General features: G+C 52.9%; 2 protein-coding genes across 2 annotated transcripts in view; both read right to left on the reverse strand.

The window, feature by feature from the left end:
• Positions 1 to 6: 6 nt before the first annotated feature.
• On the reverse strand, positions 7 to 29,690 carry PEAR1 (platelet endothelial aggregation receptor 1; the record flags this gene model as incomplete). The annotated part of the gene is made up of 20 exons (XM_081214118.1): positions 29,356 to 29,690; positions 26,798 to 26,893; positions 25,920 to 26,024; positions 25,311 to 25,411; positions 24,677 to 24,769; positions 14,560 to 14,806; positions 14,209 to 14,332; positions 11,734 to 11,870; positions 8,186 to 8,398; positions 7,802 to 7,976; positions 6,311 to 6,431; positions 5,905 to 6,068; positions 5,162 to 5,264; positions 3,324 to 3,470; positions 2,983 to 3,111; positions 2,661 to 2,789; positions 2,065 to 2,283; positions 1,614 to 1,726; positions 504 to 618; positions 7 to 72 (listed from the first exon to the last, which is right to left on the reverse strand). Coding segments are annotated over exons 1-20 (2,611 nt in total), but the record flags the coding sequence as incomplete, so codon positions are not given.
• A 39,062-nt stretch (positions 29,691 to 68,752) lies between these two features.
• NTRK1 (neurotrophic receptor tyrosine kinase 1) overlaps positions 68,753 to 70,580 on the reverse strand; it is a 26,993-nt gene continuing 25,165 nt past the window's right edge. The window contains exon 16 of the mRNA XM_081214117.1: positions 68,753 to 70,376. Coding sequence (XP_081070243.1) covers positions 70,191 to 70,376 — 186 coding nt within the window. The 3' untranslated portion in view covers positions 68,753 to 70,190. The remainder of the gene's footprint in view (positions 70,377 to 70,580) is intronic.

Consider the following 70,580-nt stretch of genomic DNA (forward strand, 5'->3'; position numbering starts at 1 on the left):
TGCTCTTACCTTTGCTGTAATACCTTCCAAGTCCGTTAGTGTAGCTGTAGCTGCGGTCCATCTGGGGGCCTCCTGCCGAAAAGGAAACGGAGTCCAGGAGGGGGAGGGATTCTGTTGGGTGAAGCTCACTGGGTCTGAGCCCCAGAACCTATCAGTGGGGTTCAGACCTGGCACAGCACATGTGGAGGAGAGGACACCCTGACCAGCTGATGGTGGAAACAGACTCGTGTGAAGCCTCACAGCGACACCTGCTGCCATTTGGGGTCCATCAAGTTGCTGAAGGTGGTTCTGGAACATTCCTGGCCGCCAGGTTTGCAGGAAAGACAAAACCCCTTAGGGAGAAATGTGTGCTGGGGTGGCTGCCCTTTGGGGAAGGGTCTCTACAGGAGCGGCAATGGGGACAGGTGTAGGGTGGCCGTGTTCCTGAGTGACGGCCACAGATGGGTCTCTTTGCCTGCGCCCAGGGCTCGTGGTGGAGGAGGAGGGAGATGCCACAGCCTTACCTGGCTCCGCTGGAGTGGCCCTGTGGTGCTTCCAGTCGGCGGGCAGCGTGGCGTTGCAGTCGGCCCCACACACTCCTGGCCAGTCTCGCTCTAGGCTCTTTGTACTGCTGATCAGCTGGGGAGGGGGAAGAAAACAGGCAGTCACCCTAGCGCCAGACTGTGTGGGACCCTAACTCAAACAAAAGTTTCTCTCCAACAATTAAGATTCTTTATCCAAGACATCTGTGAAGGCTAGGGGTGGAATGGGCAAAGGCCTGGCAGATGAAAGTCCTGCCTTGGGGTGGGGCTTGTTATGGGGCTCCCTTTCCGGTCCATGTTTAAGCACTTGGCTTCGGCGCTCCAGGCACGTCTCCCTGTTTAAAACCCACCCCGGAAAGTGTCTGTCTTTATTACTGACCACAGCCAAGTGGGACTCAGCAACACGGAACTGTCCAATGCCAGCTGCGGTTTGCAAGTGACCAAGATTGTGCCCTGCAGAAGCCACACTCGGCACCACAACTGGCTCCCTCCAGGGGTGCAAATCAGAAGAAGCCAAACATTACAGCTTCTTGGGTTTTGGTTTCCACACAGGTGCCCAGACTGGTGAGCGGACTTTTTGTGCAGTAAAAAAGGAGGAAAGTGACGCTGCCACCACTTTGGAAGTTCTGCCTCCTACAGCAAAGAGCCCAATCCCTGCGCACCTCTCAGAAATGGGAGAGGAAATCTCCCTTTAGACATGCGTTTCTTTATTTTCCAACTCTAAAAGCACACATCTGACAACACACAATAAACTTCCTGACAATTTTGTAATCCTATGCTGTAAATTACAGTAGACCCGCAACTTAACGTGTGATTTACTTACGAAATGGCAGCTTTGTGTCAGTGGTCCAGGAATAAATGAATGAATGCAAAGTGGGGAGAGAGCAGTTGAAAAGGGCCGCCTGAGATCTCACCAAGGCCCCCCGTCCCTTCCAGGGATCTTCCTGACTTTGTGCACAAACCCCCAGAACGTAGCCCCCATGTAAGTTGTGGGCCTACTGCATAATGAATGCCCAAATGTCCACGCAGGTGAAAGGCCCAAGGCCACGGCCAGCCCCGGAGTGGTGTTGCACTCCCCGGAGAGATCCTTACCTTGCTGGGGCCAGGCTGCTCAGGGGGACTGGGGCAGGGGAGGCTGGGGCAACAGGGCGACAGGGTGTGGTAGCTGGGGTTGGAGTAGTAGTGGGTGCAGCTGGGAGGGACGTCTAGGCAGAAAGGCAGACGGAGACAGGTCAGTACAAAAGCCCCGCATTCTCTGGAAATTCACCGCCCTCACCATCCCCCCCAGGCCAATTTCATAGATATTGTAGAGCTGAATCACAGAATAGCAGAGTTGGAAGGGATCCCAAGTGTCATCTAGTCCAACCCTCTACAAAACTATAGGGTGGCCAAGCTGGCAGGTGACTGCCCAACCTCTGCTTCAAGGAAGGAGACCTCTTCACCTTCCAAGGGAGTCCGTTCTTACTGTCAGAACATTCTCCAAGACTTGAGTCTTGCTTTGTGAGGGTGGCGTGAAGCGAGAGCCAGGCGGCGCATTCCTCACCTGGCACGGCGTACTCTGAGGCATCCATCCTCGCTGTGGTGTAGGCCACAGCCATGTGGCGATGCTCCTTGTCCCTCTGCCAGTGCCGGTAGCAGAGGAAGGCCGCCAGCATGCCCACCAGCAGGACAGCCAGGGTGACGATGCCCATCACGGCCCCCAGGGAGGGGTTGCCAGCAGGAATGGCAGGAACCATGGTCAGGGGGGGCGGGTCGAGTGTCCCTGCACAGGGAGGCAGCAGAGTTGCACCTTCTTGCCAGAAATGGGGACCCCCATCTCTTGAAGAGCTTCTCTCCTCCTGGGTTCAGAGGGGACCACCTACCCTCCACTGGCAGACAGGAGGAGATCTTCTCACCTCCCCACCAGAGCAGAGCCATTTCAGTTTCTCCGCACCTGTCTCTGCTCACAAAAGTCTATTGTGGTGGATGCCCAAGGGGCACTTTGACCTGCCATAGAGCTTTAGCATTGGAAGGGATCTCCAAGGCTCACCCAGTCCAAACCTCCCACCCTGAAGCATTCTCCGCCTCCTCCTCGCAGTTGAGAGCCCCTTTCACTCCATGGGAGCGGAGAGAGGGAAGCGGGGGCCTCTTGGTACTTACGGGTCTCACAGTGGGCTCCAGTGTAGCCAGAGGGGCACAGGCACCTCCCGGAGTCCGGCTCGCAGGGAGCCTCCCTCCAACACTGGCACCGCTGGGTGCAGCTGGCCCCAAAGAACCCTGCAGGGCAGCCTGTGGAGAAAGCAGAGCAGGCACAGAGGCGGCAGGTGGGTCGCCCGCCATTTGAAATGTAGGCAGAGCCCAGCTAAACAGGCCAGGCAGCACAGGCACCCTCCCTTGGGGCACAGCAGCCAGCAAGAGGGGTGTGCCAAAGTTTCTCCCCCTCCTCTCCGCATTGTCTCCTTCCAACAAGTGGATAACTCACGTTCGGAGCAGTCACTGCCTGTCCAGCCAAGAGGGCAATCACACAAACCGTCCACTGGGTGGCAGATGGAGTGGTTGGCACACTTGCAGGGCACAGAGCATTTCTTGCCGTAACGCCCTGGCTGACAGGCTGGGGGGGGGGAGAGGGAGCTCAGTGTCAGAGCAGCAGACTTCTTTGGCTTCCCACCACCTGTCCCCGTGGGGAGGGCAGTCTGCCCCGGCAGCCAGGGCCGCCTTGGGCCTTGGCCTCCAAGGGGCCACTGAGCCCACCAAGACTCAGCCCCGCTGACACGCCCCCCCCCACTGGTCTGGCTCTCTTGGTAGGCTGGCTAGCTTACTTACGGCGCTGGCAGGTGGCACCCCGGAAGCCTGGGGGGCAGTCGCAGCTCCCATCCTTCGGGGAGCAGGTGGCCCCGTTCTTGCAGAGACACAGCTGGCTGCAGTTGGGCCCCCAAAGGCCGTCTGCGCACTCCTGGCTGCAATTGGGGCCTGGGGGAGAAAGGAGCAGGAAGCAGCTCAGCACAAACTGCGAGGGGCTGACAGCAGGGAGGGAATCCTAGAGGCATGGATTGCTCACAGAATCACCATGGCCTTAGACTACAATCAGAATTGTAGAGTTGGGTGGGGCACCCAGGATCATCTAGCCCAACCTCCCCCCCCCCCCCAAATCAGGCTTTTCACTCTGCCTTAGGCACTTTAACAACCAGTTTCCCCTTCTTTGTAGAGACAGAAAACGGCTATTACCAGTTTTCCAATTGTAGATTTTCACCAGCAGACAGATAAATCTCCAATTTGCCATTTTTCTTGTCCCACAATTTATTAAGAGAGGATGCCAATCTTTCTACCCATGAAGGGTGCTTACAAGGCGGTGGGTGCTCTTCAGCTTGCCCAAGCCCCCAGGCGCAGACAGCAGAAAACAGCCTTCATCAAAACATTTGAGGTTCTCCATGATTACTCTGATCTCCAGACTGAGATTAATAGTCAGATTACCTGTATCAGTCACCACATAATGATCTTCTGTCAGTGGAGAACTAAAAGTAATTCCTAATATTTAGTTGGAAACTCCTGTCTAGCATTTTGAATCCATTAGTTCAGGTCCTCCCCTCTGGAGCAGCAGAAAACAAGCTTGTTTCATCTTCCTGTGACAGACCTTTAGGCTATTATTAGTATTATTAGTATTATTAATTACAATAATCATCATCATCATCACATGACCTTAGGACAATTGCTTTTTTGAGGCACTGAAGGAAATGCAAGGCAAGTCATGGTTTAGCAAGCAAAGCTTGCAGGGAAATGTATATATTTATGATTTTATTGAATTTCTATACTGCCCTTCAGCTACAGGGTAGTTTAGCCTGACCACCAACGTCTGCACCAGCTAAAGTTTCCAAACCACCTTTTTTATGAGCCAAGAGGGCCAAGCGTCCAGAGGGCAAGTGGTCACTCTGACCAGTCCAAGTACCTTCTCCACATTCTTACTAACTGAAACTCATCCATCACAACAGGGCTAGACTGTGCTCTGGACACCCCATGAGATTCATCTGCTTTAACAGCAGAGTCAAGATTCTGGTGGATCCAAGAGATTTTACACTGAAAATGCTTCGCAAACAAGTCACAGTGAGCTCCTGCAGACTCTGCCACCTTTGTCAGGCCAGACTGTAAGAAAAGCTCTGCAGGACAGCACAGTGAGGAGGCCTTTGCTGCTCTCATTGCCACTCGGGAGGCTCCCTCACCGGGTTCAGTTGCATTTCACCAGACTTTCCCTCCACTAGCATTTGAGCCGCCTGTCAGGATAGTCCACATTTTGGCCAGGGCTTCAACAGGAGTGCCAGTCGTATCAGCTGGAAAACCCCCCTGAGCTGTCTGGAAACCCATTGGATCCATCAGCCTCCAAGGGTGGACCACCCTCATAGGGGTCTGTGCCCCCCGCACCTCTGCAAAGGTGAAAAGGTCAAGAAAGCCTCAATCTCAACAGGAAGTGATCTGACCATGACAAGGGACTGATGTCAACATCCCCCACTTTCAGATCACCCTGAAAGAAGGAAGGGTTCCTCCAGCAGGCCTGCCTTGCCCTTGGGCCACTCACAGGTGGCTGGAACCCCAGCCTTGCCTGACGACCCCAAACCCTCTCCAGCCCAGGACCCACGGCAGGTGGGAGATTGAGCCCCGCCCCTGCTCACCTGTCCACCCAGGTAGGCAGTGGCATTGCCCCAGAACGGGATCACAGCGTTCTGCGTTCTGGCAGGAGCACCTGCTGCTGCAGCTGAGGCCGTAGAAGCCTTCCTAGGGGAAGGAGGGAGAGGGAAGGGGGCTTTCTCAGCCGTGCAGTGGACAGGAAGGCACAAGAGAAATCTCCCCACTAGTGGTTCTATCCCTCTTCGCCAGCCACCCCTGGATTTGGAAAGGAGGAACTGTCCCGCCACCATACCCTGCACAACTCTGGCAAGTCCCCGCTCCCCCACTCGCCAGGAAAGATGTCTCATGCGCAAGAGGCATAGCCCAGGTGCCAAGGCAGGAGGCCGCTCCACAGGTGTGCCCAGGGGGCACCCCCAGCTCTGCAGTGAGGCGGGTCAGAAAGCAGCCCTTTGAGAAGCTCTGTTCCTGTCAGGCATATCCTGGATCACCCAGACTGGGCAGCCTCAGCTTTGGCAACAGCCAGGGGCAATTGCCCACCCCGCTACAATCCATTTGCTAGAAGCAGGGCGATGCCCAGCTCCCATACCCCGAGTTAAGCCGTGTAAAGAGAGGAGGGGGAAACTGCCCACATGGTGCAGTGGGGGGACCTGGAAAAGGAAGTGGAGAAAGCCCCCCGCTCAGTCCTCTCCCGGGACAGCCACAGCAGCCCCCCAAAGGAACCTGTCTATATATTGGTGGCAGCTTAACCCTGCTCCTTACCCCCCTCTCTTTCCCAAGTGCCACCTACCGGGCAGGGCTCCTCACACTGGCGGCCATGCCAGCCTGCCGCGCATGCGCATGCCCCACTGACCGGGCTGCAGGAAGCTCCGTTGGCGCAGCGGCAGGTCTCGTTGCAAGCAGAGCCCCAGGTGCCTGCGGGGCAGGGGAGGGAGCAGTCTGCGCCTTGCCAACCTGGGGAGGCAAAATTGGCAGGAAACAAGGTGCCCAAGGCAGGGAGGGGGAGAGAGGGAGAACAAAGGTACACACAGAAATGGACCTTGGATTTTCTGCCCCCTCCTTATGCTTTGCACTAGCAGAACATGCCAAGCCTGGCCAAGGGAAATAACTCCAGATGACCTCAAGGGATCCCTAAAGGCAGGTTCCCGTAACCTGCTGCCTCCCCACTCCCCATGTCTCCCCACCACCTTTCCTACCTTCCTTGCAGACACAGGTCCCGTCAATGGGAGAGCAGGCGAGGGCGTTGTGGCAGGTGCAAGGCAGGGAGCAGTTGACCCCAAAGGTCTCCGGAGGGCAGTGGCTGGAGCAGTGGGCACCCTGAGGGCACAAGATGGGCGTGAGGGGAAGGAGGGGCCACGCACAGCTGGGGGGACAATCCCCCCAATGCACCCCTTTCCTTTCTGGTGTTACCTGAATTTATGGAAAGGTTGGGGGGCTTGCCCCTCCAGCAGACATCATACCCCCCAACTACCAAACTCAACACAATCACTCCTGCAAATGTTCCCACAAAACACTTCATCACACAGTTTCTTCCTAGCTCTATTCAAAGGGCCTCCACTGCACATTACAAAATGCAACAGTTCACTGATAAATGTATCCAAGTATTGGCTCAATGGGAAAATTTTAGAAAGCCAGTATTGGATTTGCACCATTCCAACTTTGTTCTGTTCAGGAAGGAAATGGCTAGCAAGAGGGGAGTCTGGGGTGTCAGCAGCCATAATCCCTCAAGCCTGAGACCATGGTACTCAGCAGCTTCCTTGCCTGGGTGATAATCGCTGGCATCCTGGCCTCTGCGTGCCAGGCACAGGTAGCCATTCCAGAAACAATAGAAACCCAACTTCAGTTTATTAGAATCTTGGTCACAATAAAGGGCTGTGCTTATCTTGACAGGAGAACAGGGACATGTATATACTCACCTTTTGTTTTACTTAATGGGTGTGAGGTGGAGGTCAAGGGAGGGGTGGGGGCAAACCTGATGCTCAGGTTTCTGCCAGAAGACCCCTCCCAGATTATGACATAGCTGTGTATATGATGTACGTGTGATGTCTCACTCAGGGTGTTGTGGGTAAAAGGGAAACTTGTAAAACAGCGAGCCATCCTTTGTGCAGGACTTCTTTCTGCTTCTTCCATGTGGTAGTTGGAAGTCCTGTTGCAACAGTTCCTTGAATAAAAACCAGGCCTACAGACTGCTTTGCTCCAGTACTCTTAGCTGGTGTCTTTGTCTGGCAAATCCAATTACAGATAGGTAGCCGTGTTGGTCTGCCATAGTCTTTAAGGTGCTACTGGAAGGAATTTTTTATTTTGGCAAATCCAAGTGAGCCAGGAGTTTTCCTTTAACACTGGCGTCAAGGGGAGGAAAATATTCCAGCACAGAACCAGGGGTGAGACCCCCTATCAGGATGCCCAAGTTTTTCTCTCCTGCAAATGGCCCTTTAAATTTTTTGAGACCCCCCCCAATCTGTTTCCTGCCTGCCCCACTGGCAATGCAAGCCCACAGGACCTTCAGAGTGGCCATCAGGCTGTGGGTTAGGAGAGCGATTTTACTTGCAGTTCCAATTTGTCACACCCTCCCCTTCAAATACGCGATCCAGGCTCTGCTTGCCAGAGGGGCACAACCCTTTCCTGCCCATGCTAGATCTAGCCGTCCGCCTAGGACGGAAGCCCAGGGACCTCCGAGTGGGACTCACCATGTAGCCTGGCGGGCAAGCGCAGAGCCCCGTCTCGCCGTCGCAGGTCCCTCCGTTCAGGCACAAACAGGGCTCCTGGCAGCCAAAGCCGTGGTGCCCAGGGGGGCAGGTCTCGTTGCAGAAGAGTCCTGCCCAGCCCGGCTTGCAGGTGCATTCTCCTGAGAGTGGGTGGCAGCTGGGGGGGGGCAAACAAGGAGATGGTGGCTACTCCCAGACATCTTCCCTCGACAGCTTCTAGCTTCTCTGAGCCTGGAGGCTGGGGGGGGGGAGGCCCGGAGAAGAAGGGCTTTGTGGGGGGCAGGGGGTGCAAAAGGCAAATCTCCCCCACCTGCCAAATGGGGACAGATCAGTGGAGAAGCCCGTCCACTGTGTGTGCCCGCCTACCTCTGTGTGTGGTGTGGGTGGCAGAGGCAGGGCAGGTGGCAGGAGAGGCCGTGGAGACCTGGCAGGCACTTTCGCTCCTCGCAGCGGCTGCCCAGGAAGCCGGCTTCACAGAGGCAGGCTCCGTTGATGTGGAAGCAGCGCCCGCCGTTGGCGCAGTCGCACTCCTGCCCGCAGTCCTGCCCGTAGCGGCCGATGGGGCACTGCTCACGGCACCTGAGAGCGTGGGGAGAAAGAGACCACGGTTGTTATGGATAACGATTTAATTTCCTGAAATGGGAATGTTTGCTTAGGTGGATTTGCTGTGTATTTTTAGTATGGTATTTTTTCCCTTTGGCTATAGCTCTCTCATGTGATTGGCTGACTGTGAGTCACATGGGAAAGGCATTCCATTCTGTTGTGACTGTTATTCCAGCAGCTGTCGTTTTTTAACTGCCTTTTCTGCTCTTCTCTCTCTGTGTGAGTGAGGGATAATGGCTGAGAGAGAGAGGTTTATTCAGGATCCTGAGTGCCTGTCAGCGTGATCTGCCTGAAGTGAAGCAGACAGAGGAAGATCCCGAAATGTTAATAGGGAGAATCCTGTGCAGGAACAAAGTGAATAAGCATGAGATTGTAGGTATGTTCTCAGTTATATGTTTATGAAAGGAAAGTTCTTTGACTATAAAGGGTCTGGATATTCTATGGTCTTTATCAATCATCCAGAGGAGTTATTTAGCTTCCTAGCTGTAAGCTACTCTGCATATCATCAAAACACACACACACACACACACACACACACACACACACGGGGGGGGTGCAGAAGGATGTGGAGCTGATCAAGATCCATTTGAGAAAGGACATCGTTCTTCAGTATGTGGTTTTATGAAGCACCAATGACAGCTGGCAGCAGATTCTGAATTTAGCACCATCCCCGTGGCTGCTTTTAAAGTCTGAGGGATTATTTTTCTATATGAAGGAAAAACTCATGGGGGGGCAGGGAGGGGCAAGCCTTGTGGCTGGCACAGCTGATGAGAGAGAACTGGTGCAGCGAGGTGCCCAGGAGAAAGGAGCTTTGCCCCCCCCAGCCCCTCAGCTCAGCCTCTTTTGCCAGGAATTGGGCTAAGGCAGGCTCCATGGGGGTGCTACAAATGCCCCCCAGGTGTGCCTGAAGCCCCCTGCATCCCCTGGCCTCTTCTCCTTCCTCTGACCTAGATGGGAAAACTATCAGGGGCTTAATTTTTCTCCTCCATTGTCTGTATTAAAAAGCTGGCAGAGAGCAGTGTTTCCTTCCCCTCCAGGCTGCATCCTTTTCTCACCCGGGGGAAAGATCCACTCGTGGGGGGGGGGACTGGCTTCCTCCATAAATACTCACCAACTGGGGCTGCAGCTGTTGAGCCGCACAGCAGGGAGAAGACCCACCAATGGCCCCGGAGGAGGGACTGGGGGGCAGAAGGAGAAGGGGCCATGGGGGCCGGCCTGTCCAGCTTGCCTTGGCCCACCCCCTGCCGGGGACCCTCGTAAGGCCAATACAGGTATGCTACTTAGGTATCCCTTGTCTTCCCATCATCATTTCTTTTTTTATTTGCCATAGGTTTTATTAAAGTCAAAAAAAGATATACAAAAGCTAATATCCAATATCTTTTTAGAATCCCAAAGATGAAATAAAATAAAAACAGAAGCCAAAAAGAGGAACAGAAAAAGGGGGGAAAGAGAAGAAAGCAAAAAAGGGAAAAGAATAAAAGAGAACTTCTGGTTCTTTGTTTTTCTGCTATATATAGAATGTTATTCAAAACTTCCACTCCAAGGTGTAGCAGGAACCCCCCCCCAATCATTCAGTTTCTACAAACTTCACACACACTCACACACTACATACACTACGCTTCTGTTATAAATTCATAGAAAATCAACCATACATCGGATTTGCACTGTTCCACTTTTATTTTACTCCATGAAGGAAGGACTACAAAATGGGGAAGGTTTGATACAGGGCACCATAATCCCTTCACCATCCCAGCACATCCACAGGAGCCCTGCCCAACTGCTATGCCAACCCAGATGGTCCCAGACAGAAGACCATCAAGATCACAAAGAACTTGCATATGGGAGTGGATTCAGCATGGACTTGAACAAAGGACAATGATCAGATCTTCCCTCTGGGGGCAGGAAACTGCAAAATCCCCTCTGTCACCTGGAAAATGACTCATGGGGAGGGGGAAAGGAGGAACCAGCCAGGTGACAGGACACTCAGGTTACCACCACCACCCCTCCCTCAATCCCTCCTTTCTGTGATGTATGCATGATGTTTCTGGGGGTGGGCTTGACCTACAGGATGGGAATTTCAAAAGTTTTTATAAGGCCTTGCACACCATTTTTCTGTGTCTTTCCTCTCCTGCAAGTGAGGGGAGCACCCTGTTGCAACAGTTCAATAAAGGCCAAGTCTACAGGCTGCTGATTTGCTCCAATTTACTCTGGTTGGTGTCTTTACTTTTTGTCCAAGGGGGCCCTCGGATTTTTCCGGTAACAAAGGTAACACCCAACTATTCCACTTTCTAAAAACCAATATTTTCTTCAATTCTCAGATCCAGATATCATAAGTTCATTTCCTTTTTCATGCAAAAAGTCCAAAAGGGATTTCCAGTCTTTAGTAAATACCAACAATTACCGGTATTTTTCTTTAATTAAACACATCAGCTTTGACATCTCAGCTAAGTCCAATCATTTTAGCAACCATTCCTCCATGGTAGGTAATGATGAATCTTTCTGTCTTTGTGAAAATAAAAGTCTCGCTGCTGTGGTCACATATTGAAATAATGTTCCATGGTCCTTCTAATTATATATCCATTACTCCTAGAAGGAAAAGTTCTGGCTTCATTTCATTGTTAACCTACAGCTCCCAATTCCATGTCTTCAGTCTCATCCGTTAGCATTTCTTCCAGTTCCCATTTGAATTTCTCCATAAAGTCTGTTGCTAATTTTGTAGAACGTGTATTAATTCTGTAGGTTTTGCTTATTTCATCCACTTCCCCTCAAAAAGGATGCAAGGCAATTAATCACTTTGTCCCCAATGTCTTCACCCTTCTGAATTTTAGGTAGAACTCTTTTCTCTCAGCTCCTTTAATGCCAAATTATCCAAATATATTTCCCTCTCTCTGTGTATTACTCCACTTTTCCAAAGTCTCCACTTTCATTTAGTTACCTTATTTCTCCAGACAACAGAATAATCCTTTCTTCTATCCTAGCAACATGCTAGGTCAGCCGAACGCCTCCCAATGAACTGTTCCTTCTGGTCTTGCCAATTTTTTTGGGTCATTTTTAAAATCCAAACTGTCCATATCATTTTTAATTTCATTTTTAATTTCACTCACCTCTGGAAGAGATTTTGCTTCTTATACCCTCATCTGCTGTGAAATGTCAACAGTGAGTGGGTTTTCTATAGATGCCATTATTTCCTTTGCTGCCCTTTTCCTGGGACCCAAAATGACGAGTCTTGAGACCTTTTTACCCCCCCCCCCATTTCCTGCTTCACTTTTTAAGCATGTGGACACCCCCGCTGCCCGGTGGAGTCTACTCACCTCTCCCCCGTGTAGCCTGGAGCACACTGGCACTGCCCAGACTCCTGGTTGCAGAGGCCTCCGTTGTGGCACCTGCACTCCCCTTGGCAGCTGGAGCCAAAGCGCCCTTCGGGGCAGCGGAAGGAGCAGATGGAGCCCTGCATGGGGGGGGGGGCAGAGAGAGAGCCCCGATCACAGTGGTGCCAAGCGCAAACCCTGCCCCCCAAGGGTCAATCCTGCTTGTCCACAAGAAGAAGAAACAACCAACTCCCTGCCTGGGTGGAGGCACCTAATGGCCAGCGTGGCCTAGTGGTTAGCGTGTTGGACTGGGATGGGGGGGGGAGCCAGAGTTCCGTTCCCCCACCCCAGCCATGAAGCTCACTGGGCATAACCTTGGGTTGGTCACCACCTCTCAGCCTAACCTACCTCACAGGGCTGTTGTGGGGGGCTGTTAAATGGGGAGAGTGAGAGCCCCTTGGAGGAAAGGCGGGGTGCAAAAGTAATAATAAAATAAATGAAATGAAATCATGCCTGGGCATGACTGTCAAAGCAGGAATGACTCTCTCAATGGGGTGCACAGAGAAAGAGGAGGGCACTCTTCCTGACCCCCAAAAGCCTCCCTGCAGGGACAGTTCCCCTCGCACAGGGGGGAAATGGGGGCGGGGAGAAAGAAGGCAGGGGGCCTGCAATGAAAGGGGGCGATAGCTGGAGATGAGGAAGGAGGAGCTGCAGAGCCTCTCTTGCCACACCCTAAGCAGAGAAGGAATATACAAACTGGGGGGAAGTGGGGCCAGAAAGCCCAGGGCCCTCCCCTGCCCTGCAGCAAGGGGGCAGGAGGAAATCCCAGCCCCCACGTAGGTTGCAATGGATGCTGCCCCAACCCCCCTGCAAAACCGTGGGATGTGAAACACAAGAGCAGTCATGTACAACCTTCCTAGAGTGAACATGTTTACACATAGGGAGGACTGTTTGTCCAGCCAGCAGGTCAACTTCCTGTTTCCTTCTGGGCTGGGACAGACTTCCTCTGCATGTGACTAGAGGTGGGCGTGGCCTCACCTGTGCAGGTAAGGACAAAAGCACAGGGCAGGGCAGCCATCTCTCTCTTTTGAGTACATGCGTTGAAGAAGCAATATCTGCTTGGCCAAAGATGCTATCTTGGCCTCCAGCCAAGAGAGGACAAAGGGACTGTCTCCTTATGAGATAGTTTCTTTTTTTTTTAATGATATTTATTGAAAAATTTAAAATTACAAAGGAAAAAAAGAAGGAAAAAACAAGAAAAAGAGAATAGAAAAAAAGAGACAACAGTAGATAAGAGTAACAATTAAACAATACAAATCAATAGAAACCAAAAGAAAAAACAAAAAACAAAACACACAATACAACACAATCAAAAAACAAAAATATACAACAAATTTTAAAAACAAATCCAATATTCCCAAATCCTTAACTTTCATTAACTTATTTCATCGACCTCCTCACACCTCCCTTTTTTGTATTCTAGTTGTTAATTATCTCAGCAAATCCTTTCCATCTTTCACAATATTCTGGCATTAACCTTATGAGATAGTTTCAAGGTATATGTAACTTTTCTAAGCTAAGTCTGCCTTCTGGGATCCGACTGTGAACAGAATGTGAGTGAGTAAACTCTTTTTATACTTTTATAGAAGACTTTTTCGTGTCTTATCTTTTATGAGGTAATAAGGGGAAAATACCAGAACGGTTATTCTATAGGCTTTAGTCAGCCTCAGCAAATGCATCCGCTATGAGCTTAAAAGGGGGAATGTTACTCTGCTAAACTGTGAACTTGTTAACACAAGTTGGAAAGGCTATAATCGAACAATAGATCCTCTCCTGCATCCCTGAACATTCCCACAAAAACCCACTTTGCTCAGGGTGGGGCTCAGAGCCCTGTGTTCTCCTCCCCTGTGGTGGCACCTGAGCAGGTGAGCTCTCAGGTCAGTGGCTGGATGGACAGTGCAGGCCCACCTCCCCCATCCCCATCCTAGGGCCCAGTGGCGTAGCGTGGGGGGTGCAAGGGCGGCAGGCCGCACCGGGCGCAACATCTGGGGGGGCGCGCGCTCGCTGCCTCCGGAGTCGCCGAAGAGCCTCGGGCGCAGGCTGTAGCAGAGCCGCATGTCTCGCGGAACCGACGAGCTGTGCGCGCGTCCGGGCTGAAGGCGCCCAGCAGGCAGCGGCTCTCAGCGCTCGCCGGGGAGGACGTGCCAGGCAGCCCCTCCTCACAGCCCCGCCTCCGCCACTGCTGCTGTAGCTGCTGGGCCATGTTGCATTTTCCTCGTCTCTCTGCCCCCCTCCTCCTCTGGGCAAGCGGCGTCGTTTGGGCGGCAGCGCCAGCGGCAACTCGCAGCTTAGGGGTTAGGGGGGGCGCAAATTACTTGCGTTGCCCCGGGTGCTGACAACTCACGCTACGCCGCTGCTAGGGCCTGGAATCACAAGTGCTCCAGCCCTCCTCTCTCTCTCACACACACATAAACGTACCATCCATCCTGGAGGGCAGACGCACTTGCTGGTCTCAGGGGGGTGGCAGATGCCCCCTTGCTGGCAAGGGCACAGGGTCAGGCACTGGAAGCCACTGGTGTCGTTTTGGCAGGGCTGCTCGCAGCTGCAAGAGATGAGGAAGGGTGAGGCTGAGCTTGCAAGGACCCTTCCCCTCAGCCTCACCTTTACAGCGGCTCTCAGAAGCACTAGAAACTCATTCTAGGTTTTGCCCTGAGGAGAGATTGGAACCCAGCTCCAGACCATAACGGCCCTCAGCCCAGTTCACCAGAGGTCTACACCCCCCCCCCCGCTTTTCTGTCTGCCAACCTGCATCCCCGAGGTGCTACTCACAGTGGGCCGCTGAATCCCGGGGCGCACAGGCAGGCCCCTGTCTCCGTGTCGCACTGGGCACCATTCTCGCAGTGGCAGCCCATCTGGCAGTCCTGGCCGTAGGTACCTGGAGGGCAGAGCTCCTCGCAGGAGGGGCCCTTGTAGCCCGGCGGGCAAAGGCAGGCCCCAGACAGGGGGTGGCAGCTGCCTCCGTTCAGGCACCCGCAGGGCTGCTGGCAGTCTGGCCCCCAGGACAGGCGGTTGCACCCTGGAGGGGGAGGAGAGGAGAGGAGGAAGAGGAGGAGGAAGAAGAAGGGAGAGCAGCTGAGGAAAGGCAAGGGGGGTTCGGGGCAGACTGCACCAACCAAAGGATGGCCAAGAACTCTGGGCGGCCACACAAAATGGGGGTACCCCCACCAGCCGGGTGAGTGTTGGGAAGGTCTTCCCACACAAGGCTCTAATAATAGTTAAAATAAAAATTACATGCCGCCCATCTGACTGCGTTGCACCAGTCACTCTGGGCGCCTTGCAACAAAATACTAAAAACATACAATAAAGTCTCAGTTACAGGTAGGTAGCCGTGTTGGTCTGCCGTAGTCGAAACAAAATAAAAAAATTCCTTCCAGTAGCACCTTAGAGACCAACCTTGTTCTTGGTGTGAGCTTTCGTGTGCAGGCACACTTCTTCTGATACACTGAAACAGAAGTCACCAGACCCTTATCTGTAGTGGGAGGTGGGGAGGGGGATTACTCAGAAGGGGGGTGGGAATGGGGGATTGGCTGATAGGCGTGGTAAACCTGTTGACGACTGTTAATGACTGCAATTGGTCTTATAGGAAAAAGCAAGGGGTGAGATGGCTAAAAATAGCTTTATCATGTATAATGAGAGAAGAATCCAATGTCTCTATTCAGACCAGGTCTCTCCTTGGTTTTAAGTTTGGTAATGATACGGAAGGGGGGGCATGTCTTCTTCACCTTCTTTTTCACTACAATATATCCATTTATTTCCAATTGTCGATGTCAAAAGGGACTAAAATCTATAAAATTCATAGAAAATCAACGTGCCAATTTGCTCAATTTCTCTAGGACTCCATGACACCTCCCCTGTCCTCCATAATCCCTCAAGCAAGGTGTCAAGACCCTGATCCTGTCAAATCACTCTGCCAAGCCTTTCCTCCGGGCAATGCCAGGTGACAGAATATGCATACATGGACCATTGACTTCTCATCACCGGTACTCAGGAAGTGCTTATCTGCGCATATCTCCAGCTCTGCATATTCCCCCCTCCCTCCTCCATATGTTAATCCGGTGTAACCCAACCTCTTCCTCTGGGAGGAAGACCTTTCATTGCCTACAGACAGCCACCCAATCTTAAACAACTCCTAACCCACAATAATACTACAACCAGACTTAACACGGACACTGGCACCAGAGCCTGCAATAAACCCAGATGCCAACTTTGCTGCCACATACACCCGGACAACACCATTACTGGCCCCAACAACATCACACATACCATCTCGGGACTATTTAATTGCTCATCGTCTAACATTGTGTATGCCATCTGTCAGGGGTTTAGGAGCAGAGGCACAGGCAAGGGAGGAGACAGAGAGCGAAGGGGAGGAGGCAGAAGAAAAGATGAGTGATGACGACGACCCGAGATCTCCCAGTCTTTCCAGTGAATCAGAGGATTCACAGAAAGGAGCACCAGTGGCCAGGGCAAGGGGGGAGTCTAGGGGGGCACCCCAGGAAGATAGAGCCAGAGGGGACTCAGGGGGGAGCAGCTGGAAATCGGGACCAGCGTCACCGCCAGGAAGCAGGGAAGAGAAAGGGAGCCAGGGGGGAAGCGCTGGCAGCTCACCACAGGAGGGAGGGCATGAGTCAGGAGTGGCCACGCCTCCATCGGGGAGCGAAGAAACGGTTAAGAGGAAAGTGGAAGGTTGGGCGCGCGCGCCAAGTTCAAATGCAGAGGAAGGCGGCGCAGTAAGCAGCCCCGAAAGGGAACCAGGTCCTAAAGCCCGGCGCAAGGAGGCAGGAGGGTCCGGGTCAGCGTCAGAAGAATCCCGGAAGGAAGAAGCCCCGGGGGGTAGAGGGACCCAGAGGAGGACAGTCAGGCGGAAAAGGTGGAGCAAGGCTAGGATATTAAGTTGGTGCACACGGGGCGGAGACTCAGACGGAGCTTCGCCGATCTAGCTACTAGACGTAGAGTTTGCGCGCAGCAGCGTGAGAATGGAAACTGTAATTCAATAAAGACTTTTACTTAATGATCGCTGGCTAGCGTGATCCTCTGTGAGCTAGGATCTTCAAGCAGCTCTGACAGTAAGCTCCGTCTCATTATTGTGGGCATCTACAGCCTCGAGGAGGGGAGAGAAACAGGTGCCTACTAGCGAGCTCACGAACGGCAGACGACATGACGGCTGAGCAGCAGATAGAGGACCTCAGAAAAGCAGTGGCACAACTGAACGCCGAGGTTCTCGCATCCAGGAAGAGAGAGGAGGAGGCAGCTGCCGCCTGCAGGGATCTCCAGGTAAGGTTAGACGTGCTGACAAAGCAGACACCCCGGCAGGAGGGAATTGGGTTGGCGAGACGGACAGGCGGGCTAGTCTCTCACTTCGATGGGAACCTGCAACAGTATCCCAACTTTAGAGCCGACGTACTGTGCGCACTGCAACTGCTGCATAAAGACTTTAGAGATGAACAAGAGAGAGTGGGGTTCATCATGTCCCATCTGCATGGGGATGCGAAAGCATGGCTACGCAATTTATGGAGAGATAAGGATCCGGCGCTCCAGAATGCGGATGCCTTTATTAAAGCGATGGATGGGTGCTTTTTATCAAGTATTGACGTGGATCTTGCACGGAAGGAGGTGCATGGGCTGAGACAAGGGAGGGCCAGCGTCAGGCAGTATCATGCCCGCTTTTTCGCCTTGGTCAGTGCCCTGGAATGGGACAGAGATTCGGCTCCGGTAAGAGACCTCTTTTGGGAGGGGCTGCACAACTCGATTAAAGATGAGATCGCGAGGGGGGAGAGACCCCGAACCACCCAGGAGGTCGTTCAGAGGGCACTGGCAGTGGGGGTGAGGCTGGAAGGACGTCCGTGGAGCAGGGAAGATGGGCGTGGAGGGCGCGAACCAGCCGGGGGCCCCTCCTTCCTTCCCAGAGAAGCAGCGCGGGCGCAATCCACGCCTCCGCCAGGAGGAGGAGCCGAACCTATGGAGGTTGGAGGTGCAAGGGCTCAGTCAGCAACCAGAGCCCTAGCACCGGCAGCAGTGAAAGCGAAGCCTCCTAGAGGGAACAGGAAGTGTTACGTCTGTGAGGAACCAGGGCATATGGCAAAAGAGTGTCCCCAGAGGCCCCACAAGCTCACTGCAGCCTCGGCAATGGTGACTGCAGCAACGCAGCAAGCAGGACCACAGCAGGGAAACGACGCAGTCTGGCTGGAGGAAGAGGCACTGGGGCCCAGCCAGACGTGTTAGTGACGCAGTCCCCAGAGATTTTACAGCCCGTGAACCCCCTCCCGCCCAAACCAGTAGTGAGGCTCACAGCATCTCTCCAGCTGCCCAATGGAATCACCATGGACGTGCCAATCACCATCGACTCAGGCAGCAATGCGGACTTTATAGGACAGGACTTTGTCGACAGGCACGCTGTGCAGTTGCTGCCGGCCACACTGCCCCTGCAGGTTGTCACGGTGGATGGCAGGGAGCTGCTAGGGGGGCAAGTGGTGAAGCAGACGCCACCAATGGTGATGCGACTTGGGAATCACAGAGAAATCATCAGCTTCAACGTCACTCAACTATCTGACACGCCCGTTGTATTGGGCATGAGTTGGCTGGACAAGCACAGCCCAACGATGGCTTGGTACCAGAGGCAGCTGACCTTCGGCTCTTCCTTTTGTGCTGAACACTGCATAGTGCCCAGGCAGGAAGGAGAGGAAGAGGAGTCACAGCTGCTGCTAGGCACGCTGCAAGCGATTCCCCACAAGTACGCTGAATTTTTGGAAGTTTTCTGCGAGAAGGAGGCAGACAGGCTACCCCCTCACAGACCATATGACTGCAAAATTGACCTGCTGCCGGGGGCGGCGCTGCCTAAAGGGAAACTGTATTCCATGTCAGAGGACGAACTGCAAGAACTCAAGGAGTTCATTGATCATAATTTGCAGCGCGGCTTCATCCGGGAGTCCAAGGCAGTGGGGGGCAGTCCCGTATTCTTTGTTAAGAAGCGGGACACGCCCCAAAAGAGACTCGTAGTGGATTACAGGATTTTGAACAGTGTGACTAGGCCATCGGACTTCCCCATGCCCCGAATTGACGACCTCCTCGCGAAGGTACGGAAGGGCAGAGTGTTCACCAAGTTGGACCTGCGGGGGGCGTACAACCTCATTCGCATGCGGGAGGGTGATGAGTGGAAGACAGCCATGTTCACGCCCCTGGGGACCTACGAATATAGAGTTATGCCTTTTGGATTGCAAAATGGCTCCCACGTTTTTCAAGCATTTATGCATCACGTGTTGGCGGGACTGCTCTACAAGACGTGCGTCTGTTTCTTAGATGACATCCTGATCTTTTCGGAGTCGCAGCAGGAGCATGACAAGCACGTCAAGGAAGTGCTGAGCAGGCTAAAGCAACATAGGCTCTACGCCAAGCTGGAGAAGTGCCAATTTGACGTGACGGAGGTGGATTTTCTGGGCTACAAGCTGTCTGACAAGGGGCTCGCCATGGACAGCGCCAAGGTTCGAGCGGTGTTGGATTGGAAGAGCCCGCGCAACCGGAAGGAGGTCCAACGGTTTGTCGGCTTTGCGAACTTCTATCGCAAGTTTATCAAGGGCTTCGCGATGCAGACGGCGGCCATCACTGACACGCTTAGCTCCAAGAAAAAGAAGTTCATTTGGACAGAGCAGGCGGAGCAGTCCTTTCAGGCACTCAAGCGTCTCTTCGCGTCGGAAGAGCAGCTGCTTCATGTCAACCCCAGCAAGCCGATGAGGGTGGAGACAGACGCTTCGGACAGAGCCGTGGGGGCGGTCCTGCTGCAGAAAGACCCGCAGGGGGTGTGGCGACCGGGAGCGTTTTACTCCAGGAAGCTCAGCAAGTCCGAGCAGAACTACACCATATGGGACAGGGAGTTGCTGGCAATTCATGCAGCGTTCAAGGCGTGGAGGCACTTTCTGATCGGCGCCAAGCACACGGTGCAGGTTTGCACGGACCACAAGAATCTAGAGCACTGGCGCACGGCACAGTTCCTGAACCAGAGGCAGATACGTTGGGCTGAGTTCTTTGCGAACTTCGACTTCCGAATAGAGTATGTCCCGGGGGACACCAACATCATGGCAGACGCTCTCTCCCGTAAGCCACAGTATCTGGAGGACGCAACACCAGCGGCCGCCATGCACATCTTCGCACCGACAGTGTGGGCGTGCGCCGCGGCGACCGTGGACCTAGAGGCGGTACGGCGAGCGTTGCAGGGGGACTCCTTCGCACAAGCAAAGATGGCAGAGGTGCAAAGGGGCAAGGCAGCGGCCGACGGTTTCCAGCTAAGAGATGGATTGCTCATCCGTAAAGGGGCCATCTACGTGCCGGGAGACGAACTTCGAGCCACGGTGCTGCAGCAGCTGCACGACGCGCCCACGGCCGGGCACTTTGGCAAGGAGAAGACGGTGGAATTAGTAGCCAGGGATTTCTGGTGGCCTGGAATGAGAGGGGAGGTCGCAGACTACGTGGCGAGGTGTGACACCTGCCAGAGGGCCAAACCAGTGCACAAACCGCCGGCCGGACTGTTGGAGCCGCTGCAAACTCCGGTAGAACCTTGGGAAAGGGTGGCCCTGGACTTTGTCACGGATCTGCCCAGCTCAAGGGGCAAGACGGCAGTGCTGGTGGTGGTGGACCTGTTTTCCAAGATGGCGCATTTCATTCCGTGTGCTAAGGTGGCCACGGCGGAGCAAACCGCCAAACTGTTCATAGACCACGTGTTCAAGGTTCACGGTCTGCCACGGTCTATTCTGTCCGACCGCGGGCGGCAGTTCATCTCGAACTTCTGGCAGAAGCTGATGGGCTTCCTGAACGTCAAGATCAACCTGGCGTCGGCGAGACACCCGCAGACCAACGGGCAAGCGGAGCGGGTCAATGCCATCATGCAGCAGTACCTGAGATGTTATGCAAATCAACAGCCTGCGACGTGGGTGGATTACCTGCCGCTTGCAGAGTTCGCCTACAACAACACGAAGCACGTATCCACGGGGGTCACGCCGTTCTTCGCCAACAACGGGAGGCACCCCAGAACCTTCCCGGGACTGGAAAGAATGGGGGAGGGGGAGCCGCAGACAGCAGATGCGTTCGCGTCGGAGCTGCAGGAAGTCCACGATCAGCTGAGGCGCCACCTGGAGCTGGCCAAGCACGCATACAAGGTACAAGCAGACAAGCACAGAAGGGTTGGAGAAGAGCTCCACGTGGGAGACTGGGTTTGGTTAGCGGCCCACGCAGTGCCGGCCAGGTCGTTGGCCAAGAAGAAACTAGGGCATAAACAACTGGGGCCCTACCAAGTCGAAGAGCAGGTCAACCCGGTAGCTTTCAGACTGGCACTTCCGGAGGGTTCCAGAATGCATCCGGTATTCCACAGATCGGTGCTCACTCCCTACAAGGCACCGCACAGGTTCCAGGAACCCGGAACGGCGCCGAGTCCGACCAGAGACAGAACAGGACACGCGGGAGCGGCACAGAAGGAACGCATCAACGAAGTCACAGAGATTTTGGACTCCAGATGGGGGGAAGAGGGGGTAGAATACTTTCTCGCCAAGGAGGGCACCCCGGCCAGTGCGAACAGCTGGGTGCCGGGATACGCCTTAGACGAACCTCTGCTCAAAGACGAGTTTCATGCCCTCTTCCCACATAGACCTATGCCAGCAGACTTTTTCGACGACTGGCTTTTCACACCCACGCTTTCGGCCAGCACGTTCCGGGGGTTCGACTCGGACGAGGAACCAACGCGAGACGTCCGTTCCCCGGAGGGGTCACCCTCGGGATCTGTCTCAGAACCCTCGTATTGGTGGGACGATAGGCCAGAGGAGCAGTTCCGCAGAAAGTGGCTGGACTGCTCAGGACGAGCAACGCCGCCAGGAGGAAGTGAGGGAGAGACGGACATGGACATTTTCGGGGACGACCCTGGTTTCGAGCACGGCGGCACAGAGATGGAAGCGGAGGTGACCGTCGTCGACGAGAGCAGGGAGGAAGTCCCGGAAGAGTTCAGATGGAGGCCCGCCACGGGAAGCGACCGATATCCGACGTTCGTCCCTTTGCAACAGCAGCCCCCAGCTCCAGCACCGGAAGGAGGGGAGGGGGGACTGGGGGGCTTCGAGGGGGGGATGGATGTCAGGGGTTTAGGAGCAGAGGCACAGGCAAGGGAGGAGACAGAGAGCGAAGGGGAGGAGGCAGAAGAAAAGATGAGTGATGACGACGACCCGAGATCTCCCAGTCTTTCCAGTGAATCAGAGGATTCACAGAAAGGAGCACCAGTGGCCAGGGCAAGGGGGGAGTCTAGGGGGGCACCCCAGGAAGATAGAGCCAGAGGGGACTCAGGGGGGAGCAGCTGGAAATCGGGACCAGCGTCACCGCCAGGAAGCAGGGAAGAGAAAGGGAGCCAGGGGGGAAGCGCTGGCAGCTCACCACAGGAGGGAGGGCATGAGTCAGGAGTGGCCACGCCTCCATCGGGGAGCGAAGAAACGGTTAAGAGGAAAGTGGAAGGTTGGGCGCGCGCGCCAAGTTCAAATGCAGAGGAAGGCGGCGCAGTAAGCAGCCCCGAAAGGGAACCAGGTCCTAAAGCCCGGCGCAAGGAGGCAGGAGGGTCCGGGTCAGCGTCAGAAGAATCCCGGAAGGAAGAAGCCCCGGGGGGTAGAGGGACCCAGAGGAGGACAGTCAGGCGGAAAAGGTGGAGCAAGGCTAGGATATTAAGTTGGTGCACACGGGGCGGAGACTCAGACGGAGCTTCGCCGATCTAGCTACTAGACGTAGAGTTTGCGCGCAGCAGCGTGAGAATGGAAACTGTAATTCAATAAAGACTTTTACTTAATGATCGCTGGCTAGCGTGATCCTCTGTGAGCTAGGATCTTCAAGCAGCTCTGACACCATCAAATGATAACAGTGTCCTTCAGCTCTCTATATTGGACAAACAGGCCAAACCTTACGCCAAAGAATAAACGGACATAAATCTGACATCAAGAATCACAAAACAGAGAAACCAGTAGGAGAACACTTCAATCTCCCAGGACATTCTATACAAGATCTCAAAGTAGCTGTTTTACTACAAAGGAATTTCAGAAATAGACTGGAAAGAGAAGCTGCTGAATTGCAACTCATTACCAAACTCAAAACCATGGAGAGACCTGGTCTGAACAAAGACATTGGATTCTTATCTCATTATACATGACTAAGCCATTTTTCACCTTCTCACCCCTTGCCTTTTCCTGTAAGACCTATTGCAGTCGTTAAGTGTCGTCAACAGGCTCATCTCAGCTATCTGCCAATCTCCCATTCCCACCACCCTTCTGAGTAATACCCCTCCCCACCTTCTCACTATATAGAAGGATCTGGCAACTTCTGTTTCAGTGTATCTGAAGAAGTGTGCATGCACACGAAAGCTCATACCAAGAACTAACTTAGTTGGTCTTTAAGGTGCTACTGGAAGGATTTTTTTTATTTCTCCTTAATGTATTCATGATGTAACCTGTGTAACCCAACCTCTCCTTAATGTATTCATGATGTAACCGGGATGTATTTTGCACTGTATTCTGGGACATGGAGGGAAGTTTCAAAAGTTCATGTCACCCCTTTCTTGCGGCTCAATCTCGTCTTGAACCTGTTGCGCAATAAACTTGGATCTTCTGCAGTTTGCTCCTGTCTCCGGCTGAGCTCATTTTCTTCCGCAGGGATCCGCGGACTTAGTCCGACGAGCTGGGTGGCAGAGTAGCCCCGCACCCAGATTTTAGCCGTAACAGTAAGAAGTTGCAATTCAGCAACTTCTCTTTCCAGTTTATTTCTGAAATTCTTTTGTACTACCCACCTGTAACTAGTTACAGGTAGTAGCTGTGTTGGTCTGTCATAGTCAAAACAAAATAAAAAAAATCCAGTAGCACCTTAGAGACCAACTACGGTAAGATGTTCTTGGTATGAGCTTTCGTGTGCATGCACACTTCTTCAGATACACTCTCTCTCTCTATATATAAGGAGCTTGGCAGCCCCCCCTCAAACACCCAGAGGACAGCAGGGTGAGGGTTTCTGGGGTTGGGGGGGGAAGCAGTGTGTCACACCCCAGGGCAGCTGCCTGACAGACCCCTCATCTTGTTCACAACTGCCCTTGGTGGCTGCCGGCTCCCATCACCAAGGAGGGGAAGTTGAGGCTCCCAACACCCCCCCCCCATGCCATGAAAAGCCCCTTCTCTTTTCCCCAGGAAGCCCAAAGGAGTTTCGCCCCAGAGGAGCAACAGCAGTGGCAGCCTCCCTGAGGCCGGTCCCTGTCTGGCTGGCTCTGCAGGATCCTCCCCCCACATGCACACTTTGCAGGCAGCCCCCCGCTCTCCGCCCGCCCCTGTTCCCTCTGAAGTGCTTGTTTCCCAGCCAGTGACCTGCTTTCAACTCCAGGCCCAGAGGGACGCCTGGGAACTGGCTGCCTCCCCGACCTTTGGAGGAAGAGGCCCCTCTGTTGCCTCAGGCTGGTGCAGCGAAAACAGGACCCACTTGGCCCCTCCTGCCAGGCCCACAGTGAGCCCCACAACCTGCCTCCCATCCCTTTATGCACATGGGAAGGGGAAGGGCTCCTGAGGCAGTTCTCTGTGTGTCCACCAGCATGTGCACAAGGGTAAAGGTGGTGCGCCTGGTTCCTCCACCGCAGGCCAAGCCTTGCTGTGACCACCTGAGCTTCTGAGAGTGGCAGCGGGGGGGGGGGGACGAGGCACAGCAGCAACTCACAACCCCCATAAATCAAGGACCAAGAATGCTGGCCTGGGGGTGCCCTCAGAGAGGATGCTTTGCCCCTACAGAGGGGTGACAGGCCAGGGGGAGAGAAACAGACCCAGTTCCCCCAGGTGCAGCTCCAGCTACTCCCAAGTAGGCAGCCCTCACTGTGCAGCAAAGGAAAGACCTCGTGGAGACTCACCGCTGGAGCAGTCGGGGCCCTTCCAGCCGTCGGCACACTGGCATTGGTTCGGAGCCACACACCTCCCGTGGACGCACTCCTGGGTGCAGCTAGCTGCAGGGGGGGGGGGGAAGGAGGCACAGGGTCAGGGACACATCCTGCCTGCTCTGAGGTCTGCAGGCAGCAGCTGGAAAAGCAGCTCCACTGGGAGGCTAGGAGGGAGCTGGTCAAGCAGGGCAGGGGGAGACCAGACATTGTGGAGGAACCGAGGGGGCTTCAGCCGTGGGATAGGGCCCCACCTGGCTGGCCAGACAGGAGGTCAGGAGCAAGGGAGGCCCACAAACGAAGACCCCACCCTTTGTGGCTTGCCAAAGCAAGCAGAGCCCCCTCCCCTCCTCTCCCTACCACCCCTTGCAGGGGACCAGCCTCAAAGACTCCGTGGCCAACCCCCCCACCTGCCGCTTGGCCCCCTCCCCTCTTTGGCTTCTGCCAGGCCAGGTGGAGGGTTGGCACAAAGGCAGAGTTTGATTTGGGGACCCCCCCACACCCCGCGGCAACTTCTGCTGCTGCTCTCCTTCCTTCCTTCCTATGCAAAAGGGTTGGCTGCTGGGCCGGGTGGGGGTGGGGATGCGGATGGACGGACAGACAGACTCACGGACGCAGCGCTCCTCGCTCTCGTAGTAGCCATTGCAGCAGTGATGGCGCCTCCTGTAGTCGATCTTCACGCCTTGCCGATAGGCTGCCTTGTAGAGAACCCTGCGCGAGGCCAAAGGGTCAGGGCCTGGCCTACCTTGCAGGGCCAGGGTCCAAGGAAGTTGCTGACTGCATCTGCAGCAATGGAGGAGGAGGAGGAGCAGCCCCCTTCTCCTTCCCTTACTCCTGATGCCCCCCGGGGGTGGGGAGATCTTGCCAAAGGGCGACTGGGAGAGGCAAGAGCCCTGCTGCGGAAGCCCTCAAGGCAAAGATCTCCCTGCTGCCACTTGCAGCTGGGCTTGGCCAGAGGAACTCCTTGCTCTGGAACTCCCTGCTGCAAGGAGCAGGAGGAAGCATCAAGCTGAAGCATCAGCAACAGCAGGCCTGGCCTGGCCACCTCTCCATGCATGAAGCCGGCACAAGACAGCCCCCTCCCCACCCGCGGCACCCCAGGCGGACAGGCCCCTGGCTCACCCGGGAGACCCTTGAGGCCAGGACCAGCACCTGCTGTTGCCCACCCCGCTTCCCCTGCTGGAGAAATGCAAAATGCAAGGAGGAGCCGGGCTCTTACTTGTGGCGAGTGCAGGTCTTGGCGAAGGGCCACGCTCCGTCGCAAGGCTCCTCGAAGGCCTGGGAGTACGGCTGCACGTAGGACTCCTTGGAGGGGGTTGTGAAGCTGCGAGAGGGGAGGCAGGAGAAAGGGAATCCTCGGGGGCTCACTGACCTGGCTTGGCTGGCCACCGAGAACTCAGTGGAAGCAGATCCACAGATCACAGGCAAAAACAAGCTGGATCCCACTCCCCAACCACATTGAAATAAACACCCGCAAAACACTTGCTCTGTCTAGATTTCTACTCCTGAGAAAAAAAGGGAGGCACCCTCTTACCTCTGATTTATTTCAGATCTTTATTCGAATGGCATTTAAATGCAGTGAGAGCCCCACAAGAAGAGGGGGGCAGCCTTGGGGTGGCTGGGCTGAAATAGATGCCCCAAGACCTTTGTCCCATGGGCAGGGATTATTCAACTGAGATTCGTGCATTGCCGGGGGGGTGGGGGGTGGACTAGAGGACCATTTGGGTCCCTTCCGTGGGGTTTGCAGCCAAATCAGAAATGCACGTTTTGCCAGACAAGCGCAGGGCTAGTGCATAGGGAGTTCCCAAACTTCCTAGAGGGCCTTCTGTATGTGGCCCACTTCCCCAGTCAACTCTGGGAGCTTGTGTGTGTGTGTGTGTGTGTGTGTGTGTGTATACACACATCTCGTATATCTGTATCATATATCATAAACTGCCCTGTGAGCCTTGGGTGAAGGACGGTATAGAAATTTTAATAACAACAGTAGCATTTGGGCTGTGATTCTAAGTCGCGCCATCCCTCTGCCATGTGAGCCTCATTCCCACCCACTTCCTGATTCATTCCACACAAACCCTCCAAGTCTCCCTAGTTCCTCACCTTTCCCAGTAGCTGCACACGTTGGGGTCGCTGGGACTGAGCAAGAGGCCCCAATCCAATCGCATCCACAGCAAGACAATGGAGTACTGAAGCATCCTGGGGAGGAGGAGGGAGGAGGGCAGGTCAGTCCCAATGAGACAAGAGGGGCCTCCAGAGACCCAAAGCCCTTCCAAGTGAAGCCGCCTGACAATTCAGCTCCCAGCCCTGGCCTAGGAAGTGAGGGGCAGCACAGGAGAGGCAGACCGTCTTCCAAAGGGGGAAAGTCATCTGTCACAATTATCTTGTATCTGGCACGAGAGATTGATCGAGGCTAAATACAGCCTTGCAAGTGTGCTGAATGCTCTGTTGCCAAGGAGACACAAAACTGAGGACAGGCCAAACAAAGAAACATTTTGGGTAGTGAAGATACCGTTATTCCTGCCCCAGCATCCTCTGCTGAAGGAGAACCAAGCGTTCCCTCCCTGCGGCCATCAGGCCACTTGTGCTGATGCCAGACAGGCTGGCAGGTGGAGGATTCAACTCCTTTTGCACCTGCAGTGAGTGACTCTGGGCTCCAGGAAGATTTCTGCACACCTCCAAGTCCAGCCCAGCCAGCAGCTGCACATAGAATCCAGTTGTTAAATTAAAACAAATCAGTGCAGGTTCAGATGCAGAGGCTGGATGGCCATTTGGGTGAGAATCCTTCATTGCAGGGGGAGACTAGATGACCCTCAGGAGAGAGGTGAAGAGACTGGTGATATTGGGTCTCTGCAAAAGTTCCCACCTGACTCTGCCAAGCAACGTACATTATTCTCTGGATTGCTGCCCTCATCTGTTCTGTTCCAAAAGAAGAACTTCCCAGATTTCCCTTGATGCCCCCTGAAGTCCCCACCCCTCAATGCCAAGGCCAGCTGTCCAGCTCGGAGATAAACACAGGAAGCCCCCAGTGAAAACAGGAAGCGAGCAGAGAGAAGGTTTTCCTCTCTCACCTCCAGCTGGGGCCACCTCTAGATACCCAAGGGGCAAGATGAGCCCTGGAGCCAAGCAATCCCACCTAGAGATGGGAAGGCCTGGGGGAAAAGACAGAAAAATTGGGGGGGAAACCAGGTTTTTTTTCAGAAGCCGTTTTTTCCAGAAAAAATGAAAAAAATTGTTTGGTATAGTTTGAATATTCCACACACTTCCCCCCACCCCACAAATTTTTCCTGAAAAAAAAAGACTTTGGGAAAAAACAGGGGGGGGGAACTGCCCCTCCCAATTTTTCCATTCCCCCCCCCCCCAGGGCTTCCAGCCCCCACTTTGGAGCTCCCTGCCAACTGACACCAGGCAGGTGCTCTCACTGTACTCTTTCCAGTAACTGCTCAAAACATTTTTGTTAGGGCCAGCCCATCTGAACACATAGAAGCTGCATGCGATTTACTTCCTTTTAACCACTGCTGACTTTAATCATCTCTTGAATACTCTTAAATACCTGCTTTTAACTGTGTTTTATCTAGAGATGTAAAATTTCCAGAAATTTTGAAGCCATGAGAAAAAAAAGATTTTTTCCTTGTTTCCTCCCAGAAAAAATGGAAATTTTGGAAAAAGTGAAAAAAAGTTCAGTGTGGAGTAGTTTTACAAATTGCGCGAAAGGCGGTGTATATAAAAAAAGCAAGAAGCCATCAAAATAAATAAGAAGTCCATGAGAAAAATGACAAAGAGGAAGAGGAAGAAGAAATGGAAAATGATAGCTGTAGTTCAGAAAATGAGATAGAATAAACCTTAACTTTAACTTTATTTGCTGTTGGTAAAGGTAAAGGTACCCCTGACCGTTAGGTCCAGTTGCGGACGACTCTGGGGTTGCACGCTCATCTCACTCTATAGGCCGAGGGAGCCAGCGTTTGTCCGCAGATAGCTTCCGGGTCATGTAGCCAGCATGACTAAGCCACTTCTGGCGAACCAGAGCAGCGCACAGAAACGCCATTTACCTTCCCACCAGAGCGGTACCTATTTATCTACTTGCACTTGATGTGCTTTCGAACTGCTAGGTGGACAGGAGCTGGGACCGAACAACAGAAGTGCACCCGGTTGTGGGGACTCGAACTGCTGACCTTCCGATCGGCAAGCCCTAGGCTCTGTGGTTTAGACCACAGCGCCACCCTTTTGCTGTTGGTGCAAAGGGGTAAATCTGATCATTATTTATGTTGATGGTTTCTTGCTTTTTTGTTGTTGCTTTTGAGGGAAAGGAGGGTGGTTACCTGTTTTATTGCAAGCATAATACTTTTTATCTACTACTGTTTTTCACACAATTTGTAAAACTTTTCCACACCGAACCTTTTTTCAATTTTTCCCAGAAAAAAAACCAGGGGGGGGACGTCCCTCCCCCATGGCTTCAAAATTTATGGAAATTTTACATCTCTAGTCCCGCCTCCCCCCGCTCTCCGAGGATGGGGTTGCTGGCAGGGCATTTATTCTACAGCAGAATGGCCCCTCCAAACCCCATTTCTTCAGGGACACCTTTCAGGCCAGCTGCAGCCACCCACACGCAGGAAAAGTACAGCAGGCTTGGAGGGGAACGTCATGGCTCCTTCGCATCTCACCTTCTGCCAAACATTTCTCCCCACCCAGATCCCGCTCGCCGAGCCCACCCCAGGACGCAGGAAGCCCCTTCCTGGCCTTGTGCGGGGCGGACGCTGCCTCTGTTACGGGGCCACTCGCTCCCCTATGGCAAATCAGCATCTCTGAGCCGATTGCTCGTTTCCTGCAAAAGGCTGTTTTCCAAACCGGAATGCAAGCTGGCGCCAGGAGCCCAGGAGTCTCTGCGTGGTCTCCCTCAACCGTGCAAACACGTTGAAGGACGCCCTGAGTGCTGCTGCTTCTCAGTGGCTTGTCTTTTGGTCAGCCAAGCCTTCGGCGGCAGCTCTGCAAATACCTGCCCGCGCCTCCTTCCCGACCGGCCCATAGCGGGACAGGTTCTGCCATCGGGGGAAGGCGTGTTTCTTGGGTCTACTTCACACGCCCTTTTGCCACCCTGATGGCTGCAGCGCCTTTCGTTTACGGGAACAAGGAGAGCCAGCTGGCAGCAGCAGTGGCGTAGCGTGGGGGTGCAGGGGGGGCCGGCCGCACCGGCCGCAACATCGGGGGGGGGCGCGCTCGCACTCGCAGCTCTCTGCCCCTAGGGCAGAGGGGGCGCAAATTACTTGCCTTGCCCCGGGTGCTGACAACCCACGCTACGCCACTGGGCAGCAGCATCCATCGCTGCCAATGAGCTGGTCGTTAGGGGCCACTGTCACCCCCAGCCCCCCCCCCCCCCGTGGCTCAGATGCGCTAGTTGAGGTCAGGCAGGCCCATTCTCCCTGTTGATCTTCTGGCACCTATGGGAGACCTCCCCCTCCGCCTTGCAGCGGGAATTTAAACTGAATTCTGACATCATAGTTTTAACTGGGGGGTTTTTGCACTGAATTACTTGCACGCTGCTTAGAGACGATTTCAGTTACGCTATCAGAACAAATTACATTTAAAAAAAATGAAAGGAAAGATTCCTCCACTATTAACACTACGGACATATCGTGTGTGTGTGTGTGTGTGTGTGTGAGTGAGTGAGAGTGAGAGTGAGAGTGAGTGAGAGAGAGAGAGAGAGACTCTGCTTTATCTCACTGTTAAACATTGTTAAACATTGTTAAACATTGACTACCTTGGTCTGTTAAACAGAAAAAAGTGTCCTCTGTTGCAGTTAGGAGAGTCATCAGCAGGTCTCAGCTGTGAAGGGGTTACTTGCAGCTGCTCGCCTGCCTCCCGAAGTGGCTGCCCTAAGTGCCCCCCTTCCCTTTGGCAGCAACTCTCCTGGGTTATTTGCTGAGCAAGCTGTTGCCTGTGGGTCCCCCTCCCTCATCCCTCTTGCCCGTCCTCCTGATGCTGGAAGTGGGGTGGGGTGGCATGGAGGAGACTCTGAGGAACACCCAAAGGTGCTCTGCACAGTTAGCCCCACCCACTCCAGGATCTGAGCTGGGGAGGCGTTTTTTGGAGAATGTCCAGAAACTGTGAAACCAGGGAGGAAAAAGAAAGCCCCCAGGATTGAACCCAGGACCATTCACAAGCATTACAGAGCCGCCCCCCAAATGACAGCAGGGACCAGGGTGCCAACTCGAATAAAATTGGGGGGGGGGGCAGGTAAGCCCCGCCGTGCATAAGTGATCACATGACACGATGCACACACACTATTTGAATTGCAATGCCTATCTACTGGGGGGGAGGGGCTGGCCCCCCCTTAAATATTTTATTGGGGGAGCTGAATCCCCTTTGGCTCCTAGGAGCTGGCTCCTATGGCAGGGAGTCGATGCTCAAGATATTGCCCGAGAATTCTTGGTGGAAACAGACCGCTGGCCTAGGTCCGAAGGGGGGAGGTGGGACTGCTGAAGGGGGGACTGCATGGCCCAGTGCCCCCAAGTGGCACAAGGGGGGGACCCTTGCTGCAGTGGCGGAGCATAAGCCAGCACTGCCCAGGGCGAGCGCACTCCCAAAGGGGGCGGAACACACAGCTCCCCCCTTCCCCCGGTGGCTCGGGGTAGGCTTGGGAGTCGCGGGTGGGTGGCACACCAAATGTCACCCCCTCAGTGAGGACACCTGGGGCGGACCACCCCCTTGCCCCCTTCCTCCGCCCCTGCCTCGCTGGGCAACCTATACTCCACCAGAGAATGGAGGGGGGCACACACTCCTTGAAACCACATCCAGGAGTGCCTGGAACCCATCAGACCAGAGGGCTCCTCCTGCTTTTGTGTAGAAGATACAAATCCAGCCTCCGCTCGCCACCCTCCTGCGCTGGGACCACCCGTGGAGGAGGAGGAGAGGAGACGACCTTGGCGGGAGGCTGCATTCCCAGCCCCCAGCCCTTGCAAAGCTCCAAAAGTTGCTTATAGAGAGTGGGAGGCAGGTGGGGGCGGATTCCCGGCGGGGGGTGGGAGTTTCTAGGCGCTCTGGCCGGCTGTGGCTGGACCCGCCCCGAAGCTTGGCTGGAACAGGCGTTCCAGGGCTTGTCCGGGCCCTGGAGGGGCTCGGCCTGCCTGTGTGCAGCCCCGCATTGCCTTCAGGAACAGAACGAGATTCCTGCGGCTACAGGAGCCCCAAAGGCACATAGAGAGGAGTTGGAGAGGGGCGGCCCCACCCACTCCCCAGCCCCAGAGATCCAGGAAGATTTGCCTGTTCCAGCCCTTGATTGTGAGCAGCGACTTCACTCTGCCTCCCTCGACATGGGCATCGCATTCTGCCAAGGAAGACCCTGGGAGACGGAAGCAGAGCGAGTCAAGAAGTCAGAGCTTCATGAGAACGTCAGAGGAGCCATGCCCTGCTGCTGGATCAGGCCAGAGGGGCCCCATCACAGTACAGCCCCCTGTTCTCCAAGGGGCCAGCCCAATACTCCACAGGGGAAGCCCACGAGAGAGCGGGGCCTAAGCAAGAGCAGCAACGCTCCCCACTTGGGATTCCCAGAAACTGGTATTCAGACGAGCACCACCTCTGAAACTGGAGACAGCATCTAGCAGCAAGAAGACCTTAAGAAGAGTGGCCGCAGCCAGACCCACCAGCCTGTCCTCACAGTGGCCACCCAGATGCCAGTCCCAGGAGCCATAAGAGATGGGACTGAGGGACCCCCAAAGCAGGCCAAAAGCGGCTCAGACTCCGCAGAGGCTGGTCTAGGTTCTGAAATAAATCCAGTGGCTGCAAGTCTTTTTCGGAAGCTCTGCAGCCGAGCTCTGCCTCGCCCTTTCAAGGCCCACATCTGGACTCCATCAGCCCCCTGTTGTGGCTTTTTAGTGTAATTAAATACCCCTCCCCATTAATGCTTGCGGTGCACATTTTACGTTCCTTCTGCAACTGACTGGAAACAGGAAATGACCCCTGGAGCTTCCCCATCCCAGTACCAGCTGGAGGTTGCTGCGTGGGAAAGAGGGGCTGCCTAGCTCTGCCGCTCTCCCAGCCACGCCAAGGACACCAGCGCTGCAGCCCTCCTTGTGGCTGGGAATCACCAGGAAGAAGGTGGCCAGAAATGGGGATATCCCATCCCCGCCTGCTCTTGAGTTGCCCTGAAGGACAAAAATGTCAGGGTGCGCTGAAGCCAGGCCAGGACTTGCGCACAGCTGCCGAAAGGTCACCTGTGGGGCCTGAATGGGGAGGCAGGAGGGTCTTGTGGAGGGTCCACCACGCTCACCCTGCAGCTCTTCCTCACCCAGTTATGGCCTTTTATTTTGGCCTTAGACAAAAAGGCTCCTTTTGTACAGGGCTACAAGCAAAGGCCTGGACTGAGCGGGGACCACTGCTTGCCCAAGACCCCACTCCAGAGAGGGGAATGTTGTTTGGCATTAAGAGGGAGGTGCTGCTCCCCTGAGGGGGGGGGGATTCCGGAATGCGATTCCCCAAGTAGCGCCAGAAGCCTGCAAAGGGGCTTTTGCTTCCTTGGTGGTGAGCCCGGCTCTGCCAAGCACAGTTGCCTGCTCAGCTCCAAAGGGAGCAGCGCGCCTGGGAAGAGGAAGAATGTTGAGGGGGAGAGTGGGAAGGGGAGGCCTGGAGGGCACTGAGGTGGCGCTTGTCTGGCCTGGAAGAAACAGCCTGCAGGGTGTCAGGGGAGCCTCTCAGCCAGCCCTGGTGGTGGTGGTGAGATGGGATGGAGGGGAAAGAGAGGCTGGCTTGAATTATGGCTAAATTGTCACTGCGTGGGAAGCAGGGAACCTGCCAGGAGCCCCCCCCCCCCACAGTCAGAGCCCAGCGATGCCAGAACTTCCCGGTTTCTCTGGCCAGGGTGGATCTCCAGCAAGAACATTCCTTGAAGGCCCGCGGGGACATCCTTAATGCTTGTGGATCAGCTGGCCTGCTGCCCCAGTTGAGAGACCCAGCAAATCTAATGCAGCTGCTTAACTCCTACGCTATAGCCCAGCCCAGCCCCAAAGCATCCTGGAAGGTGTGTTTCTAAACATGCACCCATGCAGGCTAGATTTAGAGAGGACCACAGAATTGTAGAGTTGGAAGGGACCCCCAGGGTCCAACCCCCTGCAATGCGGCAATTGCATCCCAGAGTTGAACATTCTCCCTAAGATGGGACAGAGGCAGATCCCAAGAGGCCTGTGGGGAAGCCTTGTTCCCTCAGGTAAGCCCAGCGGCCAGAGGCTCCCAGGAGTCCACAGGCCCCCTGCCAACTGCAGGCAGCCAGCAGACTGGCCTGGGCAGCTCAGAGGCAGTGAACTCCTGCCAGCACCCGCCCTTCCATGCCACTGTGTGCCGGCAGTGGGAAGAAGCACAGGCGCTGGTGCCAGGCTCCTCAGAGTGTGTGTGCCAGCCGTGGCGCTGCATATTCCTGGAAGGGACCGCTCTGCCTTCCTGAACCGATGCTGCAGAGGACGACCCTCCCTCCCTTCGCCCCCACTTGCCGCCTTTGTGTCGCTCATCTTAATGCTGAAGAGATGAGCTCCAAACCACAGGAATGGCACTGCCAGCCTGAGGGAGGGCACCAGGCAGCCAGATGGAATTTAACAGGCAGAAAATCTGACCCAAAAGACTGCAACACAGCCCTGTTTGCCTGAAGTCAGCAAAAGCAGAAGGTTCCAAATCCCCAATACTGTATAAGTTTTCAGCTAAGAGAACAGACACCCACCTTTCATCCTAAGCAAGATGGTTCTTCCCCCTGCCACTCCTCATATTACTTGGAGCCAGTGCTTTTTCTGGGGGGACGTGGGGGGACACATACCCCTAAACAGTGTGTGTGTGTAAGTTTGGCTTCATTGAGGGGCAGTATTTCAATATGAGTAGGAAAATGAGAGTACCCCTAAACATTTTTTTAGACAAAAAGCACTGCTTGGAGCCAATCCTCTTTTTAAAAAATGTGCCCAGGACTCACAAGCGAGAATGACAGAATGTCATCTCATTTAGTTTAAGGACAGCTGTTTACAGACCTTCTAAGGGTCCCTATTTTCCAGGGAAAGTCCTGGATTTGCAGAAGCTGTCCTCGTTTCTGATTTGATCCCAAAAGGTCCTGCTTTTCCTTAGGGTGTCCCTATTTTAATCAAAAAATGTTGGAGGGCATGATAGGATGTCCCTCTTTTCATCTGAGAAATATTGGAGTGTGTGGAGTTAAGTAACTATAGATAAGTAACTATGCAACCTTTAGAAGACATCTGAAGGCAGCCCTGTATAGGGAAGATTTTTTTAAAAAATGTTTAATCTTTTGTTATGTTCTTATATATGTTGGAAGGCACCCGCAGTGGCTGGGGCAACCTAGTCAGATGGGCAGGGTATAAATAGTAAAATAGCAACAACAACAATTACTACTACTACTATTGAATAAAGGTAAAGGGACCCCTGACTGTTAGGACGTCCCTATTTTCACTGGAGAAATGTTGGAGGGTATGTGTTTAGTGTAATCGCAGAGAAGAGGGCTACTGGTGGCCACAGGTTCAAAACAACAGGGAGTAAATTTGGATATCAAAGAACTCTAAGAGCAGCTGAGCAATGAAGTCAGTTGGGCAGAAAAAGCTGGACTCTCCCCTCCTGCAAAAACTTGGAGGGGTCCCTGGGACAGGGCTGCAGCAGAACTTGGCTTGCTGAAGAGTCAAGCATACAGTGTCAGAGCAGAAGAAACATGTGGAGAGGAGAACGGCCTCACTCTGAAGGCCTGTCCCAAGCGGCTGGGCAGGGCACGCTCTTCCTGCTCCCCTCCCCACCCACTCCTTGCCCAGGCTCAAGCCAAGCCAGCCAAGCGCTTCCGGCTGGAAGTGCCCAAAAAGCAGGGAAGGGCAGAATGGCCGTCCTTGTGACCCTGCCAGCCAGTGAGAGAGAACTGCGGGAGCTGAAGCAAAGGACCAGGAAGAGGCAAGTCCTCATGGCAGAAGGACACCTTCCCATCAGATGTCAAGGAAATAAACAACTATCTGACTTTTGGAAGACACCTGAAGGCAATCCTGTATCTGGAATTTTTTTATGTCTAATGTTTTACCATTTTTAATGTGCTGTATACCACCCAGAGTGTCTGGGGAAACCCAGCCAGATGGTGGGGTATAAATAATAAAATTATTGTTGTTGTTGTTATTATTATTATTATTATTATTATTATTATTAATGGGGAAAGGAGAGAGAAAAGTGATGATGGTATGTGGCTCTTGCCCACAATGAGTCTCCAGGGCCTCAGGCGAAGAAGGCTGCCCAGAGCCCCTCTAGCTGCCACTGCTGGAGGCTGAGAATGTGCTCCCCAAGTTCTGGGCCCCCTTATCTCTTCCCCATCACTCATGGGGGAAGCTCATCAAGAGTCCCACCTACCACTGACTGCTCTGACTCTCGCTTTGCCAGACTTGCGTCAGGCCACACTTCTTTCTCACCATGACTTCATCACAGGAAGCACAGAGTTTGGGTCAGAGCTCCGCTGCCAGAGGGTGGCCAGGAAATGCCTGCAAGGGAACACATTACCAGGAACGCTGCATATCTGAGCACACAGACAGATCTCACAGAGATCTCACACAGGCTGGCTCTCTAGGAAAGGAGGCTTGGGCAGCCGGGCAGTTTGGGGGGCATAGCTGTCAACTTTCAGATTTGAAAATAAGGGATCAGCAGCCTCACCTGTCCCGGGGACAGTCTACGGGATATCTAACAATCCGGGATAGCAGCGGGAAACGGCACTGAAATAAGGGAATTTCCCGTCAAAAAAAGAGAAGGTTGACAGCTATGGGGGGGGGGGGGCTTCAATTTCATACAATGCAAACCTGCATAATCAGCTGCTCTCTCCCTCCTGTCCATTACCATCCCATGGAAGATAAACCCCTGTTCAAAATAAGTCATGCAATATTGAGGCACAAGGATGCATCTGACTCCACTGGAAGCTTTCCACCTGGGGGTCCCCATTCCCTTCTTTACCTGTGGGGAGTATATCTGTATCTACATGTCTCTGATTCAGCATTCAAAGAAGGATGTTTCATGGCCCGAAAGCTGAGGGGAGGGGGAGACAGCTGCCTTTGAGGACCCTGTCTTTGGGAGGCACTGCTGAAAGTGAAAGACCCATTTCCAAGCGGCGATGCAAAGGCAGGACTGACCCTTGAGCCACCTCACCCTTGGGGCTTGGGGCCACTTCATAAGCCCTTCTTGCCAGCCAGCCACAAAACAAGCCCAACTCCATTGCATGGCTGGGGATGCCTGCACAGCTCTCTCCCGAGCCCCATGGTGGCCTGTGCCTTTGGGAGGTACCAAGAGGGAAAGGAATGGGCAGGATCAGGCCCCCTTGAAGTTACCCCCTCCAACCAAAAGGCTTCTGGCAGTAGCTCAGGCTCTAGTGAGCTTCCACAGGGAGACCCTTTCAGGATCAGGGCCCAGGGTTGCCTTGTCATTGTGGGAAGAGAAAGAGAGAAAGGAGAATAGCAGGCAAAGACTTCTTGCCTGTCCCCTGAAGTGCCTTCCATTTTTATGAGGAAGGCTGGAAGGGGAATCTGCGAGTTTGCTCTAAAGGCTGCGGTGGAGGGGACACAGCTGTCAGCCTCAGTTTTGGCCCCATCACTGAGACCCCCCCCATGCACCCCTCCTTTGGCCTTCAGCAGCAGGACAAGGCTCAGAGGGACCTCACGGCATCAGGCATCTCTTCTTTATTAGCCAAAAGCCCCAAGAGAAGGGAATGAGCAAAAGTCCTGGGATCTGGGATCCGGCAAAGTACAAAGCACCACGCCCCACACATGCAGCTCATCCAAAGCTCTTCTGGGGGCCAAGAGGCAGGAAGGGCAGATTTCGGCTAGACATGTGGAGACAATGCCTGAGGGCAAGAGCCAGTCCAGCTGTGGGGCCTCTGCCACCCCAGGAGGTCAAGGCCTCCCTTCGCTGGAGGTGTTTGGAGCAGGGCCTGGACACAGGCATCAGTCTGGGCTGCTGGGCTTCTACATTTCTGCCCTGGCTCCTCTGACTTTGGTGATTCCAAGTGTCTTACACAGGATTCACCTGCTGCTCCCCCGGCACACCCTCCCTCCCTCCCTTCCTCATCTCCTACCCCTTCCATCACCCGCCCAGAGATAGGAAGCTGCTGTTTACTTGGAAAACACACATGACCCTCATCTCCATTTTCCTGTTTATAGGAAATGAGCAAGTGGATGGTGAGCAACTGAGTGTCAACAGCAGAGGAGAGATCACACGAAAGGCAGCAGCCCGGCTCAACAAGAGGACAACTGGCTGGCAGGAGATGCCTCTGGCCAGGATGCCCAAGACCAGGGCGGGGGCAGAATCATAGGATCTTAGCGTTGGAAGGGGCCTCAAGGGTCATCTAGTCCAGCCCCCGCAATGCAGGAATCTCAGCTGGAGCATCCAGGACAGATGGCCATCTACCCTTCGCTTAAAAACCTCCAAGGAAGGAGAGTCCGCCACTCTCAGGGGAGTCTGTTCTACAGCTGTCAAACAGCTCTTAGTGTCGGAAAGTTCTTCCTGATGTTTAGTCGGAATCTCCTTTCTTGCAACTTGAAGCCATTGGTTCAAGTCCTCCCCTCCAGAGCAAGAGAAAACAAGCATCTTCCCTCCTCCATGTGACAGCCCTTCTTGAAGATGGCTGTCCTAGCTTCTCTCAGTCTCCTCTTTTCCAGGCTAAGCATGCCCAGCTCCTTCAACCGTTCCTCATTAGGCTGGGTTTCCAGACCCTGGATCCTCTTGGTCGCCCTCCTCTGCACACCTTCCAGCTTGTCCACATCCTTCTTAAACTGTGGTGTCCAGAACTGGACACAGGATTCCAAGTGTGCTCTGACCAAGGCAGAATAAAGCAGGACTATGACTTCCCTTGATCTGGACACTAGACTTTTGTTGACGCAGCCTAGAATAGCGTTAGCTTTTTTTGAATTCTGGTAATTTTGAATTCTGTTTCTGTCTTCTGCGGCATTAGCTACCCCTCCCAGCTTGGTGTCATCTGCAAATTTGATGAGCTTCCCCTCAATTCCTTAATCCAAGTCATTTATAAAGACATTGAACAACAACAGGCCCAGAGCAGAACCCTGCAGCACCCCACTTGTCACTTTTTCCCAGGATGACGAGGAACCGTTAATGAGCACTCTTTGAGTTTGGTCAGTCAACCAGCTACAAATCCACCTGAGAGGAGCAGGCCAGGTGAGATTTAAGGCAGTGCATGCGGTTCTCCTGCACAGGGCAAGAGAAGGGGCGTCAGCAGCAGCAGCAGCAAAGGCCCTGGGGTCCCGGCAGCACCTTAGAGGCAGTGAGGTGCGGGCATGGGGGAGGGGCAACAGAGAGGGAGGGGGAGGAGCAACAATGGAGGAGGGGGAAGGTCAGAGGCAGAGAGGACACCCCTTCTATCCACCAGGCCAAAGACTCAGGAAACGGCACTCAAAAGTGGCTTCTCTCCTTGAAGAAGAACTTTCTGGCACACAGTGGCTAGTGACGCAGCTTATGCCCCCCCCCACCTTCCTGCCCCATCCTGTCAGGGAAAGTGGGGGACTCCTCCACCCGCCCACAAATGCCCACAGTGATGCATTTTGTGCCCACAGTGATGCACTTCCTTTGCTGGCCTGGCAGATAGGAGGAGGAAGAGGAGATAGACTCTTGGAAGGCTCCACAATCCCCAGAGGGCTCCCACATGCCCAAGCGCCTGGCAACAGAAGGAGCAGGGACAAGACACAGGACAGAAGCTACAGGGAGGACAATCCCCCCATCGCTGGAGCTGAGACTTTCCTCTCCTAGTCGTCTTGCTCTCTCCATGCTCATTCCTGGGCCACCTCCAGTTGCTCCTCTGGGGGGTCTCCTCAGTGTGCTCAAGTGGGTGGTTTCAAAAGCAAGCCCCTCCACCTGCGGCTGCCCCTGGAGAGAGTTTCCTGGTCGAGCTCACCTAGTGGGCTGAAGCCATTCCAGCTCCTGCAAGAGGAACCAGCCAGTCCCTGCCTCGATTTAGGAAGAAGACAGCACATACTTGGGAAATGCTAGACAGCCACAGGCAAGCAAGACCCTGAAGCAAAGCCCTCGCCCTTGTCTTGCCCACCCAACACTTGGCCCGTCCTTGTTGGGGCTGCTACCCACGCAGTCGTTTAAAACATGAGATACGGGGGAGGCAATACTGCAAGGGCTTCTGGAGCGCGTTTAGACAGCCACCCCTAAAAAAGGATGGACGCAGCACACAAAGCAAATTCCGCCAGTTCCCCCCATCCAGAGGAGCACAACCCCCTCTCACCCATCTTGGATTGATAAGCCTAAGCAACTATGAAAGCAGGAACCATTAGCAGAAACTCTTAGATTAGTATCCTGGAGAGAGTGCCTGTCAGTTGTGTCTGGTGGCCATTCCACTCTCTCTCTCCCACCCAGGACTGCCGGAGCCTAGAGGGCTCCTGTTGCCCCTCTGCATGTTACCACCAGGCACAGCTTTCTCCACCACAGAAGACCCTGGGCCTGTTGCCTCTTCCTGAGAGGGGAAACTGTCACCATTGTTGGCCTCCTAGGGTAGTCAAGACCAGCCTCTGGCCAAGCTGCAAGGCCTTCCCAACCAACCCAAAGCTCCTTCTTCCAGTGCCCTGGCCTGGCAGCATGTGGCCTTGGCTGGCCCGGGAGAGAAGCTGTCAGGACCCCTGGTTACCTGCTAAGCGCCCGGCCCACCGGGGACTTACCTGGTTCTTGCCAAGGGTCTGCCAGAGAATCCGCCTCCTCCTCCTCCTCCTCGCTACCTCTTCTACAAGAACCTATCGATGCAAGGAGGGCAAAGGAAACCAGAGAGACTCTGAGCTGCCACTCTGTTCCTAGCCAGAATAGGACAGGCGAGACCCCCCAGCTGCCTCTTTCTCCCCAGCCTGATCTGTTTGGCTCTGGGGCTTCAGTGGGAGTGAGAGAAGATGAAGTGTGAGATGGGAGGGAGGGAGGGAGGGAGGGAGGGAGGAAAGGCAGGAAGGGGCTGGGATCTGCTGTCGGCTCTCAGGAAGTTTTGACAAGGAAACTCAGCAGAGCACTTGGAGAGAAATAATAAAAACACACTCTTTTTTCTTGGCAAGAGAACAAGATTGTTTGGAACACACAAAATATGCACTGAGAAAACAGCTCCCGGCCAGCCCCTCCTCAGCACTGTCTGAACCACCATCTGAGGTGGCCCCAAAGCTAGCATGACGGCGATGGGGGTCGGTGGGGGTCGGTGGGGGTTGGGGAGGCGGAGCAGAAGAGCAAAACCCAGCTGGGAAAAGAGGAATCTGCTTCAGTTTTGCTCTGTCATCAGGAACTTCCCAGGACCTTCTTAGCAGAGAAGAAGAAGAAGAGGAGGAGTTTGGATTTGATATCCCGCCTTTCACTCCCTTTAAGGAGTCTCAAAGCGGCTCACAATCTCCTTTCCCTTCCTTCCCCACAACAAACACTCTGTGAGGTGAGTGGGGCTGAGAGACTTCAGAGAAGTGTGACTGGCCCAAGGTCACCCAGCAGCTGCAGGTGGAGGAGCGGAGACGCGAACCCGGTTCCCCAGATTACGAGGCTACCGCTCTTAACCACTACACCACACTGGCTCTGAGGGACCTCAGATATGAAAGCTAGGAGCTAAATGACACCTGAAACCTAGGTTATGGGTGCAACAACAGAATGTTTAGGCGCACTTTTTTTAATAACAAGAATTCAAAGCTGAAAATGAATGAACTGCAGCCTAAGTCTTACCGTATGTTCCTTTTTCACATGGTCTAGTCCTTCCCCTGCCCACTCCCCTAATATTCTTAAGAGGGTCTCTTCTCCAGTCTTCAGAGAGTGGCTGGAAGCCAGGAGGCAGATAAAGGTCCTCCTTTCCTTCCACTCTGCAGTTTTAAATTGAAATCTTAGGCGCAGTACTGCGCCCAGAGCTCAGAAACTGCTTGCGCTAATGAAATTCCCTGTCGCAAAGCGCACCTAGAACAATGGGAGTTTTGAACGCTGGCCCTGGACTGGGGGCTGCTTCTTGGATTATACTGGTCTGTTGATTTTTTGAAAAGCATTCTTAAAACATCAGCGCCAAATAGAATCTCTGGAGGAAACTGAAATCATTGGGAGATGAGGAAGGAGCAAAGGGGACCAGGGAGGCAGGTGGGGCTCAAGACCAGAGTGGAGGGGGAGCAGGAGCCAGAGATCAGGGGGGCAGGGAGGGTTTTGGTCAGAGCCTTCACAGGTTGCCTGGGGAAAGTGGCAGGCTCTGAGCAGCCTCAGTTTTCCCCACCTGTGAAATTGGACCAGCTGGGCAACTGGCTGCGTGTCCGCCCTCCCTGCAAACAAAAAGACAGCACCAAAGGGAGGACATTATTGTGATTTTATTGCATTGTATCGATTTTTTAAAATGAATTTGTCATCGTTTGTCTTATTTATATTCATATACTGCTGTGTTTTATGTTAGAGATTTCAATAATGCTGTTTGTGATTATTGTGAAACACTTTGAGCTCAACATTTGTTTTTGGATGAGCGAAATACAAATATTAAATCAAATCAAACCCTGCTTTTCTTCCTAACTTGCCTTTTACTTTGTATTTTTTTTATTCAGCTTTTTTTTTTTAGGTGCAGAGGGTGACAGCATTAAAGAAAAGCTTTGCTGGTACGCCTCCCCCCCCACCCCCCCCAGCCGCCGCCAAGTCAAACTTCAAAGGCCCCAAGGAAGCCTGCCCTGCAGGGCTGCTGGGAGTAATCTTCTGTTTCTCGCAGGGTGAGACACCGTGCGCTTCTCTCTTTTCTGGGGACGGGGCTCCTTGCTGACAGGCAGGGGAGAATTGCAAAGAAACTGAAACAAATGCCTAGGGAGGCTTGTGCTGGAAGGAAATGAGGGAGAAAGAGGCGCGGGGGGGGGGGCGGGCGGGAGAGAGAAAACCTTGTTTTTTAAACGCACCAACTGTTTAATTGAGGGACATTTTTTAAAAGAAAGAAAGAAAGTTCTTTAAACACTAAGGAATGGGATGATAAGCTCTGGGGTTTGCGCCTCTATATGGATTCCAAAATATCCGATTGTTGGAGTTCAGAGGAATCCCTCATCCAGATCTTGTGTAGAAATAAATTTTCTCCACCAGAAGAACGAGTTTCAAAGTTTTACTGCAGAACCGTCTTAAATACTGGTTGCAACAAGACAAATGCTACGAAATACCAAAATAACACAATGCAAACAGTTATAGCCGAGTCCGCCGTGGGGACAATGGACCCTTCGAGGCTTCTTCCCACCCCACCCCGACCCCGCCACTTCCACTTCCCCCTTGCAAACCAGGGACTCTGCTGAATGCAGGCACGTCTGAGTCCCTCGCTCCGTCTAACACGGGACCGGAATCCGGAGAGCGACGGGAGCGGAGCCCCTGCTTGGCCACCAGGTGGCGCGCTCAAGCCGCCATAAGCAGACGGGAAACGCCGCGTCTCCAACTGGGATGGCTTTGGAAGAGAATGGGACCAAGGAGAGATGACTGTGGTCTGGCTCCACAGTCGGGGCCGAATGCCAGTTGCTGGAAACCGCAGGAGAGGAGACTTGGGGCTCTCAGACTTCAGCGGCGCCCCCGCCTGCCTCTGCCGCTTCTCCGCTGTAAAGCATTGCTGTGGCGCCCCCTGCAGGGCGCTCCGGGTGGCCGCGCCGGTCGCGACCCTGAAACCGCCTTTGGGGGAGAGGGCTGCTCTCGTGCTCGGATCTGCTCGCGGGTTTCCCATAATGGGCATCTGGCCGGCCAGCGTGAGAGGAGAAGGCTGGACCAGATCCGGCTGATGAGCGCAGCCCCGAGGCTGATCGTGCCTTGCTGACCCTTGGGACGGGAAGCATCCACGGCAAAACTGCCGGGACGAGTGGAGCCCAAGATTACTGGCCGAAGAAGTGCCAGCGCCCCTTCCCCAACCACTTGGGGTCCCCAAACTCTCCCCGCCTGCTGAACAGAAACACTCACCTCTGCCTTCCTCCAGATATCCCACTTCCAGCCCTGCCAGGTGGGCCGCTCACACTCTTTGTTGTCTTGTCCCTTAGCTTTGGGGAGGCGGTCCTAGGATCCAGCCCCTCGCCCTCCTGCTCTCCTATCTCCCTCCCCCACTGGGCAACCACAGACAGCCTGCGGCCCAGAGGGCTGGAGGGGAGAAGGGGGCCACTTGCTCAGGAGCTGTCTGGCCTGGATGGAGGTCAGAATCTGCCCCCACCCCTTGACTGCAGCTGCCACGATCATTTACAATTACCTAGGAGGAAGGGGGGAGCCTGTGATGGATGAGGGGTGTCTTCTTGTACTTGTGGCGTCGGCAGCTGAGCTTTGCAGAGGCTTCTCAAGGCGGGGAGGGCTTGAGGAGCGTTTCAGGAGGGCTCCCAACACACACACATGCTTTGAATGCCTTTGCAGACTGCCCCCCAGGCAGGGCCTGATCCACAGGGCGCCACCAGTGGGTTTGTTGGGGGTGCAGATGGGTGAAGGCTGGGACCCAAATAATTACCGCCCAGTCAGTCTGACATCAATACCAGGGAAGATTCTGGAGCAGATCATTAAGCAAACAGTCTGTGAGCACCTAGAAAGGAATGCTGTGATCACCAATAGTCAGCATGGATTTCTGAAAAATAAGTCATGTCAGACTAACCTGATCTCATTTTTTGACAGAATTACAAGCCTGGTAGATGAAGGGAACTCAGTGGATATAGCCTACCTTGATTTCAGCAAGGCATTTGACAAGGTGCCCCATGATATTCTTGTAAAGAAGCTGGTAAAATGCGGTCTTGACTATGCTACCACTCAGTGGATTTGTAACTGGCTGACTGACCGAACCCAAAGGGTGCTCATCAATGGTTCCTCGTCATCCTGGAGAAGAGTGACTAGTGGGGTGCCACAGGGTTCTGTCTTGGGCCCGGTCTTATTCAACATCTTTATCAACGACTTGGATGATGGACTCAAGGGCATCCTGATCAAATTTGCAGATGACACCAAACTGGGAGGGGTGGCTAACACCCCAGAGGACAGGATCACACTTCAAAACGACCTTGACAGATTAGAAAACTGGGCCAAAACAAACAAGATGAATTTTAACAGGGAGAAATGTAAAGTATTGCACTTGGGCAAAAAAAATGAGAGGCACAAATACAAGATGGGGGACACCTGGCTTGAGAGCAGTACATGTGAAAAGGATCTAGGAGTCTTGGTTGACCACAAACTTGACATGAGCCAACAGTGTGACGCGGCAGCTAAAAAAGCCAATGCAATTCTGGGCCTCATCAATAGGAGTATAGCATCTAGATCAAGGGAAGTAATAGTGCCACTGTATTCTGCTCTGGTCAGACCTCACCTGGAGTACTGTGTCCAGTTCTGGGCACCACAATTCAAGAAGGACACTGACAAACTGGAACGTGTCCAGAGGAGGGCAACCAAAATAGTCAAAGGCCTGGAAACGATGCCTTATGAGGAACGGCTAAGGGAGCTGGGCATGTTTAGCCTGGAGAAGAGGAGGTTAAGGGGTGATATGATAGCCATGTTCAAATATATAAAAGGATGTCACATAGAGGAGGGAGAAAGGTTGTTTTCTGCTGCTCCAGAGAAGCGGACACGGAGCAATGGATCCAAACTACAAGAAAGAAGATTCCACCTAAACATTAGGAAGAACTTCCTGACAGTAAGAGCTGTTCGACAGTGGAATTTGCTGCCAAGGAGTGTGGTGGAGTCTCCTACTTTGGAGGTCTTTAAGCAGAGGCTTGACAACCATATGTCAGGAGTGCTCTGATGGTGTTTCCTGCTTGGCAGGGGGTTGGACTCGATGGCCCTTGTGGTCTCTTCCAACTCTATGATTCTATGATTCTATGATTCTATGATTCTATCTGTGTGTGGAAGGCGCAGCAGGACTTTTAAAAGGTGGTGCTAGCATGGAAAGGTGTGCCTGGGCTTTCCAGCAAAGAGAAACAGAGTGGTGGGACTTCCGGGGTGGCGCCATCGGCAATGGCGCACTCCCTCTGAACCGGAGGGACCAGCTCCGCGCGAAACGGGTCTTTTCTGCTGCGGTGAAGTGGGGACCCTTTTAGAAATCACAGGCAGATGAAGCCTGTGACCGTGGGACTCGGCGGGCACCCTTAGCGCCCCCCAACCTGCAAAGGAACCCACTAACGGGCTCCGAAGCGAAGAGGGGGAAGTGGCGCGGTGCTGTGAGTCAATTGCTTTTTCCGTGGAGCGAAGCCACATAGCCATTGCCGGAGAGCGCTGCCTTTGTCCTGGGACAATTTGGCATTTAAAATAATCACCCGTGAGTACTTAAACATTGAACAATTGGACTTCAAATAAGAACTGGTGATTAGAAAGGAATTGGACTTAAAAATTTACCTTAATTTGGTACTGAAACGGGAAGGTCTAAACAGGAAGTCAGCCTTCCGTTTCCTTGTAGTCAGAAGAAAGCAAAGACAACGTAAACTAGAGCTTAGAAAATCACTTTCAAAGGATTGGTTTTCACCATTTAAAATCGTTGAACCCCCCTTCGGTAGTAGGAGAAGAAGGGGGATCTTTTTTGGACTGTTTAAACCTGCAGAAGTGAGTTTAAAGTAAAGTAACTTTCCACCATCCTGATCCTGGAGCGGGGTGTCAGAATTGACGTTTGAAGCTCATTGACCAGAGACAAATGTTTTTGACAGACAGTTAAAAGAAGAGTAACATTGCGATTCCACTGTTTCCTTTCGCGTTTTAAAGGAACAAATATTGACAAAATATCTTTAAAAAAGAAACTTTGTTGCTATTGTCCTTAAAAGAAAGAACAACCAGAAGTTTTCCCCCTAGAGGGGGACTGTGAAACTGTAACTAATTCTAGGGAGCTTGCAGCTGCTACAGATTACAACCGTGGGAAAGGACTTGTGACCTTGCAGGACAATGTTTTCAGAAGCACTGTTGGGTGCTCTCTGTAAAATAAATGCCCTATTGGATCAGTTAAGTCAGAAGACGGATTTGATGACTAATGCGGCCAGAACATTTGAACAGGTAGTGGGAAACTATATGGAGCCCACCCAGGAACTTAAATAGGAGTGTGCCATGACAGAACAGTTGAGAGAAGAGGATGTTGCTGAATCTTGGGCGCCAGAAAGGGAGGAACTTTTGGCCCTGCAGGAAAATGAGCCTTTGGATTTGACAAATGAACTTGGAAAAAACCAGATTTGGAAAGATAAAGTTTGGATTGATTTGGAAATGGGGGGTTGGACTGACCCCCCTATGCAGAGATGTTTGGACTTTCCGAGTCTGGCAATGGGCCGTCAGATGTTTGGAGCTGTGGGGGCTCCCAATTTTGGAGGGAATTTGAAACATGTCCTAAAATACCACATGGAGTCTAGTCTGGACTATGGGAAAGGGGCTGATTTGTTGAAAAGGGTAAAAAACACTACCAAGCTGGAGTTCCCACGAGTGAAAGGAAAATATGAAGAAGAGCTGCGGAAGGGACATGGAAGAGATTTGAAGGCCTCGGATATAAGATCACCAGGTTAATGTGCCAAACTAATGGGATAAAAAGGACTGACAAACCCGGGACCAGGAGGAAGGGACGCTGGAAGAAGATTGGATTGTTCTTATTTCTTTTTTCTATCATTAGGAATGTTTTATAAAATTGATGAATGTTAGAAAAATGTTGAAATGAAATTACTTGGCTCTTGTAAAAATGTTTAAAGAATTAGGTAAAAAGGTAATGGTTATGAGAAGTTGGTAAAAGTAAGATTTAAGTCTTAAGCTTTAAGGTTTTTTATCAGATAAGATGAAAATAGAGTAAGGTAATGTAATGACAGAATACTATGAATTATGGAAAGGATTTGCTGTGACAACTATTAATCAAGATACAAGAAAAGGGGGGAGGAGGAGGTCATAGAAAGAAGGTAATGAAAGTGGAGAATTTGAAAATGATGGTTTTATTTTTTATTTTTCTGTTTTGTCTTTTTTCTTCGTAATTTTAAAAAAATTCTTTTTTCAATAAATATCATTTTTTAAAAAAACCAAAAAACAGAGTGGTAAAACACGTACAGCTTGGAGTTGGACTTGGAAGAGAGCAGGTTTCGAATTCCACTACTTGGCCATGAAACTTACAGGGTGTGACCAGTCACTGCCTCTCTTAGCCTCTCCTACCTCCCAGGGGATTAAAAGGGGAGGGGGGGGGAGAGACACACACAGATACCACCTTGAGCTCCTTGGACGAAAAGGGGGGGGGACAGAAATGCCATAAGTATGTTTTTTTTAAGTAATATTTATTAAAGTTTTACAAACATTAAAAAAAAATTTCCAAGTTTAAACTCAAAAAATAAAGACAGAGAATAACCCTAATATAATAAAGAGAAAAAAAACAATTACAAAAAATAAAAGCAAAACACATGAAAAATACAAAATAGAAGACAGTTAACATGAAAAAAAAGAAATCAATAATTTCATATCTTATACTTCATTTACTAGTTTCCTGACCTCCTCACACCTCCCTTTTTGTATTCCAGTTCAGATATTTAGTTCAGCAAATCCTTAACCTCTATCATTTATCCTTACTCAGCATCTTAACCTATAGTAAATGTATATTTTCCACCATTATCAATCCATATTTATATATTCTTGTTAATCTTTTTACCCACACCGCTTGTTTTCAATCCAACATCCCTTTAACATTCATTAATTTTACAGTATTTCTGTAGATAGTCTTTATTTTTTTTCCATTCTTCTTCCACCGCCTCTTCTCCCTGGTCTCGGATTCTGCCAGTCATTTCTGCCAATTCCATGTACTCTATCACCTTCATCTGCCATTCTTTCAGGGTGGGTAGATCTTGTGTCTTCCAATACTTTGTGATGAGTATTCTTGCTGCTGTTGTGGCGTACATAAAGAAAGTTCTATCCTTCTTTGGCACCAATTGGCCGACCATGCCCAGGAGAAAGGCCTCTGGTTTCTTCAAGAAGGTATATTTAAATACCTTTTTCAGTTCATTATATATCATTTCCCAGAAAGCCTTAATCCTTAGGCACGTCCACCAAAGGTGAAAGAATGTACCTTCGATTTCTTTACATTTCCAACATTTATTATCGGGCAAATGATAGATTTTTGCAAGCTTGACTGGTGTCATGTACCACCTGTAAATCATTTTCATAATATTCTCTCTTAGGGCATTACATGCCGTAAATTTCATACCTGTGGTCCACAACTGTTCCCAGTCAGCCATCATTATGTTATGTTCAACATCTTGTGCCCATTTAATCATAGCAGATTTAACCGTTTCATCCTGAGTATTCCATTTCAACAGCAAGTTATACATCTTTGACAAAATCTTAGTTTTGGGTTCTAACAGTTCTGTTTCCAACTTTGATTTTTCCACCTGGAAGCCAATTCCCCCCCCCCCAATTGTATACTTCTCTTATTTGGTAATAATGAAACCAATCTCGCACTCTATCTTTTAGTTTCTCAAAACTCTGCAGTTTCAATTTGTCTCCTTCTTGCTCCAAAATCTCCCAATATTTTGGCCATTTGGCCTCCATATTGGGCCTTTTCTGAGCCTTCGCCTCCATTGGTGACAACCACCTTGGGGTTTTATTTTCAAGTAATTCCTTATACCTTGTCCAAACATTAAACAGTGCTCTCCTGACAATATGGTTTTTAAATGCTTTATGCGCTTTAAAAGGGGGGGGGGGGATAGAAATGCCATAAGTAAATGCAATGAAATGTTTTGGGCCAAGTCATGGATTTTAACTGCCTGTGGTCTCTGTGGCCTCTCTGAGCCATTTTGACCCCAAACTGGGTGGCCACCACAGGTAGGACCCTGCTCCTCCTCCTGCCCCCTGCTTCCATGTTGCTCAAAGTTCACACCTGGGACAGGAGTTGGGGGGCTATTGTTGCAGGAATTGATGTATGGGGGGGTATCTGCCCCTCCAGCAGATATCATGCACATGCAGCCCACTACCAAAATCATCACAATCACTTTTGTGATTTGTCCCCACAAAACACTTCATCACAGTTTCTTCCTGCCTATTCAAAGGGCTTTTGCTGCACAATACCAAATGTAAGAATTCGCTGATAAATGTATCTGTGTACTGACTCACTGGGAAAACTCCAGAAATTCCTATAGACATGTGAGCTCGGCTACTCAGCAGCCCCTCTGCCTGAGGGATAATCCCTGGCCTCCTGATACCTGAGTGCCAGACAGGTAGCCGTTCCAGAAATAACAAACCCAGATGAAGACAAAAGGGTGGGATGAACTTGGCTGGGAAACAGGGAAATGTAAAGATCTCTTTTGTTTCACTTGATGGGTGTTTGGTGGAGGGCAAGGGGAACCATGGGGCAGGGTCCAGGATGCTCAGATTACTGCCACCAGACCTCCCCTTTCATGATGTAACCATGATGTATGCGTGATGTAGTTGGTGTGGGATGTAAACACAGGAGCAGTCAATGACAACATTCCTAGAGTGTACATGTTAGAACATGGGGAGGGATGTCAGTCCAGCAAGCAGGTAAACTTCCTGGGGACGGACTTCCTCCGCATGTGACCAGAGGTGGGTGTGGCCTCACCTGTGCAGGTAAATGATAAAAGCACAGGGCAGGCAGCCATCTGTCTCTCTCTGCCATTTTCCTTCGATGAGGAAACATCTAAGGATGCTCTCTTGGCTCCCAGCCAAGAGAGGAGATAAGGACTATCTTGCTACAAGATAGATTCTGAATGTATGTAACCTTTTTAAGCTGTCTGCCTTCTGGGATCATATTGTGAACAGAACATGAGTAAACTCTTTTATACTTTTATAAAGACTGTGTTGTGTCTTGTATTCTAAGAGGGAACAAAAGGGGAAATTACCAGAGTAATTATTATAGAGGTTCTAGCGAACCTGTGCACACGTTACCGTTGTGAACTTAAAGGGGAATGTCTATAAACTCTGCTGATATTTTGGGAACTTGTTAGCACAAGTTGGATAAGGATATAATTAGTCAATATATCCTCTCCTGTACCCCAGAACATTCCCACAGTTGGGGGGGTGTAACATGGGGATTAGCAGCTAATAAAAGTTTGGGTTCTCTTTTGTATGGGGCTTCCATCTTGTTTCACCTTGTCACAAGTGGGAGTCCTGTCTCGACAGTCTTCAATCAAGACCAAGCCTACTGGCTGCTGTTTTGCTCTGGTATTCCTGGCTGGTGTCCTTGTTTTCTGTCCAAGGGAGCCCTCAGATTTCTCCGTTAACTCTATGAAGCTTTCCCTGCAATGTGGGCTGAAACTCCTCCCCTCCCTGCAGAACCACTTGTGGAACAGAGGCAGTCTCTGGGTCAGAGAAGCCTCCGCCCCACCCCACACAGCTTGGCTTGCCAAGTGCCAACTGCAACTGAAAGCAAACAATCACCCCTTACAAAGCCATTTTCCAGCCCTCTTGCCAATTAGTGCATTAGCAGTACTATCAACGCCCCCCCCCCCCCGCTCATTTGCCATTTCACTTCCTGGAAGAGATGACAGGAACATCCTGTGTGTTTGTGTCTATCCAGGTTTTCCAAGCCAGAAGGATGGAAAAATCTTCAGCAGAGGCTGGCTGGGGGTGGGGGTGTCTCTGGACAGGGGCACTACCCTGCAATAGCATACATTGCTGGCCTAGAGGCAGCCAGGAAAGGCTGGCCAGGAAAGGCAGCTCGGGCAGCCGGGTGGTGGAGGTGGTGGCTCTGAAATGGAAACAGCCATGATCCCCCCCCCATCCCGTGGAATTTCCATCGACTCCTCTGACATGACAATCAATAACTTTCCTCTCCCCCTCCCAGGCCTCCTCATATTGGGAGACATTAATAACTTCAGCTCCTGAGCACATTAACCTTGTCCACGGGGCATGGCCAGAGTGACCGCTGGGAAGAAAAGAGGACACCCCCCCCCCGCAAAAGAGATGGACAGGAGAGGTTGGAGATGAAGAGGAGCAACCCCAATGCCAAAGCTTGGATGCAAAGGGCTGGGGGGGGGGCAGGATCCAACCCAGTAACCTGGATTGCTGCTGCTTTGGTTCATGCCAAGGTAATGCTTGTGCCAAACACACACAAGGCAGCAGCGGGGGGGGGGGAGTTAGGGAGGCACATAGAGGGGTTCAGGCAGGGTCAGGGACAAGAAAGCCCTCAGCAGCCACTAGTCAAGATGAGAGAGTTTCACCTATTTGTTCCCCTGATTCATATATTTAATGGATAAATGAGCAAATTAAGTTAATTTGGATATGCAGAAAATATTTAAAAATAAATTTAAGGAACTGCAGAAAGAGGGGGAAGGAAGTCAAGTTTGGAAGTGTTAAAATGACTGTAAAATTATTGAAATGGATAAAATTGAAAATCATAAATAAAATAATAATGTCCACAAATCTAGCTGAGAGAGAGAGAGAGAGAGAGAGAGAGAGAGAGAGAGAGAGAGAGAGAGAGAGAGTGTTTCACCGAGAACCATAGAATTGTAGAGCTGGAAGGGACCCGGGGGTCATCTAGTCCAACCCCCTCCTGTAGCAGAGGCAGGGGCTTCCAATTGCAAGTTCACAAGTGAGTCATTGGCAACAGGGTTCTGTAAAACAAGCAAGCAAGCAAAGACATCCTGTCCAAATTTCCCCAGTAAAGATCATTCTGGTGGCAGCCGTGGTGGCAGTGAGGGAGAATAGGGGCTGGGAAGTCCCCCACGATGCTTCTCCATGATGCCAGTTGCGGGTGTGCTTCTGCTGGGCTCCATCTTGCTTGAGAGGCATCTGGGTGGCCCCTGTGAGAAGGAGACCAGGCGGCTGGAGCTGGGGGGCCCTTGGGCCTGGGCTGCTGCTCTTCCGATGCTCTTGGCAGTCTCAGGAGGACAGAAGTGGAGCTGGGCCATGCTGTCATTTTCAGGCAATGGTGAAAGGAAGTGCCATATCCTGGTGCCGCCCTCAAAGGCAGAGGTGCCAGGGGAGGTTTTCTCTCTTATTTGTATATTTTTTACTAAATTTTCTGTTTTACAATTTAAAATACTCATTTTTATATCCTTAAAATATCAATGACTTCCCTTCTTCTCTTTCCATGGTTCATTTTACATATCATAAATCCCTGCATAAGAAACTATACCATTCAGTATTCCATTATTACGTCCATCATAACTTATTTACACTGTTGAATTTATCTTAGTGCTGCCAGCGTTTTCAGCTGTACACAGTTAATTCCCATATATTCAATAAACGTTTTCCATTCTTCTCTAAACATATGTTCTTCTTGTTCTCTTATTCTATATGTTAAGTCTGCAAGCTGCACATATTCTGTCAACTTAAGCTGCTACTCTGGTTGGGACTTTGCTCATTGTCCATTTTGGGGCTAACAAAACATAGGCCGCAGTAGTGGCATACATAAATAACCTTTTTTTGGCACCTGGGAATTTCAGACTGAATTATCCCCAACAGAACGGACTGGTTTTGGGGGGAAAGTAGTTTTAAACATTTTTTTCTATTCATTATGGATCATTTCCAAATACTCTTTTACCCTTTTACAAGTCCACCACATGTGAAAGAACATTCCCTCCACCTCTTTGCATCTCCAGCATCCACTGAGCATTTTCACAGGAATGGCAGCTCAGAGTCTTTCCCCCTTTCTTTCGTTGTTACATCTGAGCCCCACGGAAATTCTCTGCCCCACTTGAAACGTTTCGTGCTGCTTTGCTTCAGCTTGCGTTGACCTCATTCAGGGTCTGCCAAGGTACCTAGCTCCTTTGAGCTGAGCCCATCATGGAGGCAGCTGCCAGCCCCCCACCCGCATTGCAGCCACCTGGGTTGGGGGGACCTGTTCGTCCTGCTCTCCAGGCAATGCTAAGTGCAGACAGGCAACTTTTGGCTACTTCTCCCCCTGCAGCCTCCCTTCTAAGCGCCCCCCAAACAAAAACATCTAAATCAGACTTAGGTTGGCTAGTCCTTCAATCAGGGGACTCTCCTCTACAAAATAAGACCCGTGCCCCCCCCCTGCTACTCACATATAGGCAGTCAAGGCCACATACGTTATATAATTGGGGTTCAACTGAGAGCAGACCCAGAGGAAATGTTTGGCTGCCCCATCGGAGGCCGCTCATCATTCCGTTCCGGTCTCTGGGCCTCTTGGTACCATCCATGGCTGGGCTTGATGACCTGGGCAAGGCCTGGCACCCCAGGAGGATGGGGGGGACCAGACCCACCTCCAGAGACAGACCCCCTATCCCAGGACAGGAGGAGAGGACAGCCTCCAAAATATGGCTACCAGATGTTTTTCCAATGAATCCGGGACATTTTTTTTTAAAAAAAATATTTTTTATTGAAAATTTAAACAAGATGATACGGAAAGGGGGGCATGCCTTCCTTCACCCTTCTACCGGCCACCAGAGGGTCTGAGGCGATGACCTCAAGGGCTCCCAACCCCACGTGGACCCCTGAGCCCCCACACCGTTACACAAGCACCACACTCTACCCCAAGCCCCATAAATAGAGTGCCTTTTCCCTTTCCTACACTGATCCGCTATTACGGGCGAAATAAGCCCATATTCTTATGCCTCTTTCCCGCTCTATCTTTACTGTGGGTTGACCGTACGAAGCTGTATTCCCTATTCCTTTCAATGGCTGCGTTCTATCCAATCAGAACCATGCATTCACTTTGCAGAGCTAGCTCCACGAGCTCCTGCACGCCTCATTTAACCTCTTGACCAGCTGCTGACGGCTCCCCGCTGGGAGAACAATGGAACCGAAACTTGTGAACTCATAAAAGTGTCAAATCTTGCTACAATGTATCTGTCAGAGCTGCTTCCAGATCCTAGCTCACAGAGGATCACGCTAGCCAGCGGTCACTTATGAAAGTCTTTTATTGAGTTACAGTTTCCATTCTCAAGCTGCTGCGTGCAACTCTACGTCTTATGGGTTAGACCGGCGAAGCTCCGTCTGAGTCTGCGCCCCCTGTACACCAGCTAAGTACCCTAGCCTTACTCCACCTTTTCCGCCTGACCGTTCTTCTCTGGGTCCCTCTGCCCCCCGTGGTCTCTTCCTTCCGGGACGCTTCTGACGCTGACCCCCCCGGACCCTTCTGTCTCCTTGCGTCGGGCTTTAGGACCTGGCTCCCTTTCCGGGCTGCTTACTGCGCCACCTTCCTGTGCATTTGAACTTGGCGCGCGCGCCCAACCTTCCACTTTCCGCCTAACCGTTTCTTCGCTCCCCGATGGAGGTGTGGCCACTCCTGACTCCTGCCCTCCCTCCTGCTGCGAGCTGCCAGAGCTCGATACCTGGCGCCCTTCCTCTCCACTGCGTTCTGTTGGTGATGCTGGTCCCGATTTCCAACTGCTGCTCTCTGAGCCCCCTCTGGACCCTTCTTCCTGGGGTGTCTCCCTAGGCTCCCCCCTTGCTCTGGCCACTGGCGCCCCTTCCTGTGAATCTTCTGATTCACTGGAAAGACTCGGAGATCTCGGGTCGTCGTCATCGCTCATCTTTTCTTCTGCCTCCTCCCCTTCGCTCTCTGTTTCCTCCCTTGCCCTTGCCTCTGCTCCTGAACCCCTGACAGTATCTATTCTGTTTCCGGCTTCAATCACCAATATAAAATGGACTAAAAAAGGACTAAAATCTTTAGAAATTTGTATAAAATCAACCACAACTCCGATTTCCTTGCTTTTGGTGCCGATCGGCTCAGTCTCCTCAGGACTCCATGACACCTCCCCTGCCTCCATGATCCCTCGAGCGAGGCGTCACGTACTCAGGAAGACCCTAATCCGGTCAAATCGCTCTGCCAAGTCTTTCCTCTGGGCAATGCCAGGTGACAGACCATGCATACATGGACCATTGTCTTCTCATCACCCGGTACTCAGGATGTGCTTATCTGCGCATATCTCCAGCTCTGCATATTCCCCCTCCCTCCTCCATATGTTAATCCTGTGTGACCCAACCTCTTCTTAATGTATTCATGATGTAACTGGGATGTATTTTGCACTGTATTCTGGGACATGGAGGGAAGTTTCAAAAGTTCATGTCACCCCTTTCTCGCTGTTCAATCTCATCTTGAACCTGTTGCGCAATAAACTTGGATCTTCTGCAGTTTGCTCCTGTCTCCGGCTGAGCTCATTTTCTTCTGCAGGGACCCGCGGACTTAGTCCGACGAGCTGGGTGGTAGAGTAGCCCCGCACCCAGATTTTACCATAACAAAGAGATATTATCCAAAACATATCATCCTTAATCCCCCCCCCCCGTTTTACCTCTGTACCACCGGCAGTGGTGGTGGCTGCTCACTGCTGTGTTGCCTGCCATTTCCCCTCACTGGAAGTCCCCATATGATGTGTTGCGCACAAGATACATCATATGGGGACTTCCAGTGAGTAAAAATGGCGGGCGCCATGGCAGCAAGCAGCTCCTGAAGCCAGCCAGAGCCAACGCTGCCACATTTCCCGGGGACTGATTTGCAAATCGGGGGACATCTGGTAACCCTAGGGAAACACTTTAAAATAGCTGAATGTTTCAGATACTTGTTCTTAACTGTTACTACCAATAATGTTATTGTTTAATTCATTTTGTAAACCTCTTTGAGGTTGTTGTTGTTGTTTACAATCAAGCGGTGTATAAATTTTATGAAATAAATAAACTAAAAAATAGAGGCTGGATGGCCAGGGGATCTTTGGCTGTGATTCCTGCATTGCAGGGGGTTAAGCTACATGACCCCTGAGGTCCCTTCCAACCCTATGATTCTATGATTCTGGAATTCTGGGACTAACCCTGGAAATTTCTGCCTGCAAGGCAGGTGCTCTGCCACTGAGTCACCACCCAGGATCTAGGGGTCTTAGTGGACCACAAACTTAACGAGTTCACAGGGTGATGCAGCAGCAAAAAAGATGAATTCTAGGCAGCATCAACAGAAGTCTAGTGTCCAGATCTAGGAAAGTAATAGTACTGTGCCATTCTGACTTGGTCCAGTTCTGGGCACTGCAATTTAAGAAGGATGTTGACAATGTTAAAGAATGCAGGGGTGGCTGCTGCAGTCCACTCCTCGCCCAAGGGACTTGTGGTTCTGCACAGTCCCCTTGTCAGTCAAAGCAAAGTAAGAAGCTGCAACCAGTTATATGAAAACAAGGTAGATCAGTACGCCTGGTCTTCATTGTTGGCAACAAGCTTTCTACTTCTAAAACAGCAAAAGACGAAGAAGCCCTGGACAAAGGATGCAGCTTCTTTTAAAAGTACAGTTTCCCCACAATGACCCACTCCCAAAAGCATATTACAAACATCACAACATGTCACAGAAAGAGATGGTGTTTTACAGAAAGTTGAGTCCTTGATTGGTCACCTGTCAATCAAGATAACCCCCAAGGGGTTGGATGGCCATCTGCCATGGATGCTTTAGTTTAGATTCCTGCATTGTGGGGGGCTGAACTCAATGACCCTCTGGGTCCCTTCGAACTCTGCAATTCTATGATTCTAAGAAGGCTGAAAAAGGCATTTCTTTCTGTCAGGGCTGCCACTCAGTCCCAGCTCACATAGGACCACGTTAGCCAGCGTTCAGGTTAAAAGAGTCTTTATTGGATTACAGCTTCCATTTCCAAACTGCAATATGCAGCCCTACTTCTTCTAGGTCAGACCGGCGAAGACCCGTCTGAGTCTCCGCCTCTAGCACACCAGCTTAATACCCTAGCCTTGCTCCACCTCCTGCGCCTTTCCTTCCGTCTCTGGGTCCTTCTGCCCCCCGGGGTCTCCTCTTTCCTACTCTCTTCTGACGCGGACCCCCCTGACCCTTCCGCCTCCTTGCGGCGGGCTTTGGGACCTGGTTCACTCTCTGGGCTGCTTACTGCGCCAGCTTCCGCTACATTTGAACTTGGCGCGCGCGCCCAACTCTCAACCTTCCTCTTGATCGTTTCGTCGCTCCCCGAGGTGGGCGTGACTACTCCTGACTCATGCCCTCCCTCCTTCTGAAAGCCTCCGGAACCCGATATCTGGTCCCCTTTCTCCCCGCTGCTCCCGGCTGGGTACGTGGGTCCCGATCTCCAACTGCTGCTCTCTGATTCCTCTCTGGACCCTTCTTCCTGGGGTGTCCCCCTGCTTTCCCCCCTTGCTCTGACCGCTGGCGCTCCCTTCTGGGAATCCTCGGACTCACTGGATAAGCTCGGCGATCTCGGTTCGTCATCCCCACTCATCTTTCCTTCGTATTCCTCTCCCTCGCTCTCTGTCTCTTCCCTTCTCTGCGTCTCTGCTTCTGAACCCCTGACATCCATCCCCCCCTCGAAGCCCCCCTTCCCCCCTCCCCACTTTCAAGGGTGGTTGCAGGGTGCTCCATCATCACAGGAGTGAATGCCGGATACAGTTCGCTCCTCGTTGCTGGCCGCCAACTGAAGACCTCCGAGTCTTCCTCCTCGCGTTCGTCAACGTTGAGCTGCTCCGCCTCCATTTCAGTGCCGCCGTGCTCGAAACCGAGATCCTCCCCGCACACGTCCATGTCAGTCTCTGCGTCGGTCGCTTGACCTGGCATCTCCAGCCACCTCCGGCGCCACTGCTCCTCTGGCCGATCGTCCCACCAATACGAGGTGTCGGACGCCGAACCCTCCGGTGACCCCTCTGGGGAATGTGTGCGCTGTGCGGGCTCCCCGTCCGAGTCGAAGCCATGGAACGTGCTGGAGGAAAGTGTGGGCGTGAACAACCAGTCGTCGAAGAAGCCTGCTGGCATGGGTCTGTGTGGGAAAAGGGCATGAAACTCGTCCTTGAGCAGGGGTTCCTCCAAAGCGTAGTCTGGCACCCAGCTATTAGCACTAGCCCGGGTGCCCTCTCTGGCTAGGAGGTATTCCACTCCGTCTTCCCCCCATCTGGAGTCCAAAATCTCCGTGACTTCGTTGATGGGGTCCTGCTGTGGCAGTCTTCCCGCCTCCGACCGCTCCTGAGACGGACTCGGTGCTGTTCCTGGTTCCTGGAACCTGTGAGGTGTCCTGTAGGGAGTGAGCACCGACCTGTGGAACACCGGATGCATCCTGGAACCCTCCGGTAGCACCAGCCTGAAAGCTACTGGGTTGATCTGCGCTTCGACTTGGTATGGACCGAGTTGCTTGTGCCCCAACTTCTTTTTGGCTAACGATCTGGTCGGCACTGCGTGGGCTGCCAACCAGACCCAGTCTCCCACTCGGATCTCTTCGCCAACCCGCCTGTGCTTGTCCGCTTGCACCTTGTATGCGTGCTTCGCTAGCTCCAGCTGCCGTCGGAGTTGATCGTGGACCTCCTGCAACTCAGACGCGAAAGCGTCCGCCGTCTGCGGTTCCCCTTCCCCCACTCTGTCCAGTCCCGGGAAGGTTCTGGGATTCCTCCCATTGTTGGCGAAGAACGGTGTCACCCCTGTGGACACGTGCTTCGTGTTGTTGTAGGCGAACTCGGCGAGCGGCAGGTAATCCACCCACGTCACAGGCTGTTGATTGGCATAGCATCTCAGGTACTGCTGCATGATGGCATTGACCCTCTCCGCTTGCCCGTTGGTCTACGGGTGTCTCGCTGATGTCAGGTTGATCTTGACGTTCAGGAAGCCCATCAGCTTCTGCCAGAAATTCGAGATGAACTGGCGACCGCGGTCGGACAGTATAGACCGCGGCAGCCCGTGCACTTTGAACACGTGATCTATGAACAGTTTGGCTGTTTGTTCTGCCGTGGCCACCTTTGCACACGGTATGAAGTGTGCCATCTTGGTGAACAAGTCCACCACCACTAGTACAGCTGTCTTGCCTCTCGAGCTGGGTAGATCCGTGACAAAGTCCAGGGCCACCCTCTCCCACGGTTCAAACGGCGTTTGCAGCGGTTCGAGCAGTCCCGCCGGTGGTTTGTGCACCGGCTTGGCCCTCTGGCAGGTGTCGCACCTCGCGACGTAGTCCGCGACTTCCCCTCTCAGTCTGGGCCACCAAAAGTCCCTTGCGACTAATTCCACCGTTTTTTCCGTGCCAAAGTGCCCGGCCGTGGGTGCATCGTGCAACTGCTGCAGTACCTTGGCGCGAAGTTCATCTCCCGGCACGTAGATGGCCCCTTTACGTAAGAGCAAGCCGTCCCGTATCTGGAACTCGTCGCTCTTCGCCGTGCCCTTGTGCACCTCGGCCATCTTCGCCTGCGCGAATGAGTCGTCCTGCAACGCCCGCCGCACCGCATCCAGGTCTACTGTGGCTGAAGCGCACGCCCACGCTGTTGGCGCGAAGATGTGCATGGCTGCCGCTGGCGTCGCCTCTTCGAGGTATTGCGGTTTTCGGGACAGTGCATCCGCCATGATGTTGGTGTCGCCTGGGACGTACTCTATTCGGAAATCGAAGTCAGCAAAGAACTCCGCCCAACGTATCTGCCTCTGGTTCAGGAACTTCGCCGTGCGCCAGTGCTCCAGATTCTTGTGGTCCATGCAGACCTGCACCGTGTGCTTGGCGCCGATCAGGAAGTGCCTCCACGCCTTGAAGGCTGCATGAATGGCAAGCAACTCCCTGTCCCAGATGGTGTAGTTCTGCTCCGACTTGCTGAGCTTTCTGGAGTAGAACGCTCCCGGTCTCCAGACCCCCTGTGGGTCCCTCTGCAGCAGGACAGCTCCCACTGCTCTATCGGACGCGTCTGTCTCTACCCGCATCGGTCTGCTGGGGTCGATATGCAGCAGTTGCTCTTCCGACGCGAAGAGACGCTTGAGTGCCTGAAAGGACTGCTCTGCCTGCTCCGTCCAGATGAATTTCTTTTTCTTGGAGCTTAGCGTGTCCGTAATAGCCGCCGTCTGCATCGCGAACCCTTTGATAAACTTGCGATAGAAGTTGGCGAAGCCGACAAACCGCTGGACCTCCTTCCGGTTGCGCGGGCTCTTCCAATCCAACACCGCTCGAACCTTGGCGCTGTCCATGGCTAGCCCCTTGTCCGACAACTTGTAACCCAAGAAATCCACCTCCGTCGTGTCGAACTGGCACTTCTCCAGTTTGGCGTACAGTCTATGCTGCTGCAACCTCTCCAGCACCTCCCGAACGTCTTGGTCATGCGCTTGCTGCGACTCGGAGAATATCAGGATGTCATCCAGAAAGCAGACGCACTTCTTGTAGAGGAGTCCCGCCAACACGTGATGCATGAAAGCTTGAAAACAGTGAGAACCGTTTTGCAATCCAAACGGCATCACTCTGTACTCGTAGGTGCCCAGAGGCGTGAACATGGCTGTCTTCCACTCATCGCCCTCCCTCATGCGGATGAGATTGTACGCCCCTCGCAGGTCCAACTTGGTAAACACGCGTCCCTTGCGCACCGTCGCCAGTAGGTCGTCAATCCTGGGCATGGGGAAATCAGAGGGCTTGGTCATCTTGTTCAAGAGGTGAAAATCCACCACCAGCCTTTTTTGGGGCGTGTCCTTCTTCTTCACGAAGAAAACAGGACTGCCCCCTACTGCCCTGGGCTCCCGGATGAAACCGCGCTCCAAATTGTGATCTATGAACTGTTTGAGTTCCTGTAGTTCATCCTCAGACATGGAATACAGCTTCCCCTTCGGTAGCGTCGCCCCTGGTAGGAGGTCAATCTTGCAGTCATATTGCCTGTGCGGTGGTAACTTGTCTGCCTCCTTCTCGCAAAAGACCTCCAGAAAGTCTGCGTATTTGTGGGGGACTGCTTGCAACGTTCCCAACTGCAGTTGTGATTCCTCCTCCTCTCCCTCCTGTCTGGGCAGGATGCAGTGTTCTGCGCAGTAAGAGGAGCCGAAGATCAGCTGTCGCTGGTACCAAGCCAGTGTCAGACTGTGCCTGTCCAGCCAACTCATGCCCAACACAATGGGTGTGTCCGACAGTCGGGTGACGTTAAAACTGATGACTTCCCTGTGGTTGCCAAGGCGCATCACCATTGGCGGCGTTTGCTTCAGCACCTGCCCCCCCAGCAACTCTCTGCCATCCACTGTGACGACTTGCAGGGGCAGAGTGGCCGGTAATAGCTGTATAGCGTGCTGCTCCACAAAATCCTGCGCTATAAAGTCTGCGTTGCTTCCAGAATCCACAGAAAGCGGGACTTCGATAGTGACGCCATCGGGCAGCTGGAGAGACGCTGTGAGTTGCACTACTGGTTTGGGTGGGAGGGGGTCTGTGGGTTGCAAGATCGCTGGGGACTGCTTCAGTGATGCGTCTGGCTGGGCCCCAGTGCCTCTGTCTCCAGCCAGACATCGTCGTTTCCCTGCTGGTGTTCGCTGTGTTGTGTGGCCGCTTTCACCGTTGCGGAGGCTGCAGTGTGCTTGGAGCTCCTCTGGGGACACTCTTTCGCCAAGTGTTGAGAGCTGTCGCATATATAACACTTCCTGGTCCCTCTAGGAGGTTTAGTCTTGACTGCCGCCGGTGCAGGGGCTCTGGTAGCTGACTGAGCCCTGGCCCCTCCCACCTCCATAGGGTCCACTCCCCCTCCTGGCGGAGGTGTGGATTGCGCACGCGCAGCGTCCCTGGGAACGAAAGAGAAACTTCTCGCTGCTTCGCGCCCTCCACGTCCTTCGTCTCTGCACCATGGACGTTCTTCCAGCCTCACCCCCACAGTCAGCGCCCTTTGGACCACCTCCTGCGTGCTCCGGGGCCTCTCCCCCCTCGCAATTTCGTCTTTAACAGCACTGCTCAAACCCTCCCAGAATAGGTCTCTGACTGGGGGCGAATCCCGGTCCCATTCCAAGGCACTGACCAGCGCAAAAAAGCGGGCGTGATACTGGCGTACGCTCGCCCTCCCTTGTTTCAGTCCATGAATCTCCCGTCGGGCAAGATCCACGTCAATGGTAGATAAAAAGCATGCATCCATCGCTTTGATAAAGGCATCTGCATTCTGAAGCGCCGGATCTTTATCCCTCCACAAATTGCGTAGCCACGCTTTAGCATCCCCATGCAAATGGGATAGTATAAACCCCACTTTCTCTTCCTCATCCCTAAAGTCTTTCGCCAGCAGTTGCAGTGCGCACATTACGTCTGCTCGAAAATTGGGGTACTGTTGTAAATTCCCATCGAAGTGAGCCACAAGCCCTCCTGCTCTCCGTGCCAACCCAACCCCCTCCGGTCTGGGTCCTGGCTGCCCATGCTTAACCAATGCTTCAAACCTGGCGTGGAGATCTCTGTAGGCGGCTGCCGCATCCTCCTCCCTTTTCTTGGATGCCTGTACCTCCGCGTTCAATTGGGTCACTGCCTGTTGCAGCGCTGAAATTTTCTCTGCTTCCGTCATCTCTGCCAACCGTTGTGAGCTCGCTCCCAAACACCAATTTCCTCCTCTCGCTGCTTCTGCCTCCGCTGCGAGGTATCAGGTGTCCGAAGCTTAAAAGAGACGGGTCTTACTGTCAGGGCTGCCACTCAGTCCCAGCTCACATAGGACCACGTTAGCCAGCGTTCAGGTTAAAAGAGTCTTTATTGGATTACAGCTTCCATTTCCAAACTGCAATATGCAGCCCTACTTCTTCTAGGTCAGACCGGCGAAGACCCGTCTGAGTCTCCGCCTCTAGCACACCAGCTTAATACCCTAGCCTTGCTCCACCTCCTGCGCCTTTCCTTCCGTCTCTGGGTCCTTCTGCCCCCCGGGGTCTCCTCTTTCCTACTCTCTTCTGACGCGGACCCCCCTGACCCTTCCGCCTCCTTGCGGCGGGCTTTGGGACCTGGTTCACTCTCTGGGCTGCTTACTGCGCCAGCTTCCGCTACATTTGAACTTGGCGCGCGCGCCCAACTCTCAACCTTCCTCTTGATCGTTTCGTCGCTCCCCGAGGTGGGCGTGACTACTCCTGACTCATGCCCTCCCTCCTTCTGAAAGCCTCCGGAACCCGATATCTGGTCCCCTTTCTCCCCGCTGCTCCCGGCTGGGTACGTGGGTCCCGATCTCCAACTGCTGCTCTCTGATTCCTCTCTGGACCCTTCTTCCTGGGGTGTCCCCCTGCTTTCCCCCCTTGCTCTGACCGCTGGCGCTCCCTTCTGGGAATCCTCGGACTCACTGGATAAGCTCGGCGATCTCGGTTCGTCATCCCCACTCATCTTTCCTTCGTATTCCTCCCCCTCGCTCTCTGTCTCTTCCCTTCTCTGCGTCTCTGCTTCTGAACCCCTGACACTTTCTATTGCGGTTTCTCCAATGCTGCCGCCTTCCTCCCTTGGAGCTGATCTCTGGCTGCTCCTTCCTATCAATATCCATGAGTGGTGATATCTCCCCTGCACACCACTGCCGCCTCTCCCTGTGTGTTCAAGGGGGCTCCGAGAGGGCATCTCCTCTTGATTTCCACTTGATCCCATTTGGCAGAGGCTCACAGCTCCTTTGGCATCTGCAGCCGCCTCTGAGGTTTGAGTGTCATCTATCAACATCGCAAGCATGAAGAGATGATCTCGGAAACTTGACCCCACCCTAGGCTCATCCATCGCTGACTCTTCTTTGCTGCACAGATTCAGGGGTGGGGGTGGCAGAGATGGGAGTTCCAGAGAAAAAAGATTTGTTCCGGCTCTGGCTGCCCATGGCAGGGAAGCTTGAGAGCTGCTCCCCTGGGCTGAGTCGAGTTTCCTGGGTATTTCAGTCTGCCCTGAAACAGATGCTCACAGCAGAAGGGGGTGGAGAGAGAGTAGGGCTGACTATGGTAGGGAGCAGGGGCTTTGTGGGCAATGAGTGGGTCAGAACCCTGGACCCCAAGAGGCAGATGGGGCTGGGGTGACCACAGCATGCCCCTCCCCTAAAGGCTCCCAGGGATTCAGGGTCTCTCCCCAATTCTGCCCTGCTCCCTGATGCTGCAAGATTCTGATCTCTGACTCTGTGGCTGCAGGGTGGAAAACCCCAAATTCTGCACTTGAAATAAATTGTGCACATTTCCTGCCTGACATTTGCCTGGCCAACAGCAGTTTTGGCAGGAGGTCTGACTGAATGACCGTGGAGCATCTCTGGCAGGGAGAGCCCTCAGGCTCTTCATTTGGGCGTCCCGGAAGGGGCACCTGGCAGACCAAGTGAGACAACACTGTCATAGATCTGGAGTCTGTCAGTGAATGGTAGAAATTAATAAATGGTAGTATTTGGCTAATATTTGGGATATGAATGTGTCAGGGAACTGCCATCAGTGTCCGAGGGAGAGAGCAAGCTCCAAAGGGATCCCAGAGAGCGTCCCGGGAGTGGGAGACGCAGCCCATCTTCTGGGGAAGGGAATCAGCGCAGCTCCAGTGGAGAAGGGGGGCAGATGGGGGAATCGGCGAGGCGGTCCCATGACTCCTTGCCGGGGACCAGCGGGGAGAGGAAGAGTCCTCCGCTGCCTACGCCCTCCTTGCGCAGAAGGCTTCCGCGCAGGGAGAGTAGGAGGAGACTGGGCGTCAAAGAGCTTCTTTGCTGGAAGAAGTTTAAGAAACGCCCACTGATGGATTCTGCCAGCAATTGAGACAGCCATGGGTGAGTGGCTGCTCGGACAGGAAAGGTTCACTCAGGCAACCCAGCCAGGTGTTGGGACAAGCTTACGCACGAGCAACCCCTAGAACCATTACAGAATGGAAAATATAAACTTAAGAACTGTGCCAGACAAGAAATTCCAGTGTTAGTTTATGCAAACCTGCCTGGCCAATCTAGTTAGGTGCAGAGCCACTGAGAAACAATGGGGAGCCAGACACTGGGCCACTGAAGGCCATTGGCAATGCAAAATGGTATCCTTCCCCCTGCTCCAAGGAGTGGACAGAGACAGGATATTTGGGAGGTTCCCAAGGTGATGGGATGCATGGTGTGACACAGGAAAAAGGTGTCCCTCTTAAAAGAGAGGTTTGGAGAAGGTGCACAGGCACTTGGCAAAGGTTCTTGGGAAGGAGAAAGGAGGTGCCAGGAGTGGAGGCAGAGGTCCTGGCAGGCTGAGGCACAGAGGCAGACCTCCTTCCAGCAGGACTAGGCACACACTTCTTTCTGCCCCTTTATCTTGGGCTGCTGGAAGCAGCATTGCCACAACTCCTTCATTACCCAGATCAAATCAATCCAGTCCCATTACAGCCTAGTCTCTGGGCTACCATTAGCCCAGCCGGCCGAGAGCATCCCCATTACCTTGCAGATGTGATTAGGGGGGATCTGATAAGGTGCTTGATTCAATGAAGGTGTGTGGTGGGGGGTGAGGGGAGGCAGCCTTCTGCTTGCTCTCTGCTGTTGATAACTCGTCCTGTCATCCCAGATGAGCTCTTAAAGAGGGAGCAGGCGAGGGCCCCTTTCTGAGTCGGCTCTGAAATCATGATTGAAGGACTCAAGCGATGATGAGCCACCAAACCTCTCGCACAAAGAGTTTGCAAGTAATGTGATTAGCTGGGCAGGAGGCAAAGGAGCTTTTATTGAAGAAGACAGCAGGGTGACACTGTGCCTGGCAGAGGAACAGGGAACGCTCCCTCCCTGGTGGGGTGCGGGGAGCCCCGCTTCCAAGCAGAGGCTCAGTGCAGGAGCTTGTGGTGGCTGGGTGGGAGAGGGGCTGTTACCATCTGGGCCGCTATAAGGGGCCCTCTCCTTTATCAAGGTCTTTTGTGCCCCATCAAAATCCCCTCCTCCCCCCAGTAGCTTCTTGTGGCTGACAGAAAACATGGGGAGCCTCCCAGGATGGGACTGGTCAGGACTCCACAGTCCCAACTTGCCCAGGGTTGTTGTGGGGTCAGGGCAAGTGGCAACACCTTCTGACCTGTGACCACATGACTGCTGGCAGGGCTTCTGTGCTCATGGGTAACTTGGCAGAGGTTCTGCTCTGAGAGCCAGTGTGGTGTAGTGGTTGAAGTGTTGGATTAAGAGCTGGGAGAGATCAGGGTTCAAATCCCACCACTTGGCCATGATGAAGCCAGCAGGGTTACCTTGGGGGCTGATCAATGCCACTCAGCCTAACCTGTCTCACAGCATACCCTCCAATATTTCTCTGATGACAATAGGGACATTCTATTTAATAATAATAATAATAATAATAATAATAATAATAATAATAATAATAATAATACCCCACCTGCCAGTCTGGGCAGCTTCCAACATATATAAAAACATAATAAAACTAACCAGGGCTGCCTTCAGATGTCTTCTAAAGCTTGTATAGTTACTTATTTCCTTGGCTCGGGGGTCGCATGACTCCATACCCTCCAACATTTCTCTGATGAAAATAGGGATGTCCTAAGGAAAAGCAGGACATTCCGGGATCAAATAAGAAACTGGGGCGGTTTCTATAAATCCAGGACAGTCCCTGGAAAATAGGAACACTTGGAGGGTCTGTCACAGGGTTGTTGTAGCGATTAAGTGAGGAGGGGAGCCATGCGTGCCACTTTGAGCTGCTTGGAGAAAAAGATGGAATATAAATGCAATGAAATAGACAAACAAATAGATAGATAGATGATAGATAGATAGATAGATAGATAGATAGATAGATAGATAGATAGGCCCTTGACCTCTAGCTCTCTCTCTCTCTCTCTCCTTCCTTCCCTCCCCTTCAGTTCAACTACTGCATCACACTATTTGGAGACCCAGCTGCTCTTGGCTCAGTTTAAGCATGACCTTCCTTCCTGCAGCATCAGGCCAGGCCAGGGGCTGGAGTCCCGTGCTGTGGGATCTGAGCAGGTGGCAGAGTCTGGTACAGCAAGAGCAGGAGGTGGGGGTTGTCTAGGTATTGGCCTCTGTGGGTCCCTGGCCCCTTTGGATCCAGATCTGAATCACAGAATCATAGAACTTTAGAGTTGGAAGGGAACCTGAGGGCCATCTAGTCCAGCCCCCCTGCAATGCAGGAATCAATATGTGCAAATGAAGCCAGTCACAGGCTGGAACACCCCCCAAATCTTAATGTGAGCCCCCACTAAGCAGGAAAAGGCCCTTCGTTTCTCTGCTTGTCTGTGGCCCCTTCCTTCCCGTTGCAAATGACGCTTGAGGTGGGCAGGGTGGAGGTGCACCAGGATCACACCACAGGGGAAAATAATGAGAGAAGATCTCCATCCAGCCTGATTTCCGATTAATATGATGTTTCTTGCAAGATGCGGTTGAGACCCCGAGACCCCATGTCTGCCATTTCCCACACACACACCCTTTGGGGTATGGCATTTCCTTGGCCTTTCTGTTCATGCTCTGCACCCCCTTCAGGACCAGTAAGCCAGGGGGTTGGGGGCCGTTTGCAGGCCCCCTCCTGAACTCTCTCCAGGTGCAACAGGGGGACTGGTTTTCCCATAAATCTCTCTCAGCAGTGCTTTGATCCATCCTGGAGGGTGAACAAGAGAAGAGGGCTCTCTATAGTGGGGTGGGGGAACGCTTTGCTTGGCCCGGGAAACCCCTCCGTCTTCAGCCTGCTTGCAGTCATGGGACCCAGCACCCTTCTGGATCTTCCCAGAGCCCTTTGGGTGCTCTTGGATAATATCGGTTTTGATGAGATAGATATATATTTTAAACATTTATTTTAGATCTTATTATGACTTACATAAAGGTAAAGGTAAAGGGACCCCTGACCATTAGGTCCAGTCGTGACCGACTCTGGGGTTGCGGCGCTCATCTCGCTTTATTGGCCAAGGGAGCCGGCATACAGCTACCGGGTCATGTGGCCAACAGGACTAAGCCGCTTCTGGTGAACCAGAGCAGTGCACGGAAACGCCATTTACCTTCCCGCCGGAGTGGTACCTATTTATCTACTTGCATTTTGACGTGCTTTCCAACTGCTAAATTGGCAAGAGCAGGGACCGAGCAACGGGAGCACACCCCGTCACGGGGATTCGAACTGCCAACCTTCTGATTGGCAAGTCCTAGGCTCTGTGGTTTAACCCACAGCGTCACCCGTGTCCCGACTATGACTTACATATGACTTAATTTTGTTATGTACATTTTTATAAATTTTTATTTTTTGCTTATGACTACTTTTGATATAATTTCATAACCTTTTTCCTTTTTCCCTCTTGCCACCTGGATAACATAAGTCCTCATCCAAAGCTACTATCTTAGGTTAACCAAAAAGTTATGTAGTGCAAGATTTATCTTTGTAAGGATGCAAATCTTCTCATATTGCAAGCTGCCTTGAGCATGGATTCGACCAGGGAAATGTGTTGTGCAAATAAGCGATGTGGAAGAAGATGGTGGAGAGTGCGACTGAAGGGCAAGGAGGAAGGCAAAGAGACACACACACACAGCCAAGTGGGCAGCCCCCTCTTAACACCCACATATTGTGCATTGTGCAGACTCCGGCAGCCTGGAGATGTGCAGGCCAGCGGCCGAGGAAGCATAGTGAGCAACTCAGAAGAAAGACACATCTGGCCCGAGGGCTTTGAGTCAGTCAGACAGGAGACTTTATTTCATTATTTAGCACAGTATATTCTCAGCATCTGCTTCAGAATGTGACAGGCAGCCTTCCGAGAGGGAGAGGCTCCCCTGCCCACAGACGAAGGGCCACAGCCTGTGCTGGACTTGCGCAAGTCGGGCTGAGTGGGGAGGGGTCCAGTCGAGGGGAAAGGCCACTAGCACCCTAGCGGGGGCCTCAGCACATGGATGCTGCCCAGGGAAACCATGAAGCAAGCTGGGTCCCAAAGTGCCAACCTCCCTGGTGCCAGATGGGCATGGCTCTCCCAGAAGAGACCCATGGGCCGAATCGATAGCCCTAGTACGAATCCAGACTGAAATCTGGTTAGCTGGGGGAGAAGTTAGGGCAAGCCCCCCCCCCCTTGACACAAGGAGGCAATTGTCTTGCATTGTGTCTCCGGGGAGTGAAATGGCAGGCTGGGGCTCAGGCTTGCTTCCCAGAGTCGCTCACGCCCTGGATGGATGAGGCCCTGCTCAGCTCTCCATCTTCCGTCTCCTCCTCTGCCTGCCTCTCTTTAGCGGCTCACCTGCAGGGAGCCCCCCAACTGAGGAAGGAGGCCTGGGACCTCCAAGAGCCCCACTTGAGAAGAGTCTGGCTTCAGCCCCAGATGGTTCAGAATTCAGAATCAAGCAAGAGACCAGCAGGCAGGACTTGGCCTTCCTTCCCCCTGGCTTGGTCTCTAATCCCCTAACTGGGAAGCCCCTCCTCTGCCCCCCACATCTCAGGAAACACACCCCACTTCATGAAGCTTTTTAAATCCCAGGGGCCCCACTTTCCCCCCTCCCCCACAAGCTATTTTTATAATGAAAATCTAACGCTTAGGACAATAAACAAGCTATTTCTTAGCAGCAGCAGCAACAGTTTCCTCCCCCATCCCAACCCCAACATGTTGTGGAATACATAGAGCCCCCCCCCCTTTGTCATCCTGGTGTGAGTCGAGGGAGGGAAGCGGTTGGGAGGTCCAGTCCCAGGAGACACCAGGCGCTGAGCCATCCTCCTCCCAACACAGAGCGGGAGCTGGTGCCTCCCATGTGCCCATCCTTCAAGCTGGGCATCTTGTTGTCTGTCAGAGCAAAAGCCTGAAAGGGATATCAGCCTCCAGAGGAAAACGCAGTTCCACCTCTTGGCTTCTGCAGGCATTTTAGGGACCACCAAAGAAAGAGACCCTTTTTAGTGGATGGGGAACCTGCTGCCTTGCCTTTCGCTCCTCTGCCAGGTATAGAGGTGCTGGGGGGGGGGACACGGGGAGAGCTTTCACCAGCACCATCGAGCAGCCAGCCATGGCAGCGGGGTCTCCAGGGTTCATGGCGTGCAACTCTTGGAGGGCGCTGGGGAGGTGCAGAGAAGCTGGCACCCGCCTGCTCACCTCTCCCTCCTTCACGCGCCTCCCGCCCCGCCCCAGCCTTAGCTGAGGACATCCAGGTAGACAGGGGGCGCCTTGACCAGGGTCTGCAGCTGGCTGTGGATGTCCTTCATGCTCTGCCGCTGCTGCGGCTCTCTCTGCCAGCAGCTCTGCATGATGTCGTAGACCTCTGAGGGGCACGTCCGGGGCCTCTCCAGCTCACGCCCCTGGGTGATGCATTCAATAGCCTGGGGGTGGGGGGGGAGAGAAGGGGGAGAGATGGAGGGTGAAACTCAGGCATTTGCCCCTGAGAGAGACATGACTGCCTTCTCTGCTCTGCCTGGGCTCTGCCTCCGTTTCTTCCTGTCCAAAATGAAAGGAACTTCTCAGCTGGCTCAGCCAATGCCCACAGATGGGCAAATTAGGACGCCCCACTGAAGGCCGTTGGAACT

This window comes from Podarcis bocagei (genome assembly GCF_964188305.1).
Source record: "Podarcis bocagei genome assembly, contig: HAP1_SCAFFOLD_182, whole genome shotgun sequence".
NCBI lineage: Eukaryota > Metazoa > Chordata > Lepidosauria > Squamata > Lacertidae > Podarcis > Podarcis bocagei.